Below are 72,089 nucleotides of genomic sequence, written 5' to 3' on the forward strand. Positions count from 1 at the left end.
GAGATCATTGAATTTTCGGTCACCTTCCTTACTGGGCATTCTTTCCTCTACGATTGTATTTTTATGCCCCATCTACGATAGTAGAGGTGCATTATGTTTTCTGGTATGTGCGTCCGTTCGTCCGTCCGTCTGTTCGTTCGTTCGTCTGTCCCGCTTCACGGGTTAAAGTTTTTGGTCGAGGTAGTTTTTGATGAAGTTGAAGTCCAATCAACCTGAAACTTAGTATACATGTCAATTCCTTATAATATGATCTTTCTAATTTTAATGCCAAATTAGACACATTCTTGTTTCTTGTTTTCTTCGTCCATGTTTCAAAGTTTATCATCCAGTTTTTTTTCGTTTTCCTTTATTTGTGTTCATTTTGCTTTTGTTTCTTTTTTTCTCGTATTTTTTTTTAAGCAAACGACCGGGTGTGGTGTTTTTTTCCTCACAAATGTGCGCAACCCTTATCATAATAAAAGAATATATATACGTAAATGTATTATTTTATGTAAATACTATTGACCTTCCTATTGACCTCAACAACATATAAAAGCCCCCCCCCCCCCTCATAAAAGAGAGCCGTGGTGTAGTGGTTAGTGCATCGGACTACTAACACAAAGGTTCCTGGTTCGATTCCCGTTTGGGATGGAAATTTCAGGAACTCAATTTTCGGCTCTCCCTTGACACCATCACAGGTATTTGGGGCATGGACCCCCTTTTTTGTACCTCACTAAAAAAAATATTGTTTATTGTTTTTTTTATTTATTTACAATATTCTACAATGTATAAACATATATCAAGTCTCAACAATCCATTGCTAGTCGATTACAATATTTTTTTTACTATCCATACGAGCCCAAGTATTTTTCACTTGGGCTCGTATGGATAGTAAAAAAAATATTGTAATCGACTAGCAATGGATTATTGAGACTTGATATATGTTTATACATTGTAGAATATTGTAAATAAATAAAAAAAACAATAAACAATATTTTTTTTAGTGAGGTACAAAAAAGGGGGGTCCATGCCCCAAATACCTGTGGACACCATCTGCGAGTATGGTCTTGAGGAAACGATGATAGTCCGTCGGAAAGGGACGATAAATGGCTGACCCGTGTTAAGAGAGAGCCACATCTCTTGCACGTTAAAGACACCATTGTAGATTTCGAAAAAGAGTAGGCTAATGCCGCTACAAGGCAGGACTCGCACCCGCAAAGTGGAAAGGGATTAATATAAGTTGCACAACTTGTTTTCCAATCCACTATAAATAAATATGTTTAAACTAAAAGAAATATTAATATTTTTACCAAAAGTCTCAGTAGGCTGAGTAGCTGACAACACAGTGGGAGTGTCATTTAATAATGCTGTCAATCAGACATATATCTGTATCAATCAAGTAATTTTTTCCTTCGTTATTGTTCTTTTGTATTTGTATAATATGTGTTATGCTATAATTCCCTTGTATTTAAAAAAAGTATATTATGATAAGATAAGATAAGATAAATTTTATTTTCCAAATTAGGTCCCCAGGGGGGCATATACACATAACATATATGATTGATACAACATATACAGTATTTTACATAACATTGTAAAATAAACTATTGAAATAGTCATACAGGTATTATTTGTTAAATAAAAAAGTATTTGAGAGTTGCTACTCCAGAGATGTGGCAAACCCCATTTTTTTTTTTTTTTTTTTTTTTTTTTTCTCACTTGATTTTATAATATTTTGCTGAAAATGTATAAATATAAAGTATAAAATAAATGATTGTTTAGCTGCAACAGACACCAAGGGACGATGCTCTAGGATTGTGATCTTAAAAGCTCTAACAATCCTCCTCGTATCTGATGCAGAAAAACAAACACAAATGAAAAAAGTTTATGTATATTCACAGCAAATAACACGGTACCACGATTTCCCGAAAACTACGAGAACAACATAATATCCCGAAAACAAGATTATATATCCCGAGAACAAGATTTTTTATGGTGTTATATGTGTTTTTTTGCTTAAATAAGTGTAACAGCATACAATGATTAAGGTTTATGGCGTTCATAATTAATAAAAGTACACGCAATCTTCAGAAAAAGAAACAACACCAAGCTTTAGCTTAAAAGTAGATATTTGGAGAAAATTGTACAGTAATTACAGCATTTAATTATATCATAAGAAAACAATATAATTACTAAGATTTTGAAAACATGTTATTTTAGTAAACACTTTGACGAATCATAATTTATTTCATTTTATCAACAATAACAATAACGATATAAATAAAATTTATTAACAATAGAGACATATAATTAATTAACAAAAATCAGTTTTTATATGAATGTTTAACATTTTTTTTTAATAAAATCTATTCTTTCAGTACATTTGATACTTTTCTTTTCTGTCAGTTCTTCTAAGATCTTGTTCTTGTTTTCGGGATATTATGTTGTTCTCGTAGTTCTCGGGAAATCGTGGTACCCCAGACAACATATACTGCAGTAAACAAGTATTGAGAATAGTGTAGGTTTCCCTACTGCAACAGACACCAAGGGGCGGTACTCAAGGAGCTGTGGTATTTACACAGTCCTCCTCGTGTCTGAAGCAGACAAGAAGGCCACATAATTAACAATTTTTCGAAATAAATTTACATGCAGCAGTGAGAATAGACTTATGTATTATCATAGGTTTAAAAATTGCGCGAAAACTCAGTTATCTCCCTTAGCGAGCACTTGCAAATATTACTACGCTTATGTCAATATTTTATGCAACAGACAGTCTGTTATCGTTATTTGCATCAGTATTTGTATCAACTATAATTTTCATATCAACATAGCAGAATTGGAATATTTAATAAAATTGCGTTTATTTTGTTAATTATAATCTAAATAACATTGACATATTTCGTGTCGTAAGTTTATTATCATCTGCCATGCGGTCAAAATGAAAATATAAACAAAAGGAGTAAGAAATCATGAGCTTTAATTTGACTGATTAAATCTCAATTAATGATTAGAAGATCTTTGTATGTGTGCAAGAGATAGTGAAAGGAGTTCATGACGTGTTTGCAATGATGCTCCAAAAGGCACGGCGTATTCTTTGTTCTATTTAATCCGGACAAATTATGGTCGATGAGGTCATTTAGATATTTACTTTCAGACCGTAAATAAAAAGTGAAGACACTACTCGTTGGACAGACCTTTATTGTGGATAAAGACATATAGATGCTATACACTTTTATTGGATATTATATTGGAAGGTAATGGTGACAATTTAAAACTACAAATAGTGACCTGTGTTTGGAATTACCCAAAAAGGGGGAGGGTCAAGAGAAAACTGATGCACAAGATTATTATCATGTATTATCCTTTGCTATCACTAACCCTGGTAAACATTATAAAACTAATTAAAAAAGATTTATAAAGACAAAGTCACATTTATATATTTAACTTAAACAATATGTCAGAAGAGGAAAGTAAAACTACATTTATTCCTTGACCCTAGCTTCATTTTCCACTTTCCCCTTCAGAATCAGGCTTATTGAAATCATTTCAGTTGCAAACTACAAGGGTAGGCTTATAACAGTAAATAATGACATACATGAAAATCATGCAAATTTCGGCATTTAAGCTCAATATCTGATTCAAGTCAGTAAGTACAAATTCAGGATTAAAAGTAATTTCTTAACCAATTCTAGGCACGGAAATTATATACAGGACTGGGTTCGTGTTATGCTTGATGTAGGTGTGATGTAAGCAATAAATACATCCATCACAAACAGTCTGGGGTAACACTAATATTTTTTATTTACAAATACAATGTATACAGGTACAGGTAAACTATTTTTAAGGTAGAGTTATATCCCTTAGACATAATTTTTTTACTCACATGTATATAAAAAACAAAGTCCAATTTTCTCTTGACTACATTGATGTAATACAACTCATTGAAAAACCTCTAGATTGCTATTGAAAGAATGTAATGTGTACTTTAAATCTGCTGTTAGTTTCTGTGTAAAGATCTCAAGACAAAGGTTAAACTCTGATTAAAAAATTAGCAAACCAGGAAAAAATGGTTCAAGCATGTCTCGACTTTATATAAGTTAGAATTTAATTTTATTTAAGTAAGGAGATTATTCTAACTTTAAAAAAAAGAGAAAAATGTTACATTTTGTAAATTTGGTAGATTTTGTAAATATTCATGAATTACATCGGATGATCCTACATGTACATGTATAGCTAAAATTCATGGAACTTCATGATATTGGACAGAAGCTACATTCAAGACCCATAGGTGGCCTGCTCTATGGTTGGGTTGTTTTCGCTTTGACACATTCCGCAATTTCCATTATCAATTTTATTACATGCATACACATGATATATGTTGGTGTAACTGACCGTGCAAGGGCTGTATAGCCAGTCAAGGTCGTTAAAAACTTCCATTTGTTGTATATGTTGGTGACCTTCTGTTGTTGTCTGTTCTATGGTCAGGTTGTTGTCTCTCTGATACATTCACCATTTCCATTCTCAATTTTACATGTAAATGTATGACCAAAAGACAATATTCATATTTAAAATTTTGCATGTTTAGCAATGAAAAAAAAAGGCACATCTGGCCAAGGCTTATCATTTTAATGAAATACATTGAAGTCAGCCCACTCCAACATGTCCAAATTCTAAGATTCACATTACACTGTACATATAGATTTGAATCCTCTAACATCCTGATATTACAGGTCTTTGTCATCTTTTCATTGCAAAACATGCAAAATTTTAGATAATACATGTACATGTATGAGACTCTTGGCAATAAATCATTCATTTCTAATTATTATTTCATTCCCAAAGCTGCATACATTGTACATGTAAAATTGTACGTAAGTAACGTAACGTGTACCATGAAAGCTCCAGTTAGATTTGGTTTTATTGATTTACTTGTTTAACTTGATATCCTTCAGGTACTAAATGTATATACATGTATATATTAGACCGTTGGTTTTCCCGTATGAATGGGTTTTACACTAGTAATTTTGGGGCCCTTCATAGCTTGTTGTTTGTGAACCAAGGCTCTGTGTTGAAGGCCGTACATTGACCTACATGACCTATAATGGTTTACTTTTTTAAAATTGTTATTTGGATGTAGAGTTGTCTTATTGGCACTCACACCACATCTTTCTATATATTCATGTACAGTATGCAAGAGCAATGCACCATAAACATTGCTTATAGAAATAGTTCTTATACTGTGATAAGGCTCTTTTTAAAACATATGAATGATTTTCTGGCTGATAAATCATTAATTTCGACTAACTATTTACATTCCCGTAGCTGCAATATCAGACCTTGGGCCGCTAAATAATTAATTTCTTAGTACTTTTTAATTCTCACTGGTCTTTAGTATCCTTTGATTATTCCAGTGTATGATGGATTGGGATTTGTTGAGAATACATGGGTATAACCAAATGATTATAATTATTACAGCAATTATAATTAGTTGATGAATTAACATTAGGAGAAATATTAAACGATTGTAAATAGTGACAGTAATAGCTGATTTATGACTGGTATGACATGTATATGTGTTTTTTGACATGTAAGAATTACATGTAACTTGTACAAATGTATCCATGTTAACGATACATGTGTGGTACATGTGTGTATTGTCGTCTTACACCAAACTTTGCAGTTCACAATATTAGGTGGTTTTGTTAAAGATTTCCAATTGCTGGTACATTGACGTCAACATTGTAATTTCCAGTTTACAGTGTTTTCGAAATCCAAATTTTTATAACCTCATATACTGCCCAAGTTATAGATTTTTCATGGGGATATCTAATAATATTTAGAATAGCCTGTAAATATAAGAATGAAGATGTGGTATGAATTCCAATGAGACAACTATCCACAAGAGACCAATAAACTCATCATAGATAGCAGGACTAAAATTTTATATTTTATATATCCAAATGACACAGAAATTAACAACTACATGTATATGTAGAATGTATAGGTCACTGCACAGCCTTCGACAATCAGCAAAGCCCATACTGCATATTAGTCCACTATAAAATGCCCTGAAATCACAAATGTAAAACAATACAAACGAGAAAATGTTTCTTTTCAACATACTGCACTTTGATAGAATTAAAACATACAATTTTTACAAGAAATCATTTTTATTCAAAACATGTTGACTACTGTAGCGTAACAACAGATTTTGATGTTTAGCAATTGATTATCTTTCAGAACGATCACTCAATTGTCAGGTTAAAACAATTTAAGTTATAAAGGAAAATTGCACATCACTTCTTTAAAATTCCATTTAATACTTTTTGAAATACAATGTTTTGAAACCTCAAATTCGGATTAGCAGGAGTTATTTTATGAATGGAGGATATGTTATTTAATCTCAGTGAGAAAAAAGATAATATATGTATATATGTAAAAGTTATCTAGAAAAAACTGTTTTTACCCTGAAGAAAATAGTTGTTGCTTGGTTAGTAATGTACGGGTAAATGTCTCATGAAAGGTCAATTATTAATGAACATTCACCTTTTTACTGAGCAATAATCTATGATGTATAGCTACAGGATTTAATATGTACATTTTCTGTCTGTTTAACTTAAAATACCTATAAATATATTTAATATATATATATATGTACATATGTTATAACATTCGACTGTAGCTATAAAGGTAAAACTTTATGAAGTCTTTTAGAAGCAGAACCTTACACATAAGTATCAGCATAATATTTCAGGAAAGTTTTTTTATCATTTATTTTCAGTTTCATTAAATGAACAAACTTGCACTAGTATTTCATTTAGTCCAATTAAAAAATAACTTTAGGCCACGGTTCCTGGATTTAACACTCTTTGACTTATAATGTATTGCCTGTAATTATATAAAGAAAATGTTAAGACCAGTAAAAATTTTAAATATTAAATTAAAGAGATGTCCTGCATTTGTCATAGATGTGGTATGATTGCCAATGAGACAAATTCCAAAAAAATGTATCAAACCAAAGTTCAAATGAAGTGGTTATGGACGAAGGCTGCATTATAAATAACCTTCAACAATGAGAAAAACTTGTACCATTTAGTAAGTTTTGAAAGGCCCTGATGTGAAAAAAACAACAACATTGAATTGAGAAATCTAAGGCCGTATGGTGACCTCTAGTTGTTAATGTCTGTGTCATTTTGGTCGTTTGTCGATAGTTGTCTCATTGGCAATCATACAACTTCTTCTTTTTTATAATAACCTAATTCATAATAAATTAATTTACGAAAACAATATACAATTACTGTCTTTTGGTGAGGTAAATGTGTGGTTTTATTGACTTTTGAAAAACTGATATTGTTGGCCGAAGTGAATATCAGTTTTTCAAAAGTCAATAAAACCACATATTTACCAAAACAAAAGACAGTAAATGTTTTTTTCCATATTCCGAGAGAAATGAATGTAATGGAAAATATTTACCAAAACCAATTGTACATCAAACGTTTTTTACCAAAATTATACACGTAAAAGCATGCGACGTTTTGCGCTGTGAATATCCTTTTTCTGCAGGTGAATATGCTTATTTATTAAAAATCCCATTCATATAGAAAAACCTACTAATATTTTATCAATATGGAATAACAAAGATGACGGACATAAAATGAAAGAAAACTACATGTACATGTTCACGGACGTAACTAAATGTACATGCTTTTCACTTGGAAAAGGCACGTTATACAGTAGTGGTGGGGTTAAATCTGTTTTAAGATGTTATGTTTCCTGGATAATAGATATTGGAAGATATGGTATGAGTGCCAATGAGACAACTCTCCATCCAAGTAACAATTTATAATACTAAACCATTATAGGTCAAGGTACAGCCTTCGACAAGGATCCATGGCTCACACCGACCAGCAAGCATCAAAGGGCCCCAAAAAATCCCAGTGATAATCTTTTCATTGTGCTCCATACTTTTATTTTCTCATCTATTTCATTAATTGAGCACACATTACAGGATATATATGATAAAGTCATTTGTGGGTTAATGTATTTTATCAATTTTCTTAAAATATTAACAGTTTGATCAATTGTTCAGTGTGATGTTTTAGTCATAAAGCAGGTACAATGTACATGTACATTTATATGTTATGTACCAAATTGAAACATTTTTTTAAAGATTTGTTTTCATGTGCCAGATGTATACATAATTAGTGTAATATTATTATTCAACTATTTACAAACAAAAAAATTAGTTTCTATTCCGTCTTCACATTTTTTGTTGAAGTACATTTGAAGTTTATTCACATCATCGCATAAAGAAACCTTTGTTTTAGTTGAGAATGTGACAAAATAAAAAATAAAATGTGACCAATATATAGATCTACACTAAGTATACAATATTTATACTTGGTTATTTATTATTGTAGTACACATTGACAATTTAGGAGTACTAGAAACCAGCCACAACCATGCCACCCCAGGTGATGCCAGAGGAACAAATGGCGGATGCTGCCGCTGCTGTCTCGTAAGTTTCAATTATTTGTACTACAAGTATCAGAAATTTTCATTTATTTGAAGACTACATAACACATTGAGTGATTGCTTGTTAATTAATAACAAGAAGAAAGGCTTGGGATGCAGGATTTTTCCCTGCGTTGAAGACCCATTTGTAGCCTTTGGATTCTTTCAGCTTTTTGGTTGGGTTGCTCAACTTGTTGTCTGTTAGACCCTAGCATCCCTGTTTCCATTCTCAGTTCTATTTATGTATAATTATGAAAATTTTCAGATATTTACAGAAATTGACATTTTTTGTCCCTATAATGCATGTAAAAATATCAGCGATGAAAAACAATGATCTTTGTAATATAAACAGTCATGGTTTGTCAAACTGAAAATAAGAATGGAAATGGGAATGTGCCAAAGAGAAAACAACCCGACCATAGAGCAGACAACAGCAGAAGGTCACCAACAGGTCTTCAATGCAACAAAAACTTTCCACACCCTGAGGCATCCTTCAGCTGGCCCCTAAATAAATATATACTAGTTCAGTGATAATGAACGCCATACTAAACTCAAAATTGTACACTGTTCTAACTGAACAAATGCTGAATGTAAGCTTAACTAACTATAACTTGTTATAAAAAGATTTAAAATCAAGTGGCTTTGTTGATTATACTAAAATAGACAAAGACTTTTATTAATATTATCTGTGGTCACTTAAATTTGTCGGCAGGTCAAGTGATGTTTAAAATGGACAATGGTCTTGATGTACAAATGTTTATATGTTCTATTCAGGTCATATCAGGAAATTTGTTATATGATTTATTGTATAGTGCACATGTTTAACAATGTTTGATATTAACTGTTTCTGAGGTACTGGATGTGTTAGTGGTCAAAGGGCCAGGCCACCTAATCAGCTATTTTCACATACCATAACAGTGTGTCTCCATTGATATTATATGGCTCAAATGACAGATTGGATTTTTTTAAAATTGGTGCAAATGCAATGCGTCCGTCTAATATCAGACCAAACTTTTGTGTAGCCCAAATGTTGATGATGCTATTAGATTTATATAAAAACTATGAGGTTGAGATGTTGAAGTATGTAGAAAGAGAATTTGGGACTAATACATTTATCTATATAGTACCAGAGAGAACTTAAAAGACTTCATGCAAATTTTTACTCATATCTATATATATATATAGTACCTTGCCTTGCATTGTTGATTGTATTTATATAGGAATACAGTAATTACTTTATAAAGTATAAATAAAGGTTGCAAAAAGTGTGAAGAATTATCATACTATAAAAATACTATCAAATCAATAGATAAAGTTGCTAAAGGTACAAAATGTATGAAAAATAGCTAGGGGTTGGTGAGGGGAATACTCTTAATGTTATTAAAGATACATGTGTATTACAAACTCTCTCCCCTGTAAAGAGTTATTACTGTTTATTAAAGTTTATTTAATTTGTCACTTGAGTTTTATGGATGAGGTTTAATTTTGGTATGGTGATTTACTTTGTTAAAACTTACAATCATAGTGTTAGCGCCTTGTTATGTATACAAATATACCTCATAAATACATTGGTATTTATTTAGCATTATTATTGTGTATTTTGGTGATGTAAGCATGCTTAGGACTTCTGTTTTTGTATTGTTTATACATGTATATATTTCTGATGACTTTACAAAATTCAGATGGAGAAAATTGTCCATTTAATAAATTGATGGATTTAGGGGATTAGTGAGGAAAACACTTGACAAAATTTAAAAGGAACAAATAAAGTCTACCAAATGTAAACTTAATTTTGTTTTTTTAAGTGTTACATGTATCGTAGTGTAAACAACATTTGTTTCCTATAGGATTTCATGTAGTTTTCTTGACAACATAAAGTTAAAGGTTGTTTTATCTGTCTGTTTAAAACTAAAGTAAACAAATATGTCATTAAAAAAAATCTAACCCTTTTATTTCATAAGTATCGCCCAAGGGCAAATTTATTTGTTTGCATATATATTCAAAATGATCTACATTCATGTACCTAATACCTACGAAAAAGTATATGTATATTCAGGCCTATACCATTGACAGGGTTGGGTTGGAAAGGGGGGGGGTCTAATTCATAATCATAATAATTTAAATTTAAAATGCTAAATGTTTTACATAATCATAAATAAATGCAAAATATACTCAGTTCACTTCGATTGACACAGGAATAGAGTTTCAAGAATTAACATACTTGTTTTTTCAGCTTTTGCTCTAAATTTTTGCCATCTTTTCTTTTTTTTCTGGGTACTTACAATTTTATACATCTTTACATTTACAGCCATAAAAAAAAATATTGAACTTGAATAAATTATTTGTGTCTTTAATACAAGTAACATATATACATGTATGTGAAACAAAGTCTACATTTTCAGTATGTCATTAAAGTCGAACTTTAGCTCTTTGTCTGTTTAGTATGAATACAGTTTATTTAGTACTTCATTGTACTATTGTATCACCATGTGTGATCTATGAATAATTACAATTACAAAAAAATGAACTCTAGGACAAAGGAAATTGATGTACATACTAAAAACATGTGTGAATGGATTTTTTTTTAAAGAAATATATGCAATTCAGTATTGTTAACTTTTTGAATTGAACATGATGTTTGCCCTGGATACTGTGGATTTTTTTTGTTGATACTGGTTTTCGTAGATCATTTGTTGATACTGGCTTTCATAGATCAATTAAAAAAATATTCTGTGTAATGACTGGTGATGTTTTCAAAAGTCTGCACACCAGCTTAATTACATATCATAAAATCATGAAAATTGAGAAAGGAAATGGGGAATGTGTCAAAGTGACAACAACCCGGCCATAGAGCAGACAACAGCCCAAGGCCGCCAATGGGTCTTCAATGTAGCGAGAATTCCTGCACCCGTAGGTGTCATACATGTATATAGATATTTGTATATCATTTCAAACTTTTAAATTTGTGTTTTATACTTGTGTATGAAATCCATGAAATTTTTTATCCTAAGAAAAATAATAAATCCACAGTTATGTTTGTTAAAAATTTATGAATTGAACGCCAGTTACATGTTTGTAATGTACGTACCGATTATCAGGTTATCTGCATGTTGATATCGTAGAATATCAGCTGCGAGACATAATATGAAGCTTTTTGTCGAGTGAGCGTAGCGAACGAGATCAACAAGCCTTCATATAATGTCAAGCAGCTGAAATTTTACAATATCAATATGCAGATAATCTGATAATCGATTTATCGGGCTATATTTGCGTGTTTCGGAAGTGTTTTCTTTGTTTCACCAGCACACAAAAGATGACTTGATAAGTTCGGGTCAAAGTTATTAACGTCGGTTCAAACATTATGACGTCGCTGATATGTCCGGGTCAAAGTTATTAAGGCCGGGTCAACGTATTTGACGTCACAAAGACATGATACGGAATAATATTAAGAGCTGAATAGAGTGATATAGACAGTGGGACGACCGATAATGGCATTTATGTAAAAATAAGATGTCAATTTCTGACACCTTTTAATCACATGTAATATACATGTAGGTCTTCTTTTAGATTACTGAGTATACAAAGAAGTGTAAATAGGTACTAATTATGATAATGGGGGATGATAATAATTGAGATTAAGGGATAAGACAGGTGCTAATGATTTGACAGGTTAAAAAAACACATTAGTACAGGTGAAGTTAGTACTTCCATGTAGAAGAATTTAATAGGAATGTTTGATTGCGAGTTCAAGGTTGTTGCATGGAATATATACTTCTTTGTTAAAAACACTTTATCACTGAAAATGGAGGAATGGAAAGAATGGATAATAACTTATTCAGAGAGGTACATAATACATACATGTAATAGTTTTGAAATAGTCTAGAAATGGTTTAATTTTGAAGATTTCATATTAATGTTTATAGACATTTACAGTTTATTTTGTGCATTTCTCTAATACTGTAAGCATTTAAAGAGGTTTTGCCCTGTATCTGGTTTACTAAGCAATATGCATTTAAACAAAGAAACAAAAAATTCTTCTAGCATTTTACCCAGTTATAAGTTGAATGCATTTATCATGTGGCTCCTTATATTATAAATAGTCAAACTCAACCTGCCACCTTTGACCTGACATCTTATTTAAATTGACCTAAGTTGAAAATGTAAGTTGGAAGACCTTCCTCAATTTGATTAAAAGTGACCTTGCAACCTAAGGTGTAAGCTCAAAGTGCCCCATAAAATAGAAAAGAAGGGTTTAAGGGTTACCCAACAATGACAAAATCAGAACATGTACAACTTAAAAAACACACAAAGCAAAGGAACTGTACTAGTGAGTAGTGTTATAGCTAGGAGGTAGAATCTTTATAAGATTTCTAAGCCTTCATTACATGGATGCACTAAGCAGTCTTCAGAATGAACTGTTAAATCTACAGGCCCTGAGCTCAATTTTTTGAAATTTTTTAGTTAGATTCTGTTGACATGTAGATACGATTATAACAGGCCCGAGAGAAATTTTATAAGCCTGGGCTGCCATTCAGCGTGAAGAATGCTTAGAAACTCTACTTTTCATCTAGAATTTATCATAATTCATTATATATGTCAAATGAAATTTACAGATTCAGTACATTGATTGATCATGTTATCCACTGATATAAAGTTATATTTGTTAATTCAAAATGCTTAACTGCACAAGTTTGTACAGCCTATGATAGGACCAATGGGTCTTCAATGCAGCAAGAAACTCCCACACCCGGAGGCGTGCTTCAGCTGACCCCTGACATAAATGTTTACTAAGTTCAGTAATAATTGACATCATACTAAACTTGGAAATATACACAATTAACTCAAATTAAATGTACATTATACTGGATGGGTGTTTGCAGGTTTTATGAGCAAATCTGTAAGCAGATACTGAGACACATGCATGTACCCGTATTATGTTTTCTTATCCAAGGAACTTTCCAGGATATAAACAAAAAGTTTGACTCTCAGTGCTTAGTATACTGGTAAAGATAGATACATGTATTTTACAACTTTATAATAAGAAAATTCATAGTATTTTACAACTTTATAATAAGAAAAATCATGTACAATGTAAGTTGGTCAATCGCATAAAATAGTTGTGAAGAAAAAGAAAGAACTTTAGAAGGCCAATAGCCGAAACGTCTTAAAAATTGGTTTATTGATACAATAACATAAAATAGATCAAATTAACAAAAAGTTTGTCTCTGAGAGCTACTGATTTAGATAGATACATGTATTTTACAACTTTATGATAAGATAATTCATGTACAATGTAAGTACGCAAATGTCGTTCAATCAATTAGAAAAAGGATGAAATCTGTGCCAAACTTTCATGGACCATGCTGGGCTTTACGTACTTATGTCACAGAATGCAATAATTTCATCTTGTGACAATAAATATGACTGCTGACGATTCACTATTCTCTTTGTGTTGAAATTATCATGTTTATTTTTAAATCCACATGGGAGACAAACACAGGTTTAAAGTAACATCTATGTTGTTTTGTAAACATGTGCAGATGGTCATCTGTTTCAACTGCATTTACATTATATATCATGTATATATTTATTTGATTTCAGATCATTGTCGATCATGGATTCCTCCAGATTATCAACTTTTGTTATTTCCATTTTACTGATTGTGTATGGAAGCTTTAGGTAAGTGCATGAGAAAAAAATCATAGAGAGTCTTAATTTACCAGAGTTACTGAAATCTTTTCTTGCCCGTGGTGGTCATTAGGACAGAAAGAATACACATACATGTATACAACAGCTGTCCTGGCATTTGACGAAAATTTTAGTAACAAATTATTTCTATATATATACATGCAGGTATATATAAGAATAGACCAATTTGTTTCCAGGTTGTCAGAAGCTATACTAAACTCCAGAAAATAGAATAAACCATGTGGACTAAAAACTTTTGTTTTGATATAACAGGACCACTTAGTGACTTTACTGAACACAGTGGACCTACCTGAATATTTAGTGTGGTCAGGACTCTGGACTGACTGACTGGATGCTAGTTTAATGAGAACACACTAAATTAATTGTAACCTCTTATATCATATAATATATATAGATATTTCAATAAATAATTAAGTTGATCATTATTAGGCTCTCTGTTGTATTCCTGCTTTTTTGTGACCTTTCAAATTTTCTATTGGTATAAGAAAATGTGCTATTTATTTTTTTTCACCAAATTTGTGGTTGTTAACTAATTGAACTACAAAGCCAGAGACCACACTTTGCTTCATGAACATGAAATGACATACCATCTGTCCTGATAATTATTACATCAAGCAATGAAATATCATGAGGCCATTAAACCCTGAGAATCCAGGAAATAAAGTGGATACAAGATCTATATGATAATTAGATTGGTCTTAATCATACCTCAGGCGATAGTTTTTCCAGAATTTTATATTGTATACACGGATATTGGTAGTATATCTGTCATACATGTGTAGGGTTGCTCACAGATACACAGAAAAAATATTGAAATGGTTTAACGTTATTTGCTCATAATTCAGACTGGTGTATTTTGGTAAATCCTTCCAAGATTTCGGTAGCATTTTAAAAACATATTAAAAGTTAGATAATTTGCACCTTTATGCATTTTACTACATACTGGTAAATAATTTATATTTTTAATAAATGATTGGGATTGATTGATAGATTGGCCTATAACATTCAGTCCAACTCTTGAATTAGCTTATAAAAAAGAAGATGTGGTATGATTGCCAATGAGACAACTATCCACAAAAGACCAAAATGACACAAACCTTAACAATTATAGATCACTGTAGGCCTTCAACAATGAGCAAAGCCCATACCGCATATAGTCGGCTATAAAAGGCCCCGACAAGACAAGCGAGAAAACTAACGGCCTTATTTATGTAAAAAAATAAACGAAAAACAAATATGTAACACATACACAAACGACAACCACTGAATGACAGGCTCCTGACTTGGGACAGGCACATACATAAATAATGTAGCGGGTTAAACATGTTAGCGGGATCCAAACCCTCCGCTAACCTGGGACAGTGGTATAACAGTACAACATAAGAACGAACTATAAAAATCAGTTGAAAAAGGCTTAACTCATCAGATAGACAAAAAATATATAAGTGGACGTGGCAGGGTACTTATACATGTACATGCCGACACAAAAAGACACAATAAACAGATCTTAGAGTACTCGTAGCTTGCATAGCAGAGAAATAACTAATACCAAATGTCAAGTCTGTTTTGACCTTTATGCTTGTTGTGGCTACCAGGATACCATCTAAAAGACTAGTAGCTAGGACAATTCAAAATCTGGAAAAATAAATTGGAGTTAAAAAAGACATAAATGTAAAGATGATTTTTCTATATCTGTTTATTTTGGTTCAAGAAATTTAAATTCCACCATGTACTGTGAAGTTGATTTTTTGTTGAGCTATGGTAATAATAAAATCTCTTTAAAACTTTGAATTTAAATTACAAACCGTTTCATTGCTGTGAATGAACTGACAAAAAGCAGTGCATATTCAATTATAATATATATGAAGTGTTACCGTCTTAAATTACAACTCCTCCATAGGGCTGAAGGGTTTTATGGACTCTTAAATACATGTATATGTAGTCCAGAGTGTTTTATTTACAAAACTAGTCGATATTGACAATCTTAAAATTTGTTTCATAAAGAATGTTAAAGAGGAAAATTGATAAATTCTTTTGAAATTCTTCTAGTTTGGCATAGCAATACATCATTGTACATGTATAACATACAGACAATATCTTCCAAGGTCACGAAGATCAAATTGTTTACATTTCTAAGGATATAACAACAAATGCACACATTTATAGCATATATTTATTGTGAACTTATCATTCTAAAATGATATGATCAATACCATCTGGTAACCCATTGATTGTTAATAGTCCTCAAATTAGGATAAAAATAATAATTTCCTAGCTTTATGCTTTCATCAGCTGTTTTCCATGCTTGATTGGTTTTAATTAAATTCTGTTCAGTGTGATACCAGTAAGATGTTTGTCACATGTTAAAAACTGGTGCAAAAAACTAGATAGATATTTTTGTTATGGTGGTAACAGATTTTTACACATTAAAGAATGGTGTGAAAAAAAGTCCAGGTTGTTTCTATTGTGTTTTATAGCATCGTTATTGATTTGTTTTTATGAATTTAACAGGTTTTAGAAATGGGTGTTATTTTTAGGATCAGGTTTAGGATTTTAACACAAGGCATTTTCACAATTTCTCAATGAAAAAAAAAAGATAAATTGAGTATGGAAGGAGGTTACTAAGGAGGGTGTTTCATAAAAAAAAATATCAAAATCAAAAATCCTATTCCAATAACTTGTCTTCTCCTGCATCACAATATAATTATGATTAAATCCAAAATTCCCAAATTCTAGACTATTTACTGACTATTCCTGAATGCCCATGAATTGATCAGCTCAATCTTGAATTTCTAAAAAAAAGTCATCCAACCCCTAAAAGTGCACCAATGAGGGAAAAAAATAATTTGGAGCTTAATTTAACTTTATGCTACCAGAATGATTTTTATGGTTGTTTTATGGTGTTAAAGGGGATATTTCATACTGTTACTTTGTACTATTATTAATGTTTGATAGTTAAAATGGGTAATGATGTGTGATTATTTAACACAAGTTTTTTATTCATTAAAAATGGTGTTAGTACAGTAATTGTGTATAAGCTTTGATTTAAAGATGGTTAAGAGCTTAAATGACTGATTTATGTATAAATTGTATTTATCATGTTTATAGAACTTCAATGTTTCCAAACAGAGAAAAATACAATGTTCTACATATATATGAGGTGGGATAGGACCTTTATCAGAATTCTGGGATCAGGTGTTTTTAAGCTTGGGAATTTCATGATTGATCCTTTTGGGATTCGGAATTTTTTTTTTTTGAATTTTGGAGGACTTCAGGATTTAAATTTATTCAAATTTGAAACCTCAGGATTTTTTGTTTTGAAGCCCAGGATTTCGAGATCAGAACCCCTCCTACCCCCCTCATATATAATACAGCAAAAGTAAACGGTATATAATCATGGGTTATTTGAAGGCTATTTAAAAATATAATTACATAAGCATGATTAGGAAGTAGCAGATGTATGAAGCATTATTATAATACAGAAATTCTACCAATAACATTAAAAATTCAAACATTAAGATTTGAAATTTTATTAAAACTTGATATATCATACAATGGAGAATAAAATTACCGGGGTGGGGCAGCCATTGTTAGAAGGGGGGTCACAACCAAGGATAAGGGGGGGTCCAACTACTTAGTATATGTCCCCATTTAAATACATTGATAATTAAAAAAAGGGGGGGTTTCCAACTTTGAACATTAAAATAGTTAAGAAACTAAAGCCTGTACTAAAGTAAAACTATCAATTGAATATATTTAAAACCTATTAGTAAATTTCTGTAAAATAAATCACAAACACAAACAGTAATTACTGTCCAATCTGTTGCCATAAATAGACTTGATAGCTTTTCCATTTGTGAAACCATTTGTGAAACCTGCTGCTTCATTGTGGCCATTTTTTCCATGGATGAATAATTTCACATACATGTGTTATAACAGTAACAGATTTTGTGTCAGACAATCAATATCTCAGATTTCCTTACTTCATTTTTTAGGGTACAAAGAACGTAGGTGTTAAACCATTTGAATCAATTATTTGCCTTGTAGTAACATTTAATATCCAGTTAATGAGTTATGGACTCAAATATTTCCTATAGACAATAGAAACATATTTCGAATATTGCATCTGATCTGTCTCAAAATTATTTTGAAGTTTTGGCACAAATTCCATCTAAATTTTAGAAATGTTTTATCAGCTCTTACTCAAAATATGGACAATATATATGTATACATTTAATGTACATGTGAAGGGGTTGTTCATTACAATTTGATAGATTCAGACATTTTTTAGCTGGGCGAAATCACTACTTGATGTATGAATTCATGACCCCAATTATTTTTTTAACATGTAAAATTCAGCTCCCTTCTTATTTTTCATGCATAAAAGACTAAAGATAAAAATTACTATTATGTATTATTATTTTCAGTTATACACTGTCCTAAGTAGGGACTACATTCAAAGACCGATAACTGTGTTTGAGGGACCTGCAGATATTTTCTCTCTAGCTAGCTGTGCTATATAATATAATTGTTACATTGGATCAAGTCAAGTGTTATTAAAATATCAAACTAAGATATCAAACTAAGCTTAAAAGAATTCTTACATCATACAGTTATGAAAGTATGTTTAAATATAGATATTGACATATATATTAGACATTGAACTGCAATTTCATTTAAAATCTGTGTCAGCTTTCTTATTAAAGGCTGGGATACATCATGGATTTACATTAAATTTCCCTGATCTTGTTGATGTCTTAAATCCAAGCAGGTAATCAGGAACATTGGATTTTGTTTTCAGTAGCAAGAGTCAAAAGTCAGGAGCCAGTGAGTAGTTGTCCTTTGTTACTGTTTAACACATGTAACATACTAGTATTTGTTTTTCATTCATTATTTTGTACATAAATTAAGCCATCAGTTTTCTCTTTTGAATTGTTTTACATTTGCCATTTCAGGACCTTTATAACTGACTATACTGCATGGGCTTTGCTCATTGTTAAAAGCCTAGAGTGACCTAGACCTGTTTATTCTGTCTTGTGGAGAGTTGTCTCATTGGGAATCATACCACATCTTCTTTTTGATATTAGTAAAACATCTTGCGACTCTTGGGAATTAATTAAGAGCTTGAATTATGTTGTATAGACTGTATATAATGTTGCTCTTTCATGTTTCAAGTGTTGCATTCTTAACTTTTGGTCTTTTGTTTGACCTTAAGCCTCTGTTTGATCCCCTGAGGTTGTTCATTTCCTCATGTTTTAATGTTATAGACATACATCATCTTATCTTTTATTGAGCTTGTATGTTTCTTTAAAGTATGATTGACAAGTTATTACCCGTTTGAAGCTGTAGGTTTCTCTCTTCATCATAAGTTCAACCTGATTACCTTCAAATTGCAAGAGAAAGTAGAAAATGCCAATAAAAAGCAAAAACCAATTTAAAATGTAATTTCTAGTCTTGTTTGTATTTCTTAGTTTTGTAATTAAATCAATACAATGCAGCATATTAATTGATGATTTGGTTGAAATAACATGTCTAATATTATTGGAATGAATATTAACCTCTTGGCAAAACACCGTATTGAAATAATTTTCTATCATAATGAAGCATGTTAAACATGTATATTTATCCAGGGTTGCGTTCTAACTTCAATATCGAAGCAGCTGCAAAGATTATAGGGTTAGGTAGAATTTTGACTACTCAAATCGTGTAGTCTCAGTCTAGCTGCTATCTAGAACTATTTACCAGCTAGGCAACCAACACTTTAGTTTAATTCAGTGGTTGTCATTGACTGCTGTCTGCCTCAGTTTAAGTGCATGTCCCAGATAAAGGGCCTTTAATTCAGTGGTTGTCATTGACTGCTGTCTGCCTCAGTTTAAGTGCATGTCCCAGATGAAGGGCCTTTAATTCAGTGGTTGTCATTGGCTGCTGTCTGCCTCAGTTTAAGTGCATGTCCCAGATGAAGGGCCTTTAATTCAGTGTTTGGCAGATAAAGGGACTTTAAATCAGTGTTTGTCATTGACTGCTGTCTGCCTCAGTTTAAGTGCATGTCCCAGATGAAGGGCCTTTAAATCAGTGTTTGTCATTGACTGCTGTCTGCCTCAGTTTAAGTGCATGTCCCAGATGAAGGGCCTTTAATTCAGTGGTTGTCATTGACTGCTGCCTGCCTTTAAGTTTTAAGTGAATGTCCAAGATAAAAGGCCTTTAATTCATGTCCCAAAAATAAGGGCCTTTATTTCAGTGTTTGGCAGATAAAGGGCCTTTAATTCAGTGGTTGTCATTGACTGCTGTACGTCTGCCTTAGTTTAAGCAATTTTATTAAGGTACTTTAACATTATTACACTATTGTAAGTAATATAAAGATTAAGAAAAATATTATTATAGGAATTTTTTCATTTGAGATAGTACCAATTTAAAGAAACATACAAATTTACAACAACCCTTCAACTCTTAAACAAACAAATAAAGAATACATTTATTATTCGTCCCCTTTACCAATGTTTATGATTGAAGATGTCTTTTGTGTTTGTAAAGTTATGTTATAATCTTATGTAAAATTTCACATACTTAAAAGTTGAATGACAATATTATATTTGATTTTTAAATTGATTTTTTAGAGAGCAGAACATTACATCATAAAGGAAATTAAAGTGTAGACATTTCATTGTGATATATGATTGCCAATGAGACAAAGTTGTAAACTTTTCTTCCAAGACCAATTAAGGCCATGGATTAAAAAGCTGTAAAGAAATATATGTATTAAAAAGAAGATGTGGTATGATTGCCAATGAGACATTTATCCACAAAAGACCAAAATGACACAGACATTAACAACTGTGTTTCTCTCAATTTAGGGTAATATATAGGTTTCAATTCCTGTTTGTGTTTGTTTTCCCCATATAGTATTCATTTCTTAGATGAAAGTTGACCACGGTACCAAAACTTCTTACTCAGGTTTACAAGTAAAAATTCAGAAAAGCTAATTGTCTTTGAAGAAAATCATGTGTTCAATGGTGCTTTTCAAAAAAGTAATTATTTAAAGATATATATATGAAATAATAAATAGCTATTGTTTTCTGTCTTCACTTCATGGTTACTACCATCTGTCATAATACCCCCCCCCCCCCCGCTTAAAAAAAACTGGAGGTATAGTGTGTTACCAGAGGCGGATTTAGGGGGGGGGCCCTTTTGGGGAAAAAATTATATAGGGAATCACTGAAGCGTGTCTGGAGTGGGCCCACTCTTAGGCAGTCAGTGGGCCCCCACTTATGAAAATTTCTAGATATGCCAGTGGTTACCTCTGCATCTGTCCGTCCCATTTAATTTCTTTTGTTAAATTTGATGACATGATGATGTTTCATTTTATTTTTTTATTGATCATTTGGTTTGGGGACATTTAAAGAAACTGTTATACTTTAAAGATATTTATATATTTTATTTCTGAAAATTGGACTCCCATTAAAAAACCTGGCAATCATTGTTCTGTCAGTAACACCTGGTTTGTCAGAATTTTTTGTAAATCATTTTATTGTGTAACACACTGATTTTATCATGAATTAATTTTCTTTGTGTCGTATGAAACTGAAAAAAAACCTAATGTTTAAGCTGTCCGATTAATTTTATGCTACTACAGATTTAAAAAAAAAATCGTAGTCTTTGTCTCCGAATAATCTCATGTTGGTACATATTTTTTCATGAATTTATTGTCTTTGTCGAGTACTAATTTGTGTAGATTATTGACAAGAATTAGTCAATAGTAAAAAAGAATCATGTTTGTTATTTTAATGTAAACTGGACACATGCATTACTACTAACAATAATAGCAATAAGAATAGAATAAAAAAAGTTTCATGTGTGTAATGATCCTTAGAAATTTTTAAAGATGTCTTTCAAGAAAAAAAAAGGACAAAAAAAAATCTATTTCGCTATTTTTCGTCATAGAAAAACATTGAATACTAGTATTCTCATCTTTGATTTAGAAAAAAAAGGCTTTTACTAACTACCCTCCCCCTCCCCTATTCCATCCCACACACAGGAACTTAAATTGTGTTTCTGTAATAGTCATGCAGCTAATAGATAACATTCCATGGAATAAGCATTAATTGAATTAATGGTAATTATATGAAACAAACTAATACTCATGAGACACCATGTAATGAAGATTTGATATTCATTTACAAATAGCAAGATAAAGCAATTGAACTATTAAGCATGTTAAGTGGGGTTTCCTATAAATATTACTTTAATAGGTTTATGTATTAACCCTCATATTCAATTTGAAGTGAGTTAGGTGCAAATAAGTCACAAATACTTCTAAAAATTAGAAGATGTGCAGGGGCAGATCCAGCCATTTTAAAAAGGACAAAGGGGGGTTCCAACTACATGTACCCATTCAAATGCATTGATCGTCCAAAAGAAAAGGGGGGTTCTAACCCCCGGAACCCCCCCCCTCTGGATCCGCGCCTGATGTGGTATGATTGCCAATGAGACAACTCTTTGCAAGACACAGAAATTAACAACTGAAGTTCATGGTTTGTCCTTCAACAATGATGTATCTTTTCCTCTGATCATATCTGAACAAATCAAAGTTAATTTGTTTCAGATGAACTGAAAACTATTATCTCTGAAAAGTCAGCTCTTTATAATAAGTCAAGTAATAAAGATTATATACATTCAAGAAGGATTAAAACTATGGAAAAAGAAATGATAGACAATTATAGTTATAAGCATCATAAGTGCTAGGAAATTGTCATAGATTTTTCCTTAAATAAGAGGATTAAATGTAAACATTATCAATTGTTATCAGAGGAAGTATTATAAGTCCAAACAAAAGATTATAGACGGAAATATCACCCTATCATCGATGTTTAGACAATTATTATAGTGTTCACTTCCTATATTTTGTGTGAATTTTTTTAACCCATTTAATTGACATCAAGAATATATAAATACAAATATAAGGGATAGTTTTAGAATTATTTTTTTTATGAAATTTTAAAACGTCTAAAGGATAAGTATGTGTGTATCAAACAAATAAGAAGTTGTGGTATAAGTGCAAATAAGACAACTCAGTCCATCCAAAGTCAAATGTGTAAAAAGTAAAGAATTATAGGTCAAAGTATGGCCCTTTGTTTACACTGAATAGCAAGCTATGAAAAAAACACCAAAATGACCACTGTAAAACAATTCAAACAGGAAATTGTTACAAGCAGTCTAATTTATATAAAAAAAGCTGAAAAACAAGAAAAGAGAAATATCTATTAACTACACGAACAATCAGCCACTTTTAAAACAACATTTTTTTGACAGGACAGTTGCATAAAATATGATAATAAACCATTATTAGAGAGTTGTCTCATTAGGTCAGTGGCACTCATACTCAATCCCGCTGCAAATGTTTGCACCTGTCCTAAGTCAGGAATCTGATGTACAGTTAACATGGTTAAGTTGTCGTTTGTTTATTTAATTTATACTTGTTTCTCGTTTCTCGTTTTTTTCTATATAGATATGAACGTTGGTTTTCCCATTTAAACGGTTTTACACTAGTAATTTTGGGGCCCTTTATAGCTTGTTGTTCGGTGTCTCAGCCAAGGCTCCATGTTGAAGGCCGTACATTGACCTATAATGGTTTACGTTTATATATTGTTATTTGGATTGAGAGCTGTCTCATTGGCACTCATACCACATCTTCCTATATCCAAATCTTATGTATTGTATATTTGTTGGTGATATTTTCAGTTGTTGTGGTAGTACTATCTACTACTATATTTGACTTATATATGTAATGATATGCTGTAAATTTATTTTTAGAACGAATTATGTACAGATGTACATCTGATCATTGATGTCTTAATTTTACCAATTAGTCTTTTATTTCCTGAATATTACTCAAATATTTTATTTCACCGTTCTGCAACCTTAATTAAAAATTGCTTTGAATTTTTAGTAAAATATTTTGTAATAAAATAGGTTTATATATAAATTGTTTTGAATTTTTAGTAAAATATTTTGTAATAAAAAGGTTTATAGGGGATTTGGTTCTGTGCTGTCTTAATCTTTTTAATGTAAGAATGTATCATTAACTATTAGCCATTAACATTTCAATATAACAGGATCATACTGCACAATACTTTTATAATGTCCATTGAAGTAGCATGCTCTATCATAGTTTATAGAATGTTTGGATCGGCTCTGTGGAATAGCTGTTTTACACACTTAAAAACCAATCTGAACTGGCTTTCATTGACTTTATAATATAATTCAATTGAGTCCTGGTAATGATATAGAATACAGTACACAGTAGTGTTATAAAATGATTTAAACCAAATTATTATTGTCCAGGGAACTATTTGAAATGAGGATATATGTTAATCACGGTGAAGTAATAATTGTTAATAGAAAATTTCCAGCAACCTTTAGCTAATTCCTGATAATTTTCAAAAAACCATAATGTTATAATTTATTTATTGTAACAGGGAGAAATGTCAAACAAATGTTTGTAGTCTAAAAATTAAAGTAGATACAGTATGAAGGACAAGGGTGTATACTAATATAGGGCACTCCTCCAACTTTGAATTATGGTAGAGCAATTCCGTACTGAATATTAACCTATGAAAGGCGCTGGCATGACAAAATGTGAAATAATTCAACATAAAAAACCCAAACAGCCACATTTTATGCAAAAACAATAACTGAAAAAAATAAAATGGCAGACAGCAACCAACACCACCAAATGTCAAGCTCCTGGCTTTGGACAGCCACACAAATTAAAAGAATGTGTTTGTGAGTGTGACTGTCTGTCAACACAGTAATATTTCCTTGAATTTGAGATTGTTCTGTTATAGTGTACAAATGAGGGGAAAAACTCAGAGATTATAATAATGCTTTTTTATTGGCTGTTTCAGCTTATGTATCAATGATGTTGCTCAGCTTTCAAAAAGTTGGATAGTATGGCTTTGTGAATTAAACTTAAGACTGATATTTAACTCCTACATGTACATACATAACTTAGAGAGATTGTTATTATAATTGCCACCTGGAGAAGATTATTTAATTCTTTGGGTATGCTGAATCTAACTGTGTATTTAGATATTTGTATTTAAAGATTTTTTGATACTCATTGGAAAGATAATTTAATATTTTCTTCAAATGAGTATACTTTTTAGCTAACCTGTCCCGAAGGGACAAGTGAGCTTATGCCATCACTTGGTGTCCGTCGTCGTCTGTCGTCGTCTGTCGTCGTAAACTATTTCAAGAATCTTCTCCTCTGAAACTACTGGGCCAAATACTTTCAAACTTTAACTGAATGTTCCTTAGGGTATCTTATTTATAAATTGTATCCGAAGTTTTGATCTATCGACAAACATGGTCGCCATTGCTAAAAATAGAACATAGGGGTCAAATGCAGTTTTTGGCTTATAACTCAAAAACCAAAGCATTTAGAGCAAATCTGACATGGGATAATATTGTTTATCAGGTCAAGATCTATCTGCCCTGAAATTTTCAGATGAATCAGACAACCCGTTGTTGGGTTGCTGCCCCTGAATTGGTAATTTTAAGGAAATTTTGCTGTTTTTGGTTATTATCTTGAATATTATTATAGATAGAGATAAACTGTAAACAGAAATAATGTTCAGCAAAGTAAGATTTACAAATAAGTCAACATGACGAAAATGGTCAGTTGACCCTTTTAGGAGGTATTGCCCTTTATAGTCAATTTTTAACCATTTTTCGTAAATCTTAGAAATCTTTTACAAAAATCTTCACCTCTGAAACTACTGGGCCAAATACTTCCAAACTTTAACTGAATGTTCCTTAGGGTATCTAGTTTGTAAATTGTATCCGAAGTTATGATCTATCAACAAACATTGTCGCCATTGCTAAAAATAGAACATAGGAGTCAAATGCAGTTTTTGGCTTATAACTCAAAAACCGAAGCATTTAGAGCAAATCTGACATGGGTATTATTATTTATCAGGTCAAGATCTATCTGCCCTGAAATTTTCAGATGAATCAGACAACCTGTTGTTGGGTTGCTGCCCCTGAATTGATAATTTTAAGGAAATTTTGCTGTTTTTGTTTATTATCTTGAATATAATTATAGATAGAAATAAACTGTAAACAGCAATAATGTTCAGCAAAGTAAGATCTTCAATTAGGTCAATTTGACCAAAATTGTCAATTGACCCCTTAAGGAGTTATTGCCCTTTAAAGACTTTTTTCACAATTTGTTCATCATGTCATTGCATGTTGACTTACTTTAAAAAATCTTCTCCTTTGATGAAACTGCTGTATCAATTTCAGCCAAACTTGGGCTAAATGAGTTTCAGAGTATCTAGTATAAATTTTATATTTTATTTCCTTGTATGTCAAGAAACATAGCTACTATGGCTAAAATAGAACATAGGAGAAAATGATTATTTTTTTTGGCTTTTGAAGAAAATAGGACGATCCAAAAAACATTTAAATAAATTGAAAAGCCAAAATAATCATTGATGAGAGATTTAACCAAAAGAATTAAGGTGAGCGATTCAGGCTCTTGAGAGCCTCTTGTTACAATTCTCGAACAGAAAATTTTCAATATCTTCAACTTTAGTATGCATTTATTTATAATTTCAGATCTCTAAATATGGAGAAGGAAAATGTAGAGCGAGAAAGAGAGAAAGATAAAGACAGTTTTATAGGAAATACTTCAGCAGAAAATGAGAGTAGTATGTTGATTTTAGATCTCATATGTTTTACTGAATAGAGTATTGTATACCTGTAAAGTGTAACCTGCCTAATTAGACACCTGAGTATTCCAATATTTCGCTTTAACCTACACATTTTCATGGCCCAAAAATATGTCTGTCCTTGCAGAAAACCCCTGAGTATTCTGACACCTTGCTTTAAATCCAACATTTTTATGCCCCATGTAACAAAGTAGAGGGGCATTATGTTTTCTGGTCTGTGCCTCTGTTCATTTGTTCAACTTGAAAAAAAAGTTAATATTTTTTTAATGTTAAATTTTCTCTTATTATAAGTAATTTGGATAACTATATTTAGTATGTGCGTACCTTGCAAGGTCCTCATGCCAGTCAGACAGTTATCACTTCACCTCCACCTCATTGAACAAGGTTAAGTTTTGGTGGTCAAGTCCATATCTCAGATACTATAAGCAATAGGTCTTGTATATTCGGTGTATGGAAGGACTGTAAGGTGTACATGTCCAACTGGCAGGTGTCATCTGACCTTGACCTCATTTTCATGGTTCAGTGATTATGGTTAAGTTTTTGTGTTTTTGACTGTTTTTCTTATACTATGTGCAATAGGTCTACTATATTTGGTGTATGGAACGATTGTAAGGTGTACATGTCTAGCTGACAGGTGTCATCTGACCTTGACCTCATTTTCATGGTTCAGTGGTCAAAGTTAAATTTTTGAGTTTTGGTCTATTTTTGTCTCGCCTTGACGGAGTCAAAAAGCGAGACATAGGTATGCTGTTTCTGGCTTCGGCGATGGCGTCAACAATGTATTAGTTTGTGATTAGCTCAGTTTTATGGGGAACCACTAGTGGTATGTCAATGATAATTGGTATGCAGATGTATTACCATTGCCACATCATATTGCCATGGAGATTATTTGGCTCCGCCCCCTCAGTCATGGTCTATTGACTTTGAATGGTTTGCTTACTTTACATGTATTAGTTTGTGATTAGGTCAGTTTATGGAGATCCACTTGTGGTATGTCAATGATAATTGGTATGCAGATGTATTACCATTGCCACATCTCATTGCCATGGAGATTTTTTTGCTCCGCGCCCGCAGTCATGGTCTATCGACTTTGAATGGTTTGCTTACTTTACATGTATTACTTTGTGATTAGGTCAGTTTATGGAGATCCACCTGTGGTACATCAATTATAATAAGGGTTTCCGCTGGCGGTCGCCATTTTCGCAATTTGTGAAAAAATAATAATTGTGGCGATTAAAATTAGTCATTGGCGAAAGAATTTGGCGAAAGAAATATATATAACGATTTATTTTCAGCCATCTTGTTTATTTACTTTTTTTCGGGTTTCTCTGACTTTACCGATCAGACAATACTCGGAATTCACCTTGAACTCGTTAAGATTTTGAAAGAAAACCAATAATCAGCTGATTGCATTTATTGCTATTGACATCAAAGGACTAATTAATAAAGGTGTTGATTGTATGATATGACAAAATGATATGGTTAAATGGCTTCTGTCACATGTCACAAAGGGATTTATTTACCGCTTTGGGACGCACGTGTTTGAAGCAAAATTTACGCTTCCTCTCCTTCTATTGAAAAGAAAATTGTTGTTATGACGAAAAATGTTCAAAAGCTAGAAAGGTCTCAGATTTAAAACTTTATCATTTAACTTTCATACAGATCATTGATTTGAGTGGGTATTTCAAAGTCGTTTCAGTAACACACGTGTTTTAAGCATATAGTTTTACTTATTTACGATGGTCTAGAAAAGAAAGCTGTCGTTAGGAAGAAATCTATTCAAAGGTTGGCATGAGAGTAACCCTTTAATGTAATGACTACACCTTACACGAGGGATCAATTCCAAGTGATAAAATTCTTCGTTTTGTTGTAAAAAACACTTCTTATTTAGGGGGAAAGGGGGGGGGGGGGGCTGGAAAAAAAGAAAATTTTAAAAGAAAAATATATTTGGCGAAAAAAATAATAAAGTGGCGAAAAATATATTGTTTTAGCGAAGGAGGTGGCGAAAAAAATAATTGACCCAGGGGAAACCCTGTAATTGGCTTGCAGATGTATTAGCATTGTCACATCTCATTGCCATGGAGATTATTTGGCTCCGCTCCCTCAGTCATGGTCTATTAACTTGTGTAAGATGTTAAGGTATTGCTATTTGGATTTCAACATTTTCATAATCAAAATTACAAAAAGGCGAGACATATCTCTGTGATAACAGTTTATTCTAATACTTTATGCATTAGGTCAACTATATTTGGTGTATGGAAATATTTCGTGATCTATGTCTGTTACGCAGGTTTTATTTGACCTTGACTTCATTTTCATGATCCATTGCTAAGTGTTAAGTGTTTATGTTTTGGTCTGTTTTTCTTAATTTATAAGCAATAAGTCAACTATATTTGTTGTATTGAAGAATTGTTAGCTGTACATGTCTGCCTGGCATGGTTCATCTGACCTTGACCTCATTTTCATGGATCAATGATTAATGTTTTGTGTTTTTGGTTAATGTTGAGTTTATGTGACAGTTGTAATAAAGCTTTATATTTAGATCTATCATCATAATATCAATGATTAGTAAAGAAGGCGAGACATTTCAGCGTTTGCACTCTTGTTTGTAAAATATATGATAAATACTTAAATTCATTGGATATTTTGTTTTTCATTGTAGATATGCAGACCATAGATACATGTCAGGCGGCATTTTTACCGATAGGAGCCTCAGTTTCACTTCTGATCATGTTCTTTTTCTTCGATTCATTACAGATGGTCTTTGCAATTTGTACTGCAGGTAGGTATTTAAGTTTAGAAAGGAAATAGTATATTTCTTGTGAGCCAGTCAGGTTAATCAATTTCAAGAAACAAAATGTTTTTTTGCTTTTTTACAAAACATTTCTTTGATCTTACTGACTGATTATTTCCTTTCTCAGCACAGTAGAGTGATATGAAAAATTATCACTAGATACTAGGGGCGCAAGTACCATTGTCAATGAAATTAGCAATTTCGTCATATTTAGAATTGTGATTAACAGATTATCATTGGTCATCTCAGCTCAATTAATTTTCTCACTTTAGCCATACTGATCAGACTCAAGCCAGAAAATTAATCTTTGTTGAGATGATCAACAATAATCTATAATTATCAATCTCATTTTAGAAATATAAATAAAAAAAAAGCTTAATTGTTAGATAGTATTTTAGTTTTTAAGTTTCATACTAACATTGCATATTGAAAGCTTTAATAAATCCATAAATGGATAAATTTAGGTGATCTTTTATTCTGAGTATTAAAGACATTCCAAAATATCAGAAATCTAAATCAACTGTTTCCCAATGAAGTCAGACTTTTCGACAGCTTTATGATGGTTTACTCAATACAAAGTCTCATCAGTTTAGAGTATTTTAGATTTATAGTGAAATTGCATCAGAAAATAAGCCGTTTAGATTAACTTTTGAAATCAGATACGTCTGACTATAAGGCATTGTATGCGTAATGTATTGTATTCCTATTAGGAGTTTTTTCTCATGTGAACAGTGCAAATGTTAGATAATTTGTAGCAGAGAGACAATTTTTAGATAAAATATCATGTAGTGTTAAATAAAAATAAAAGAATTGTTAAAAAAACATTTCCGTTTCATCTTGCTCGCTTAAACTCTTTTAAATCAAGGTCATTGAAACTCTTTCATGTTTATATTTAGTCAATAATTCAGTCACTGATGCAAAACCATGTGATCAAAATAAAGTTGGTAACATCTGATTTCCATAATTATATCACATCTGTGGTCCTGTCATTTCCATAATTGTCTTGTAATTTGATATTTATTATTACATAGTTGTTATTTATGGATCTGTTCTGTTGAGAAGGTTATATTAGATAAAAGGAAGCCTGGAGTTGATGTTGATATATAGATTACTGAAATTATGAGTGCAACATTTTATTATTTCGAACAGATACTGTCTCATTTGAAGCTAATAAAAACTGTGCACTACAAATGTTATTTCTGAAAAGTGTTATATTTGAAGTGTTTGCCACTGTTAATCTAGGATTGACGTAGGCAAATCTTTATTTATAGTTCTGCTATTCATTATCTGTTCATCTGTATTATCCACTTTTGAATATGGATGGGTTTTACAGATTCCTTTCAGCTATTTTGTGATGGGATTATATAGGAGAAAAGAAACCAAAACATTAGACATCTATATTTTATATAATGAATTTGATAAATTATTAAAATAATAATCTAAAAAATTGAAAATGGAGAATATGAAATTGAAAATGGAAATAGGGAATGTGTCAAAGAGACAACAACCAGACAATAGAAAAATTGACAGCAGAAGGTCACCAACAGGTCTTCAATGTATCGAGAAATTCCTGCACACCAGAGGCGTCCTTCAGCTGGCCCCTAAACAAACATATACTAGTTCAGTGATAATGAACCCCTTACTAATTTCCAAATTGTACACAAGAAACAAAAATAAATATATATATAAAAAAAAATACCAAAGAGCACTAATATGCTTTTTATAAACTTGACCAAATTAATAATATACTGAGTTAATCCTACTTCCTGCTTCCTTTTATTGATCAGTTATAAGTTATGAAATAGATTAGTTGAAGTGTATACATCAAAAACTTCAGCACTTAGATTGAATTAGTACAAACTTAAAAATGCAGCCTAAACCGTTTAAACTTATATTTGTAATTTAAGAAAATTGCAAAATGACTTCCAATCCTGAATATTTTATAGTGATCTTCTCTACAGTATATATAATACAGGTATTGTATATGTACCCATGCCAGTTAGATAAAAGAATTGAAAATTGGCTATTGCTGCCTTTTTGCTAGGCACTAGGCATTTAGGAGAAATTCAAAGACAGTTAGCCTGGTCTCTTCATAAAATGGTTGGGTTGTATGTCTGCCTACAGACTAACCTTGTTAACTAGCACATTAAGGTGGTACCTAACACTACAGGGAGATAACTCTGTAAAGTCAACCAAACGTTTTAATTATGTTGTGTTGCAAATGGAATATTAAATTAAAATTGGTGTTTGTCAAACTGCTATATAACCAGTGTAATTTTTCTGGCAAAAGGGTTGTTTCAAAATTTTTAAAATTTTTAAATTTTTTGTTAAAGTGTCAAAGTATTTACTTTGACAAAATTTTATGAAAATTAAACGAGCCAAATTGATTTTAGTGAAAGTGTTGGGTACCACCTTAAAAAGCCACTCAAAGTTTCATTCTAATACAATAAAGGGTTCAAATTGATATTACACCAGCATGTTGTCACCTTGAATACACAGTTAACTTGCCACTGAATGTTTAATACCCATCCATAAATTTAATTTATATTCTTTGTTTTATTTTCAGTGTTGGCGACTGTTGCCTTTGCCTTTTTGTTGTTGCCTATGTGTCAGTATATTATCAAACCCTGCTCTACAGGCCAAAAGTAAGATATTGTATTGTTACAGTCATGTATGTTATTTATATATAAAAAAGAAGATGTGGTATGATTGCCAATGAGACTACTCTCCACAAGAGATCAAAATGACACAGAAATTAACAACTCTAGGTCACGGTATGGCCTTCAACAATGAGTAAAGCCCATACGGCATAGTCAGCTATAAAAGGAAACAAAATGACAAGGTAAAACAATTCAAAAGAGAAAACTAAGCATGCTACTTGAACATGTTTCAATTATGTATCCATATTTGGTGTTCAGCAAGAAATTTTTCACTTATTAAAGGTAAGATTCTGAATACTATTTGACTGTAGTACACACATATGAAATAAGATTTTATATTAAAAAAAAAGCAAATAAATGAACATGGGGGAAAAGATTACATAAAAAATGTTGTACTAAGGAACCTCAATCATAGTATAATATGTATATCAAATGGGAGATGATAATCGGCCCATTAGTAACCATTATTACAGTGTTTAGTCACTGAAATGTACAGTTTCTAAAAATGGATCTTTGATTACACAAATAAAAATGGAACTGAAAAAAAATTGTAAATTTAAACATACCTTGATTTGAATAATTAACATGTATGCAAACATAGGCATATATATTCTAATACCTCGTTCACAGGTACCTTTGATTCAATTGAATTTGAAACGAATGCGAATCAAAATTCGCTAATCGCATTCACACACTCGTCTTATTTAATTTGAATTGTTTCGAATTGGCTAATTCTAATTAGCTATTTAGCATTATAAATACGTTTTTGTTAATCCGAATCAAAAGTTAACGTCGTTAGGACAGTAAAGCGAATTTGACGCGCATTCCAATTTGAATTAGAATTGAGGTTAGGATGTTTAACGTTTCCAATGCGAATCAAACTAGTTTTAATTAGTTAATGGGAATCGAATTTGAATTACATGTGAACTCAGCATTAAAAAACAACTATTTACTCATTTCTAAACCGGACTGATAATAATATAAATTGTATTATTGTAAATTCAGAAATTCTTGTGTGCATATATTTTTGCGTTTTGTCATATTTGACTAAAATGCAAATTTAATTTTTGCCATTTGAGAAAATTGTGTTTAATTCATTTAAAAAATTTCAAAATGCGAGTTTAAATTATTGTGATTGAAAAACCCTATTGCATTTTTGGCAATAATTATAGCATCACAATAGTTTCAGAATTAGGAGATAACTGTATTGTATTTTAAGCTCCAACGGCATCAATTGGGGAATAGATGGTCGCAAATTTAGTTTACTGGCGACGCGTTAGTGGAGACAATAAACAGGGATTTGCGACCATCAAATCCCCAATTGATGCCGTCGGAGCTTAAAATACAATATTGTTATCTCCATGCTAATGAAACTGACAGAAAACAACGTTAAAACATGTATTTAAAATCTGTCATATGCTGTCTGCGCTTGCGCGTATGTCCCATAGCATCAATTGTCAATAGATGCCATTCAAATAAGTGACGTTAACCAATCAAAATGAACGTTACAAATGTTGTTGCATTAGAATTTACAATTTTTAATGTCTGATGAGTATTTTTCTTTTGTCTTTACAGAATATCATTTGGAGTATGTGGCAGATTTACAGCAGCAGAAATAATGTCATTTTGTTTGTCCTTTTTTATTGTGTGTATATGGGTATTGACTGGTCACTGGCTCCTTATGGATGGTAGGTTTTATTACAACAGGGAACAAGCTGTATTTCATTACGCAAATGAATATTCAACAGTAGCATTTACAAAAAAATGAAAGGAAATGAGAAAATGTAACTTTCACATGTCACAATGTGAAAAGTAATTTTTATAAAAGATGAAAAAAGTACTGTAAACCAACTCATTTTTTTCGTGGATACTTTATTTTGCGTTTTACCCTTCTTAGACCATATCACGGCTATTTAATTTAATGATTTTCTGACTTACTTGATAAAAGTTAAATAAGGAATGAACCAAGTTTTAAATATTGGCGATGATCTATATTCGTGTTATTTTTTTCCTCGTGAAAGTCGCGAAAATAAATCGCTCTCGAAAATAATTTGGTTTTAAGTAATCTGAACTTGTTTCTTTTTGCTATACATCAGTGTTTTATCGGTTCATATTTTGGTAAAAGAAAGGTGATAGATACCAATGGGAAATTCAGACTCATAAGTCAAAAATAAATTGACAACTCCATGGCTTAAACAAATTAAAGACCAACAGAAAAACAATAATACACTAAACACAACATAGAATACTGAAGACTGGAGCTACATGAACCCCTCCAAATAAAGGGGGATAGCTGTAAGGTGCTTTTGAAGGGTAAGCTGTAGCTAAGCACTTATTAATATGAGATGGGTTTATTTCCATTTTTTTCCTGAAACATTCAAGGAACATATTGGTAAAGTATACATTGAATATATAAGTAATTTTGATCTATTTCAGCTCTAGGCATGGGACTATGTGTAGCCTTTATAGCACTAGTACGTCTACCAAGTTTAAAAGTATCAACTTTGTTGTTAGTAGGATTATTAATTTATGATGTATTCTGGGTAAGTTTTTGTTCTTAAAGATAGACCATCTTGTTGATCTAAATTAAAAAAAAAGTTCTTTATCCTGAGCATTCAAGAAAAAAAAATACACATTTGGAATTGTGTTTTTTTCGAAAACATTTAATAGTCTTTTATGCCCCATTTAAGGGCATTATGATTTCTGTTCTGCCACTGTCTGTTCATTCGTCTGTCAATTCGTCCGTCTGTCCCGTTTCAGGTTAAAGTTTTGGTTAAAGTTTTTGGTTGAGGTACAAGGTAGTTTTTGATGAAGTTGAAGTCCTATCAACTTGAAACTTAGTAAACACGTTTCATATGATATGATCTTTCTAATTTTCATGCCAAATTAGAGATTTAATCTCATTTTCACGTTCCACTGAACATAGAAAATGATACTGGGGATAGGGCATCTGTGTACTTGGGACACATTCTTGTTCATGATTGGTTTGAGTAAAAAATATGCAACTTTTGTGTTTGCCATGATTTGAAATTTTTTTTTATAATCAGTCTTTGTTGGACATTGAAACTCATCAGTGCTACTGGTGTGTATGGTCATATTAAATGTGTAAATTAAAGTTTTTATCCAGATTCACTTTTATTGTCAACTTATATACATATGGATTCTGAAATTTTTAAAGTCAATATATCAACAAAACTTTGAATAGATACATTTATATATTAAGCAGTAAATAAGGTATTTGAATTTCTGATCAGTTGACTGTAAAAGTTTCTTTGGCCACAGCTGATATGTTAGTAAAGCATGAAATAAACATCCTTGAATTAGATGATACAAATATGTTATTTAATACCACTATAGAATTTTTAGTTCAACAAAGTAAGAAATTGATTTGACATTTTGTGCAGAATTGTAAATATCAGACCAAATCATGTGTTATTATTAATAGTTATTACTTGATTCATATTTCTATTTATCTATTTCATTTTACTCATCTCTTTACAAAATGTTATATTAATGTATTATGACCTTCAAAAGATTTGACATACAATGTTGACAAAAAGTGATAATATTAATCAGCTGATATTACTACTGTCTGAAGAAGATCATGCAACAATATAAAAATGATATAAGAGATGTGGTACAACTATCTGCCAGATTTCAAATAACATAAAAATAAGGTAACTGTGTACAGCCTTCAACAATAAGAAAAAAACTGACATTGGAAAAAAAATGGATGACATGAGAATTTGAAACAGTTCAAACTAAAAAAAAATAATGGCATATATAATAATATTGCAATTTACGAAAAAACAGACATGAGCCAACAATAATATTCCTACAATAATGTTATGTACCCCATTTCATTCTTTTTCATGACATAGACAACCATAGATAAGAATCTAAGTTATTGAACTAGTTTTGATTAAAGGGAAGTAATAATTTTTATCATTTACCATTATCATTGTTATTTATTCTCTATTTCAGGTATTCTTCTCTTCCTATATATTTAGTGCCAATGTTATGGTTAAAGTAGCAACCAGACCTGCAGAAAATCCTGTAAGAATTTACTATTTCATGTCTGTATTTATTGGAATTGTTGAAAAAATTATAATCCACTCTTCTCTGCCATATCAGATCAAATGAATTGGTATTTGTTGTTTGTGTCAAGCATGCAGCATTCAGGGTTAAGAGTATACCCGTAGTCAGGGGTAACAAATAAGCACTGTTAAAGTCAATGTTCTTTTCAAATTGGGACTGTTAAAGTCAAGTTTGTGAGTCCAACGAACCCCCATTGGAAATTCCTGGCTACAGGCCTGAAGAGTCTATTAAACTGAAACACTTTCTAAAACTGAAAAGCAAATAAACTTATACTGTAACCAACTTATTTTTCACATTGATTTAATTTCACAACTTTCAAATTTGTTTCATGAAGTTAAATATGGAAAGATCCAAGTTTATTATATTCACAATGGTTTATATAAGGGTTATTTTTCTACCAGAGAAAAAATTGTAAAATAAATCGCTCATGAAAATAGTTCGCGTACAGTAGATATCACAACAGTTGAAAGCATGATTTGTAATCCAAAATAAAAAGTACACCCATTTGTTCCTAGTTATGACAAGAAAGAATATTAACATCTGTTATAACATTTATTATATTTAAGGAATGACTAATATTTTTTCTGTTTATGAAAAAATAACATAAAAAATGTGGTGCACACTGATAAACACGTGTAGCGTGTTATTTAACAGTGTGCACCACATTTTTATATTATTTCAAATAGACAGAAAAAAATATTACAGTCATGTCTTATAATTTAATTCTAAATTCCATTTTAAACCGAAGAAAACCATGAGAAAACATTGGTGATGTCACGGTCACATGATTAAATTATGTCTATAGGCTGATAACAAAATAACATCAGCCAATCAGAAGATGCGTTACATTCAAAATTAAAATATTACATTTTAAAGGATTTAGAGGTCAAATGAATTAATAACAGTGTTCATGTTATACTTTGAGGTAAAAATATTCTATTTAATTTTTAGGTTGGAATGTTTGCCAAAAAGTTACATTTAACTGGTCTCGTCAGAGATGCTCCTAAACTATCACTGCCAGGAAAATTAGTGTTTCCAAGGTATGTTTAGTTTTATAAGTATATATATTAAAATATTATGAGGTAAAATATACATCTTACAAAAGATATTGAAAATTGTAAAAAGAACACAGGAAACTTAACCTGTACAGGGTACACCATCCAATCAAATAAACACAAAAGAAACTAATTTAACATTATGCTGCAATTAACTGAATTATGCAATTTACTGAATTATGCAATTAACTGAAGTATGTGAATAACATGATTAAGTGGAATCGACTGAATAAGAGTAACAGTACTATCTTCAAATCCTATAGTGCTATATAAAAATCACTAGACTGTCAACAGTGAGGTTGTGAGTTCAGATCCTTCGCATGGCAGGTGCGTTGGACTATATTCTTGATTGACTGGGTTTGTTAGTCTGTCAAGATTGAGGTGAGTTCAGATCCTGCACATGGCAGGTGCGTTTGACTATATTCTTGATTGACTGGGTTTGTTAGTCTGTCAAAAGTGAGGTGAGTTCAGATCCTGCACATGGCAGGTGCGTTTGACTATATTCTTGATTGACTGGGTTTATTAGTCTGTCAAAAGTGAGGTGAGTTCAGATCCTGCACATGGCAGGTGCGTTTGACTATATTCTTGATTGACTAGGTTTGTTAGTCTGTCAACAGTGAGGTGAGTTCAGATTCTGCACATGTCAGGTGCGTTTGATTATATTCTTGATTGACTAGGTTTGTTAGTCTGTCAACACAAAGGTTGTGAGTTCAGATTCTGCACATGTCAGATGCGTTTGATTATATTCTTGATTGACTGGGTTTGTTAGTCTGTCAACAGTGAGGTGAGTTCAGATCCTGCATATGGCAGGTGCGTTTGACTATATTCTTGATTGACTGGGTTTGTTAGTCTGTCAACAGTGAGGTGAGTTCAGATCCTGCAGATGACAGGTGCGTTTGACTATATTCTTGATTGACTGGGTTTGTTAGTCTGTCAACAGTGAGGTGAGTTCAGATTCTGCACATGGCAGGTGCGTTTGACTATATTCTTGATTGACTGGGTTTGTTAGTCTGTCAACAGTGAGGTGAGTTCAGATCCTGCACATGGCAGGTGCGTTTGACTATATTCTTGATTGACTGGGTTTGTTAGTCTGTCAACAGTGAGGTGAGTTCAGATCCTGCACATGGCAGGACTATATTCTTGATTTACTAGATTTGTAAGTTGTTAGTTCTCTCTTGGCATTAGAAGAGAAATAAAAAGCTTGTGCTAGCAAATAGCCGATAGATTCACTAGATAGATAGATAGATACTTTATTCTCTAAAAAACTAACTAAATACAAGTTTACAGAGAAACATACAATATAAATACAGACACACTAATTAAGGTAAACAAATACAGTTAATATGATGACATACATGTTTAGTAACGTGTACAATTAATGATTGAACTCAATAGGAAGGAAAAATGATCTGTAAGATGCTTATGCGATTACAAAGTGGCATTTAACACCAAGCAGCAATTTTATTGTTTATCCAAATGTTGATTATATAAAATTGTTGATGATATTGTTTTATTATTTAATTTCAGTATGCAGAACTCGAGCCATTTTTCCATGTTAGGACTAGGTGATATAGTATGTATTATAAGTTTTGTAGTACATGTTATAGAAATGTTAAAGAATTGCCTTTTTTTTCATAAATCATTAAAGTTTAGGGTAAAATTCTGACAATTTCAATTGGTAGAGTAATTCAAAACAAATGCAAAGGATAACAAATGTTCAGGAAAAAGGCTAATTATGTATGTTTTTAAATCGCATGTATTTACGAATATGTCAAGTAATGTTGAGATTATTAGTAAATAACATCAAGTTAAAGACAGTTATCTTCCTTGTTTTTACTTTTATCAATTCATTCTGATCAAATAAAGCCTTTCTCAAATAGTAAGTGAAATGGTAAAACAAATTATTTTCAGGTAGACTTTTTCTATCATTTTCCCAGTTTTTGCTGATTTTGTGGGAATTAAATTTCAATACTTACTCACTTTGCTTGATTATTCTTAAATACGAGAATTTCCACTTGGCAGAAATTCGCAACAATTAACAATCATACAATTTTCTACGTGGGAAAGACCATATGTAAATCACTGCATCTACTGAAGTCATCGAATTTGTGTTGATTTTAAATGTAAAAAAAACATATAAAAATGAAGATGTGGTATGATTGCCTATGAGACAACTATCAACAAAAGACCAAAATGACACAAACATTATCAATTATAGGTCACTGTACAGCCTTCAACAATGAGCAAAGCCCATACCGCATATAGTCAGCTATAAAAGGCCCCGATAAGACAATGTAAAACAATTCAAACGAAAAGGTGTTTTATATGCATGTAGAAATACTATAATAAAGATTTTTTTTTACAGGTAATGCCAGGCCTGTTGTTATGTTTTGTTTTACGTTATGATGCTTACAAAAAAGCACAGATGATTTCCGTAGAAACAGGAGTTCCCCCACCCCCTACTATGGTACAGCGGCTTACATACTTCCATTGTTCACTGGTGGGATATTTTCTAGGTAAGTAAGAAACATAGACAAGATAAAATTTAACACAGAAATGGGGAATGTTTCAAAGAGACAATAACCTGATCAAAGAAAGGAAAACAGCTAAAGGCCACCAATGGGTCTTCAATACAGTGAGAAAATACTGCTCTTGGAGGTGTGCTTCAGCTGGCCCCATAACAAAAGAATGTACTAGTTCAGCGATCACAGACATCAAACTCTAAAATATACAAAAGAATGTGTCAAAGCTGAAGGACACCAATGTGTCAAAGGTGAAGGACACCAATGTGTCAAAGCTGAAGGACACCAATGTGTCAAAGGTGAAGGACACCAATGTGTCAAAGCTGAAGGACACCAATGTGTCAAAGCTGAAGGACACCAATGTGTCAAAGCTGAAGGACACCAATGGGTGTTCAATACAGCAGGAAAATCCAGCACCCTAAGCAAAAAATGTACTAGTTCAGCGATAATCGACTTCATACTAAACATCCAAATATACAAAAGAAACTATTAGAAATAAAAAAATCATACAAAACTAACAAAGTCCAGAGGCTCCTGACTTGGAACAGGCTCAAAAGTGGGGCGGGGACAAATGTGTTTGTGAGATCTCAACCCTCCCCTTATACCTCTAGCCAATGTAGAAAAAAACAAGCACACAGCAATATGCAAGGAATGCTTTACCACTTTATATGAACATATAACAGAACCTGTTGTAATATCTGCTTGCAATTGTTCATCAATGAAAAGATTTGTTGCTGTAGTATCAAAATTAATAATACTTTAATTATAAAACTAAGATGTGGTATGATTGCCAATGAGACAACTTTCCACATGAGACCAAATAACGTAAAAGTGGACAACTATGGCATGCATAGATCAATGGTACAATTATTCATTGTTATGTTGAAATATAAAATTAATTTTAATGGCTTAGAAACATGTAGAATTAGAAGCCTTGCCAGGTGTTTTGACCTGAGTACTACTCACTGAAAATGTTGTATAAATCAAGGTGATATGTGGTCTGTGCTTGTATATTACAAATAATTGTATGGTCAATGCAAATTGACTGCTCAAATAGCAGTTGAAGTATGAAAAATAACATGTCATTAGAATGATTTCTTTTTATCCTTTCGACTATAGATATATACAAATGTTAAAGTGTTCTCTAGTTGTAATATAAAGGGGGTGTTATTAACAGGAAGCTTAGGTCTGTTAACAATAACTGTAATACATGTAGTATGATAGACAAATCTTATTTTTCAGGTTTATTAACAGCGACCATGTCCTCAGAAGTATTTAACTCAGTTAATCTTTTTGTTTTTACAGGTTTATTAACAGCGACCGTGTCCTCAGAAGTATTTAAAGCAGAACTCAGTTAATCTTTTTGTTTTTACAGGTTTATTAACGGCGACCGTGTCCTCAGAAGCATTTAAAGCAGCACTCAGATAATCTTGTTATATTTTCAGGTTTATTAACAGCAACTGTGTCCTCAGAAGTATTTAAAGCAGCACTCAGATAATCTTGTTATATTTTCAGGTTTATTAACAGCAACTGTGTCCTCAGAAGTATTTAAAGCAGCACTCAGTTAATCTTGTTGTTTTTACAGGTTTATTAACAGCGACTGTGTCCTCTGAAGTATTTAAAGCAGCACTCAGTTAATCTTGTTGTTTTTACAGGTTTATTAACAGCGACCGTGTCCTCAGAAGTATTTAAAGCAGCATTCAGATAATCTTGTTGTTTTTACAGGTTTATTAACAGCAACTGTGTCCTCAGAAGTATTTAAAGCAGCACTCAGTTAATCTTGTTGTTTTTACAGGTTTATTAACAGCGACTGTGTCCTCTGAAGTATTTAAAGCAGCACTCAGTTAATCTTTTTGTTTTTACAGGTTTATTAACAGCGACTGTGTCCTCTGAAGTATTTAAAGCAGCACTCAGTTAATCTTGTTGTTTTTACAGGTTTATTAACAGCGACCGTGTCCTCAGAAGTATTTAAAGCAGCACTCAGTTAATCTTGTTGTTTTTACAGGTTTATTAACAGCGACCGTGTCCTCAGAAGTATTTAAAGCAGCACTCAGTTAATCTTGTTGTTTTTACAGGTTTATTAACAGCAACTGTGTCCTCAGAAGTATTTAAAGCAGCACTCAGTTAATCTTGTTGTTTTTACAGGTTTATTAACAGCGACTGTGTCCTCTGAAGTATTTAAAGCAGCACTCAGTTAATCTTTTTGTTTTTACAGGTTTATTAACAGCGACTGTGTCCTCTGAAGTATTTAAAGCAGCACTCAGTTAATCTTGTTGTTTTTACAGGTTTATTAACAGCGACTGTGTCCTCAGAAGTATTTAAAGCAGCACTCAGTTAATCTTGTTGTTTTTACAGGTTTATTAACAGCGACTGTGTCCTCTGAAGTATTTAAAGCAGCACTCAGTTAATCTTTTTGTTTTTACAGGTTTATTAACAGCGACTGTGTCCTCTGAAGTATTTAAAGCAGCACTCAGTTAATCTTTTTGTTTTTACAGGTTTATTAACAGCGACTGTGTCCTCTGAAGTATTTAAAGCTGCACTCAGTTAATCTGGTTGTTTTTACAGGTTTATTAACAGCGACCGTGTCCTCAGAAGTATTTAAAGCAGCACTCAGTTTATCTTGTTGTTTTTACAGGTTTATTAACAGCGACTGTGTCCTCGGAAGTTTTTAAAGCAGCACTCAGTTAATCTTGTTGTTTTTACAGGTTTATTAACAGCGACCGTGTCCTCAGAAGTATTTAACTCAGATAATCTTGTTGTTTTTACAGGTTTATTAACAGCGACTGTGTCCTCTGAAGTATTTAAAGCAGCACTCAGTTAATCTTGTTGTTTTTACAGGTTTATTAACAGCGACTGTGTCCTCTGAAGTATTTAAAGCAGCACTCAGTTAATCTTGTTGTTTTTACAGGTTTATTAACAGCGACTGTGTCCTCTGAAGTATTTAAAGCAGCACTCAGTTAATCTTGTTGTTTTTACAGGTTTATTAACAGCGACTGTGTCCTCTGAAGTATTTAAAGCAGCACTCAGTTAATCTTGTTGTTTTTACAGGTTTATTAACAGCGACTGTGTCCTCTGAAGTATTTAAAGCAGCACTCAGTTAATCTTGTTGTTTTTACAGGTTTATTAACAGCGACCGTGTCCTCAGAAGTATTTAACTCAGATAATCTTGTTGTTTTTACAGGTTTATTAACAGCGACTGTGTCCTCTGAAGTATTTAAAGCAGCACTCAGTTAATCTTGTTGTTTTTACAGGTTTATTAACAGCGACTGTGTCCTCTGAAGTATTTAAAGCAGCACTCAGTTAATCTTGTTGTTTTTACAGGTTTATTAACAGCGACTGTGTCCTCTGAAGTATTTAAAGCAGCACTCAGTTAATCTTGTTGTTTTTACAGGTTTATTAACAGCGACTGTGTCCTCTGAAGTATTTAAAGCAGCACTCAGTTAATCTTGTTGTTTTTACAGGTTTATTAACAGCGACTGTGTCCTCTGAAGTATTTAAAGCAGCACTCAGTTAATCTTGTTGTTTTTACAGGTTTATTAACAGCGACCATGTCCTCGGAAGTATTTAAAGCTGCACTCAGTTAATCTTGTTGTTTTTACAGGTTTATTAACAGCGACTGTGTCCTCTGAAGTATTTAAAGCAGCACTCAGTTTATCTTGTTGTTTTTTCAGGTTTATTAACAGCGACTGTGTCCTCAGAAGTTTTTAAAGCAGCACTCAGTTAATCTTGTTGTTTTTACAGGTTTATTAACAGCGACCGTGTCCTCAGAAGTATTTAACTCAGATAATCTTGTTGTTTTTACAGGTTTATTAACAGCGACTGTGTCCTCTGAAGTTTTTAAAGCAGCACTCAGTTTATCTTGTTGTTTTTACAGGTTTATTAACAGCGACCGTGTCCTCGGAAGTATTTAAAGCTGCACTCGGTTAATCTTGTTGTTTTTACAGGTTTATTAACAGCGACTGTGTCCTCTGAAGTTTTTAAAGCAGCACTCAGTTAATCTTGTTGTTTTTACAGGTTTATTAACAGCGACCGTGTCCTCAGAAGTATTTAACTCAGATAATCTTGTTGTTTTTACAGGTTTATTAACAGCGACTGTGTCCTCTGAAGTATTTAAAGCAGCACTCAGTTAATCTTGTTGTTTTTACAGGTTTATTAACAGCGACTGTGTCCTCAGAAGTATTTAAAGCAGCACTCAGTTAATCTTGTTGTTTTTACAGGTTTATTAACAGCGACTGTGTCCTCTGAAGTATTTAAAGCAGCACTCAGTTAATCTTGTTGTTTTTACAGGTTTATTAACAGCGACTGTGTCCTCTGAAGTATTTAAAGCAGCACTCAGTTTATCTTGTTGTTTTTTCAGGTTTATTAACAGCGACCGTGTCCTCGGAAGTATTTAAAGCAGCACTCAGTTAATCTGGTTGTTTTTACAGGTTTATTAACAGCGACTGTGTCCTCTGAAGTATTTAAAGCAGCACTCAGTTTATCTTGTTGTTTTTACAGGTTTATTAACAGCGACTGTGTCCTCGGAAGTATTTAAAGCAGCACTCAGTTAATCTTGTTGTTTTTACAGGTTTATTAACAGCGACTGTGTCCTCTGAAGTATTTAAAGCAGCACTCAGTTAATCTTGTTGTTTTTACAGGTTTATTAACAGCGACTGTGTCCTCTGAAGTATTTAAAGCAGCACTCAGTTAATCTTGTTGTTTTTACAGGTTTATTAACAGCGACCGTGTCCTCGGAAGTATTTAAAGCAGCACTCAGTTAATCTTGTTGTTTTTACAGGTTTATTAACAGCGACTGTGTCCTCGGCAGTATTTAAAGCAGCACTCAGTTTATCTTGTTGTTTTTACAGGTTTATTAACAGCGACTGTGTCCTCGGAAGTTTTTAAAGCAGCACTCAGTTAATCTTGTTGTTTTTACAGGTTTATTAACAGCGACTGTGTCCTCTGAAGTATTTAAAGCAGCACTCAGTTAATCTGGTTGTTTTTACAGGTTTATTAACAGCGACTGTGTCCTCGGAAGTATTTAAAGCAGCACTCAGTTAATCTTGTTGTTTTTACAGGTTTATTAACAGCGACTGTGTCCTCGGAGGTATTTAAAGCAGCACTCAGTTAATCTGGTTGTTTTTACAGGTTTATTAACAGCGACTGTGTCCTCTGAAGTATTTAAAGCAGCACTCAGTTTATCTTGTTGTTTTTACAGGTTTATTAACAGCGACCGTGTCCTCAGAAGTTTTTAAAGCAGCACTCAGTTAATCTTGTTGTTTTTACAGGTTTATTAACAGCGACTGTGTCCTCTGAAGTATTTAAAGCAGCACTCAGATAATCTTGTTATATTTACAGGTTTATTAACAGCGACTGTGTCCTCAGAAGTATTTAAAGCAGAACTCAGTTAATCTTTTTGTTTTTCACAGGTTTATTAACAGCGACCGTGTCCTCAGAAGTATTTAAAGCAGCACTCAGTTAATCTTGTTGTTTTTACAGGTTTATTAACAGCGACTGTGTCCTCTGAAGTTTTTAAAGCAGCACTCAGTTTATCTTGTTGTTTTTACAGGTTTATTAACAGCGACCGTGTCCTCAGAAGTATTTAAAGCAGCACTCAGTTAATCTTGTTGTTTTTACAGGTTTATTAACAGCGACTGTGTCCTCTGAAGTTTTTAAAGCAGCACTCAGTTTATCTTGTTGTTTTTACAGGTTTATTAACAGCGACCATGTCCTCTGAAGTATTTAAAGCAGCACTCAGTTAATCTTGTTGTTTTTCACAGGTTTATTAACAGCGACCGTGTCCTCAGAAGTATTTAAAGCAGCACTCAGTTAATCTTGTTGTTTTTACAGGTTTATTAACAGCGACTGTGTCCTCGGAAGTTTTTAAAGCAGCACTCAGTTTATCTTGTTGTTTTTACAGGTTTATTAACAGCGACTGTGTCCTCTGAAGTATTTAAAGCAGCACTCAGTTAATCTTGTTGTTTTTACAGGTTTATTAACAGCGACCATGTCCTCGGAAGTATTTAAAGCTGCACTCAGTTAATCTTGTTGTTTTTACAGGTTTATTAACAGCGACTGTGTCCTCTGAAGTATTTAAAGCAGCACTCAGTTAATCTTGTTGTTTTTACAGGTTTATTAACAGCGACCATGTCCTCGGAAGTATTTAAAGCTGCACTCAGTTAATCTTGTTGTTTTTACAGGTTTATTAACAGCGACTGTGTCCTCTGAAGTATTTAAAGCAGCACTCAGTTAATCTTGTTGTTTTTACAGGTTTATTAACAGCGACTGTGTCCTCTGAAGTATTTAAAGCAGCACTCAGTTAATCTTGTTGTTTTTACAGGTTTATTAACAGCGACTGTGTCCTCAGAAGTATTTAACTCAGATAATCTTGTTGTTTTTACAGGTTTATTAACAGCGACTGTGTCCTCTGAAGTATTTAAAGCAGCACTCAGTTAATCTTGTTGTTTTTACAGGTTTATTAACAGCGACTGTGTCCTCTAAAGTATTTAAAGCAGCACTCAGTTAATCTTGTTGTTTTTACAGGTTTATTAACAGCGACTGTGTCCTCTGAAGTATTTAAAGCAGCACTCAGTTTATCTTGTTGTTTTTACAGGTTTATTAACAGCGACCGTGTCCTCAGAAGTATTTAAAGCAGCACACAGTTAATCTTGTTGTTTTTACAGGTTTATTAACAGCGACTGTGTCCTCTGAAGTATTTAAAGCAGCACTCAGTTAATCTTGTTGTTTTTACAGGTTTATTAACAGCGACCGTGTCCTCAGAAGTATTTAACTCAGATAATCTTGTTGTTTTTACAGGTTTATTAACAGCGACTGTGTCCTCTGAAGTATTTAAAGCAGCACTCAGTTAATCTTGTTGTTTTTACAGGTTTATTAACAGCGACTGTGTCCTCAGAAGTATTTAAAGCAGCACTCAGTTAATCTTGTTGTTTTTACAGGTTTATTAACAGCGACTGTGTCCTCTGAAGTATTTAAAGCAGCACTCAGTTAATCTTGTTGTTTTTACAGGTTTATTAACAGCGACTGTGTCCTCAGAAGTATTTAAAGCAGCACTCAGTTTATCTTGTTGTTTTTACAGGTTTATTAACAGCGACTGTGTCCTCAGAAGTATTTAAAGCAGCACTCAGTTAATCTTGTTGTTTTTACAGGTTTATTAACAGCGACTGTGTCCTCGGAGGTATTTAAAGCAGCACTCAGTTAATCTTGTTGTTTTTACAGGTTTATTAACAGCGACTGTGTCCTCAGAGGTATTTAAAGCAGCACTCAGTTAATCTTGTTGTTTTTACAGGTTTATTAACAGCGACTGTGTCATCAGAAGTATTTGAAGCAGCACTCAGTTAATCTTGTTGTTTTTACAGGTTTATTAACAGCGACTGTGTCCTCAGAGGTATTTAAAGCAGCACAACCAGCATTATTATATTTAGTTCCATTTACATTGTTACCCTTGCTAACCATGGCGTATCTAAAGGTTGGTAGAATAAAGAGATTTATTTATGGTGTACCAATTTTGATAGCTTTTGTTTAGAAGGAAAAGCTGTAGTAAAATGTAAATGTTTAAAAATACAACATGAAGGGTATTCATTAATGAAACAGCAACTCAACTATACAATAAGATGTGTAAATGTGAAGCTCAAGATGGCTTTTGTTTTAATAAATTTATTTGAAATACTCCAAATAATTTGGAGGTTTTGTTATTGCGAAAAAATGTGACAGGGTTATAATCACAATAGTTTAAACTCACATTTTGAAATTTGTATATAATAATTAAACAGGATGTCTCACAATATGGCAAAAATTAAAATCGCATTTTAGTCTAAAATGAAAAAAATCACAATTATACTGCACACAATAATTTCTGAATTCACAGGACTTGAAATGCTTGGATAAGTACATGTAGTTGGACTGCATTACATGTAATACATAAATTATAACCTTTCCTAAAGCAAACATCAAAATTGTTATTCAAAAGAAAATATTATGCACAGTATAAACAGGGAGATCTTTTAAGACTGTAGAGGCTTTGGATGTGACCTCTAACGTATTAACAATTCTTTTGATTTACAAGAGATCTAAGAAGAATATGGAAGCATTGGTGGTACATATATATGCTCTTACTCGGTCTGTGCCAAACTGTTTTTGGGTTTGTATGACCAAAACAGTTATTTGATTTTTTTGTACTATATTTTCAACTAAAAAATCTGATAATGGCTGTCATGCCGAATAAATTTTTGTCGGAGATTATGTTGGACGGACACAGTTTGGGTTACACTGTCTTACTAACAATTATTTCTTCCATTTTACAGGGAGATCTAAGAAGAATGTGGCATGAACCTTTCTTAGCGCATACAACACCAAAAGACGTTGATGTTTAAAACATAGACTGCCAAAAAAACACATGGCAGAAAACACTTTATTTATGTAGGCATTTGAACAGTGGTAATACATTGGCCAGAAATTAATAAAACTGTGGAATAGACCATTTTATTTATGTGGGCATTTTGACAGCGGAACTTCAAGGGCCAAAGATAAATAAATCTGTGGAATAGACCATTTTATTTATGTAGGCATTTTTACAGTGGAACTGCAAATGCCAAACTTGAATAAATTTATGGAAAGACCGAATTATTTATGTACATGATGTAGGTGTTTGGACTATGGTACTGCATGGTCTAAAAATAAATTAAAATGACATTCTATACCAGATTGGAAATTTCACACATTATTCAGTAACAACTAATTTTCAAACTGTTGGTATCAACAACACAGTGGGAATTATTCACTTGTTTTAATAATAACTTTGTGTTTGTTCTTATGAAGAATAAAGCATTTCTTGAATAACAGAAAAAACTGTTCATATATCATGTATATTCTGTCAAATGATAAAAAGTCATAATTAGTGTGCATTGAATCAGATTTGTTCGTCAGATACTGTCTGTTAGTCTTCCCAGATATTTAAATGACACAATATCAACAGAAACATTTTTATAGAGGAGTTAGCTGAACATGCTGAAGACAAATACATTCACTGTTGTCATTGTAATTGTGACAAAGGATTTCATGTGCTTTATTGAAGATACCTTCCAGAAGGGGAATTCAAGTGACGAGGTAGAAATAATGACTTCTTTTTAATGTGAATGGAGCTGACTTCCTGAGAGATGTTCTTAAAGTATTTCCATCAGCCAAAATGTATTTGTTACAAGATGGGAACTTTTTTGGATATCATTGTGCTGAAAAACATGAAAAATGTTGTAGCTGCAGTGTGAAAGACTAATTTGTAGTTTCACTTTGTGAAACATTCAAAGATCTGCACCAGTTTTGTTGGTGAAATCATAATATACTTGTATTTTTTTATAAATCAAGATGGAATTCCTTTGTTGTCAGTGGTGTTAGAAAGGGATCTTGTATAGTATCATAATTGTTTTCATTGTTTTTTAAATGACATTTGTCACTTTGTTTTAGCTAGTCAGGTTTTCAGGGAAAGGTCAGAAAGAGGGACAAATGGTCTTACATTGTGAGACTTTGAATGTTAATTTGACTAAATTATGACTTCTTCATTTACAACTATATTTTAGTATACTTTGTGATAAGGCATTCTTTGGTACATGAATATGTCAGATTTCAAACATTTTTGGAAATAAATGACAAAATAAATGCATAACAATTTCTGTCTGATATTAACTCCAATGCAAACCAAATTGTAAAAAAACAAAACTGCATAAAAGTAGTCGTCGAGGATGTTCACTTCTTTCTTTAAAAATAACAAACTTTGTAAAAAAATAATACAATTAAAAAAGAAAGACAAAAAATGAAAGGTCTGAAAGTATATGATCATGTGACAATGTAGGGTCACATGACAGTTTATCATCATGTGATATTGTCTGATCATGTGACAGCGTCTGATCATGAGACTGTATGATCATGTGACAGTGTAGGAACATGTGACTTTATGATTGTGTGTTAATGAAAGATGGTGCAATAGATTTGAATGCTTATTTCATTAATGTGTTTGTGTTTAGTTTTAATAGATATTTAATTGCTTACTTACTTTCGGGACATCTAATTGGACTTAAAATTTGGGTAATTTGTTACTGAAATATGGTGCTTTATGGTACAATTTTTTTGTCATTTGTATACAATTTAATCTGTTTTCAATATTTTTGTATAACAGAAATTTTGTTTTTATGTAGAAAATTTGATGATTTTGTGTGTGTAACCTATGTGTCAACAAAGAATCAAATAAAATGAATTATCATGTCTGCAACATGGATAATAAAATGCTAAAAATGGTATTTATAAATGTCAAGCTGAAATTGGCTTTGGTTTTAATAATTTTCTTTAAAATATTCCAAATAATTTAGAGGTGTAAACCATTTCCTTGAAGTTATACTTTACTTAAAGTATTGGATAAGCAGTGTAAACGTGTTGAATTGATATCAAAATTATGGAATTGTCATGATTGTATGGAACTTCTATGTAATTAACTTATGAACAAGGAGACCAAAAGATGAAGTGTATCCAAATGTTTTTTTTTTACAAATATAAATTAGATACATAGAGAATTAATTGGAAGATATGTAACAGTAGATAGTATTCCATTCAATGTATATCATCCTAACAAATTTTATTTTCATGAAACATTTCAATTTCGTTTACTATTCATCATTTGTAATTACATTTTAGATAATTCATATCATCAGACATATATTTTAATTCTCATTTCAAATTATTTTTGTATGAGGTCAAAAAAGTAAAATTTCTCAATTTTTTGAAAGAGATGTTTAAAGAACGTTAATATATATATATCTAAAAAAAAAGGTGCAAGAATCATTCAAATGACAAAGATCAAAAAGAGAAAAAATGTCCAGCAATTATAATACGTAAATTTAATATTTTTATGCAGAAAAAAAACCAAGCAACTTTTAATTTAATAATAAAACAAAATAATAGGCTTTATTGTCATTCATACAACATCAAAGCTGTAAAAATATTTTACATTCACACATGCATTTGCAAAATTCCATAGACATACTAGCAGTCAGGGTTATACTTCTTCAAATGTTTTTAATTTACTAGTACATTTGTACAGGTAAACTAGTTTGGAGGTAGGGTAAAATACTTTTCATATATTTATTTTTAAAAGTAAAAAAGTCTTATTGTCGTCTTTTCATAAATTTCTATTTCCTGTTATATCGCTTTATTAAATTATTTTATTGTCTGTCATTAAAATATAGTTGTCTTTACTATTCAGACAGTATAATTTCATGGACATGAAAATCTCCAGGATCAATTTTCTCATTTAGAAACCTCCTTAGACATTTACTTAACATCTGTGTACAATACGCATGAGATAAAAAGTTAAACTCTAATTTAAAAGTAATGAGCCAACCATACATGCTTCGTTGTAAGCAAGTTTGACCTCCTATAACTTGATAATTTAAATGGTTGTAAAACTTGTTGGAGTAACATATTGAAAGGGGAGATTATTCAAACATTGAAGATAAAGTAAAAATCATACAATTTTACTTTAATATAAAAGTTAATACGACTTACATCTTCATGGAAATAAGCATTACTTGTATAAGTATAATCCTTATCTGACTAAAATAGACAGCTTAAATATATATAAGCTGGAAATTTTGAAATTTTAGAAGTAACTCCCATTATTTTACATGCCTTAATTTACTTCAGATGGTTTCTGCTGATGTGGACTTTGTTTTCCTTCTCTACCATCCATCAGCTGATAGATAATTATCTCATTGGCAAATCACCCCAATTATATCACTTCTATTGACTTTAGAATATATACTTTTGTAAATGATAGATGCATCACCACCATTGTAAGAACTTGTATGTAAGCATATTTTATATTTTCATGAAGATCATGTTATACATTTTGTCACCATCATATCCATGTTTATATAGATACAAATTAAAAGAGCAGTTATGAATTAGAATAATTACAATTGTTCAATTACTGTGTAATTTTTATGATCATACATGTAATAATTAATGTATTAAAAGTATGGCAGATTTTTGAAGAATTTCTTTTTATTTCCAAGACATCATTCTAAAATTATTAATCCATATGCAGACATCTTATACAATAAGGTATTTCACATCCCATCTTTTATGTTTTATATTCTATACAAATCACAAAAGTCTTCATTTAAATATAAAATACAGAAAAAAATAGAATTTTCTTTTTACAAAATTTACTTCTGGATACTATCTTATGATCCAAACAAGCTTCTGTTCAAGTTTCTTAGAAATCCAATATAGTTCAAGAAAGTTATTAAATTTTCAAAAACTTTAACCACAGAGTGAATATTTGTGGACGCCGCCGCCGACTCAATGTAGGATCGCTTAGTCTGGTCATTTACCTCAAAAGCTAACCAAACCTTCTTACACTTATTCATAAGTGATATAGTTATGACTCTGTTGTCAAGGCATGAAGGATGGCATTTTTTTTTAATTATTATATTCTCATTCAAAGGGTCTTTGCATTGGAAATGAACACATTTATTCTAAAACCAGTTATTGGGATGATATATGTGTTATTTTTTTCTTGTATATTTTATGCTGGCATGATTCTATACCCCTTTTTTGGACGGATTGTGCTTAAATTTCATGTGATGAAGACATACTCTTTTAATCAGTTTAATTTAGGTCTGAATCAGCTTGTCAGTAACTGCTAGTTATTTTTTTGTCTCGCCTTGAGGGAGTTGAAAAGCGAGACACAGATGTCAACAATGTATAAGTTTGTGATTAGGTCTAGTTCATGGTGAACCACTAGTGGTAGGTCGATGATATTTGGTATGCAGTTGTATTACTATTTGCACATCTCATTATAATGGAGATTATTTGTCCCTACCCCATTAGTCAAGGTCTATTGACTTTGAAACTATGAAACTTTTCATAGTTTACATGTATTTGTTTGTGATAAGGTCAATTTATGGGGAACCACTAGTGTTATGTCAATGATATTTGGTATGCAGTTGTATAAGCATTGGCATATCTCATCTTCAAGGAGATTTTTTTACTCTGCCATCTCAGTCATGGTCTATAGACTTTGAAAATTTTGCTAAGTGAACATGTATTAGTTTGTGATTAGGTCAGTTCAAGGGGAACCATTAGTGGTAGGCCAATGGTAATTGGTGTTCAGTTGTATAAGCATTAGCACATCTCATTTCCATGGAGAATATTTGGCCCGCCCCCTCATCATGGTCTATTGACTTTGAAACTTTTGCTTAGTTGACATGTATTAGTTTGTGATTAGATCAGTTTAAGATGAACTGCTAATGTTAAGTCAATGATATTTGGTATGCAAATGTATTGGCATTTGAAAGTATCGTTTCCATGGAGATTACATAGCCCCACCCCTGATCATGGTTCATTGACTTTGAAAATTTTACATAGTTTACGAGTTAATGTTTGTGTTTAGGTTTGTTTAAAGGGAACGACTTATTATGAGTCAATGGTAATTGGTATGCAGTTGTATTAGCATTGGCACATCTCATTCCATGGAGATTATTTAGCCATGTACTTTCAGTCATTGTTCATCGACTTTGAATATTTGCACAACTTACATGTTAAAATATTGCTATTTTAATTTCAACATTTGCATTATCAAAATTATAAAAAGGCGAGACATATCTCTGTGATAACAGTTTATGTTAATTTATGTTCATCATTGTCATTTGTGTAGTTCCTTCTGTTACTTTATTTAACATGGACTCGGACTACTTGTTAATTGACTTTAAATGTGTAAATTCCTTTGAGTTTTTACATTCCACAATGGCTAGAGGTATAAGGGATGGGTTGAGATCTCCCAAACATTTTTTTAACCCTGCCACATTTTTGCATCTCACATCTGATCACCATTACAACAGTTCTTACACTGGTATTTTGCTTCTCTGCTAAGCACAACATTAAAGAGTCAGACTAAGGATTGTTCATCTCAGAGTACGAATTATGTGTACAAGTAGGGTGACATGTCTTCCTGTAGAATTTTACATGACGAGATATGGGTAAGAATCCGGCTCATCGTACAAGTTTAGTTCAAAGCAAGGTTATTGTTTAATGGCAGTGTCTGCGCGTACCCGCATACGGGTACGAATAGTCAAATTGCCGTTCTAGACTGCGCGTACCCACATCCAGTTTTCTATTAAAATGCAATCGGATCGAAAATAAAACATGAAATATATACGGAAATTATCGATAATATGGGGATTTCGTGTAGAACGAGTGAAGAGTATGAAAAAATATATTTTTAAATTGTATTTATTAAATAATGATACATAATAAACATTGCAAATTAAATGCACAATGATGGAAAATGAAACTGAACAGTCCCTGTATAAGAAAAACATAATAGAAATTAATACTATTATAAAATTTAAATGAAAATTTAAAGAATAAAATTTTAGTAATTTAAAAATATACCCATATGATATTTTAAAATAAACTTTTAGTCATAAAAAATGTAAAACAGAAACTGAAATTTTAAAATATATAAAACTACCAAAATTAAAGCTTGAGTTTATAAAAATTAAAGAAGCAAGTAATAATATCAATTTAAATTTCTTGATTGACAACATATTTGTTACTTTCGGAGGAAGTGTTTTTCAACAGACTGTCGGCATCCCAATGGGAACAAACTGTGCACCTCTACTTGCTGACTTGTTTCTTTATTATTATGAGGCTGACTTCATGCAGGAGTTTCTTAGGAAAAAAGATAAGAAGTTAGCAATATCCTTTAACTCTACTTTCCGCTATATAGATGACGTTCTTTCACTAAACAATTCCAAATTTGGTGACTATATGGATCGCATCTATCCCATCGAATTGGAGATAAAGGATACTACAGATACAGTTAAGTCAGCTTCATATCTTGACTTACATCTAGAAATTGACAATGAGGATCGGTTGAAGACAAAACTTTACGACAAAAGAGATGATTTCAGCTTTCCAATTGTGAACTTTCCATTTCTAAGTAACAACGTTCCAGCAGCACCTGCATACGGGGTATATATCTCCCAATTGATACGATATTCCCGTGCTTGCATTTCCTATCATGATTTTCTGGATAGAGGGTTACTGCTCACAAGGCAGCTATTAAACCAAGAGTTCCAAATGGTGAAGTTGAAATCATCCCTTCGTAAATTTTATGGACGCCATCACGAGTTGGTTGACCGTTATGGAATAACCGTTTCACAAATGATATCGGATATGTTCCTTACGTCGTAACTACAATCCCCTTCCCTTTCATAAATTTGACCTACCGAATTAGACTATTTACCGGATTTGTAATCACATAAGCAACACGACGGGTGCCGCATGTGGAGCAGGATCTGCTTATCCTTCCGGAGCACCTGAGATCACCCCTAGTTTTTGGTGGGGTTCGTGTTGTTTATTCTTTAGTTTTCTATGTTGTGTCATGTGTACTATTGTTTTTCTGTTTGTCTTTTTCATTTTTAGCCATGGCGTTGTCAGTTTGTTTTAGATTTACGAGTTTGACTGTCCCTTTGGTATCTTTCGTCCCTCTTTTAAACCAATTATAAAAGATTCAAGTAACTAATTAAGATTTGGAACAAACCTTTACATATCCAAAATGATTGTTTTGGCACAGATTTCAACCCTGCACATTTCAAATGTTGCCAGTCTAAACAGCAATCACATGCCAACGAGTCCTGAGAGTAGCAGTTTTTTTTTTACACTTTATACATATCCAGTCGCATTTTTCGCTTCTTTTCGTGATCTTAATTTTTAGTTGTTTCCTAGCTTCAGTGGTAAATTTTTTTTAATGCGCTGGAGGTTTGCGTTTTCATAAAAATAATTATTGTTTATAAGACTGAGAAACACCAAGAAGGTTATTGACATCAGCCTTTGTTTTTTCGTATATAATGTCATCCAGTGTAATGTTTTCGTCCTTCAGAATCCATGATAGAATCGCTGAAAAATCTGCTATAGACTCCGAATTTCTTTTATAAAATTGTATGAAATTTAACGCCTGATAGTTCAGTACAAATGTTTTAATTCATGATAAGACTGAAATGTCTTCCCCACAGCTATAATATCACTCTCTTCCATTTAAAAAATAGTTACTAACTGTTCACTTACCTAAATATATATATATGTGTATATTAATTATTTATACAAATTTTGTTTGAGGTCTTCAAATAGAAATAGCATAGAAATGACATTGTTAAGAAAGCTATGTGCTGTGTTAGAAAATAGTGTTCGAACAAGTGCTCATTCAAGTATACATAATAATTAATGAATGGCAGATTGTTTATAGACTCACATGCACAATGAACAAGACACTGTTTCAATGAAGTTACAATAGGTATACCCCAATGAACAAGACGCTGTTTCAATGAAGTTACAATAGGTATACCCCAATGAGCAAGACACTTTCAATGAAGTTACAATAGGTATACCCCAATGAACAAGACGCTGTTTCAATGAAGTTACAATAGGAATACCCCAATGAACAAGACACTGTTTCAATGAAGTTACAATAGGTATACCCCAATGAGCAAGACGCTGTTTCAATGAAGTTACAATAGGTATCCCCCAATGAACAAGACACTGTTTCAATGAAGTAACAATAGGTATACCCCAATGAACAAGACGCTGTTTCAATGAAGTTACAATAGGTATACCCCAATGAACAAGACACTGTTTCAATGAAGTTACAATAGGTATATCTCATTTTTTTTTGCAAATATTCTGACATAATTATAATTGTGGGACGAGATCCTAGTAAGAACTATTCAAATAATGGATAATACAACGGACATTGACAGTCCACCTAACGGTGATCTGTAATATTGAAGATTGAACTAGACATTTAAATGTGAGATGGTTAAGATAATTTGCTATGTGTGTAAACATTCTTATATTTTTTGGTATATTAGTTCTTTGCATTTCCCCCCAAAACCAAGGCTCCCAATAACCGATATATATATATACGATACACTGCAATCTTTCTATAGTGTTGCAATCGTTCCACAGTCTAAGTGTTGCAAACGTTATTTGAAAATAGTGAATGTAGATCAAGCCCGTGAGTAGAATTATACATTGTCAAAAGAAGAAGTTGGGAGCAATCAGATTGACCATCAATATGGCACAGCTATCGAAAGAAGTATGGATATGTCTAGAAATGGCCAAAGTAAAAATACTTCGAGACCCTGTTAATCAACACTATGTGCAAACTAGGTATACGTATTCGGGAGTGTGTTAATATTTTTGTCAACTAGTATCACACATGATGTTACATATTGTCAGTAGCAATTCTGCTATTAGTCGTTTTTATTTAGTCATCTTAACGTTACAACGATCAAAGAAAAAGAAAGGATTGTAACAACGAGAAGTGAAATATATATCTAAAACATTTATGAATCAGATATGGTATCAAAATGTCAGAAAAGTCAAACAAATTCTGATGGCGTTCTTATAATTGCTTGGATTTGTCAATTTATGGGATTTTTACGATTTTACTAAAATATTGTATGAACATGCGATTCGATGGAAGAAAAAATATAAGCAAAGCCTTGACTTTGTTTCGAACTTTTATTTTAATTTTGAAATTTGCCGACATCTAAAAAAAAATTTGAAGTTTTATATATTGCCATGATTTACTTAAACGATAAACTACATTCTAACATGACGTCCTTCAAACGCTTTGAGGACACACCCGTGGTTAAATATGAATATATTGTATTGGCTGTTCCGATCGTACTCCCACGTCATATGATTGTTTATGGATGAAGTACACGACGTCATAGAAAGATGACGTTATAATTTAAGCATTTTACGGGAAGATACACGCTTCTCATACCTAAAATCATCACATCAAGGAAACGTAAACAAACGATGCTAAAATGTGGTATAAGCCCTTTTTTATATACATAGAAGATATATAAGTAAATTATCATTAATATTAATCCAAATATATCTAAACATGTTATTGTAAATAGTTTGAGCATGTCACTTATTCTGTTTGCTCCGTTTTTTACTGCCAGTCTAAAAGTGCGTTAATTTATGGGAACGGCAAATGTTTGCCTCCACCTAGAGCGCTTCGGTCCTCAAGAATTGCCGTATTTGTCTTATTAGAATCGAAATAATTCATGGGGGCTTGAATATATCTAGATTTTACCACGGGTTGTCCCTTTATGCCGATATTTTACCCCTCGCTATCGCTCAGGGTAAAATATTTGTCATAAAGGGCCAACCCGTGGTAAAATCACGATATATTCAAGCCCCCATGAATTATTTCTTAATTTTAATATGTTTTTAAAAGATTTGGCTTGACTATTATTTGCTTTAATATATTCATACGATAATAAAATCTAGACTTATTGTCAGACATCTTAAAGATGACCGCCATATTAGATTTTCATAGCTTCAATTAACTACCACATATACATATACCATTTGGCAAAGACTATTTTTGTCGAGCCTTCGACTTTAGTCGAAAAAGCGAGAATAAGCGATCCTACATTCCGTCGTCGAAGTCGTCGTCGTCGGCGGCGTCCACAAATATTCACTCTGTGGTTAAAGTTTTTAAAATTTCAATAACTTCCTTAAACTAAACTGGATTTCTACCAAACTTGGACAGAAGCTTGTTTATGATCATAAGATAGTATCCAGAAGTAAATTTTGTAAAAATAAAATTCCATTTTTTCCATATTTTACTTTTAAATGGACTTAGTTTTTCTGCGGGGAAACCTTACATTCACTCTGTGGTTAAAGTTTTTAGAATTTTAATAACTTTCTTAAACTATCCTTGGTTTGTACCAAACTTAAACAGAAGATTGTTTATGATCATAAGATAGTATCCAGAAGTAAATTGTGTATAAAGATAACTCCATTTTTTCTCTATTTTACTTTTAAATGGACTTAGATTTTCTTCCAGTTAACATTACATACAGTCTGCAGATACAGTTTTCAAAACATTTATTAGATTCATTAACTATCCTAGATTTTTACCAAACATGGACAGAAGCTTCTTACAATCATAAGATAGCATCAAGAGGAATATTTTTATTGATTTTTTTCCTCATTTTTTTTTAGCCTGAAATTTACAACAAAAGTAGGACAGACACTGGGTTCCGCGGAACCCTTACAATTTTTTGAATATATATATTTAATATATTTGAATAATATCTGTCATGAATATGCAATATCACTTTATATCTGCCGTTTTCATTCTACCTTTGAAAATATAGTTTAACATGTGATTTATTCTGATTAAATTAAATAGTAAGATTAAATGTTAAACCTTGTACGTGACATATACCCAAGCTGCAAAAGAATGTAATGAAGTAATGTTAAGCTTATCAAAAGTAAATAATTTACAAAGTTCGTTTATAGATAAAAAGATAAAACTGCCTTTGAAAAGGTGTAATCATTTTGTATAAAATGTTGATCGTTTATTTTCTGTTATTCCTAACCGTTCATGGTTTTCTCCTAAATAACCAACAAAGCAATGGAGGACAAACTTTACCAGCCAACCAGTATATGCCGTTATCAACGTTTTTTGAGGAGGAAAAACGACTTCAACAGACAATGGAAAATCTTCATCATGACACAACGACACTCCGTCACGATATGGACAGTTCATTTGCCCTTCTTACTGCACAACTTCAGCAGAAATTAGACCTACTTGATACAAAATTAGCAAATATTGATAAGAAAAATGAGACTAACCAGGATTTAGAAGAAAAATATAAAACATTGGAGCAGAATTACAATAATGTTAGAAATGAACTTCAGCTAGTTACGAACAAAACGAATCATCTCGATGAACTGTTACTAGTGCAAACAGGATTATATAATGACGCCCTAACAAACATATCAATTCAAGGAAGTGAATTGGCAGTCCTGAAAAAAACGGTTGCTTTGTTGGACCAAGAAATTTCAAACTTAAAACAGCTAAGTAGCATTCAACCACTTCAAGAAATCAAAACTTTACAAAATAAAGTACAAATAATTTCTGCACAGACTAATTCGTTGAGCGTACAAGAACGTGCCCGTAGTCAGGACTTTCTAGCATTATACAATTTGACCACGAGTTCCCTGAATGAACTTACAATGCATGCCAAACAACTGGAAATTAAACACAACACTTCCGTACGTATGATGGATCACCGTATTGACTATCTTATGAATGAAACCAGAGTAACCCAAAAAAGTATGGACATCCAGTTGATCAATATTCATAAGAATCAAAGCGACTCTTTAAATGAAATTGCGATGAGACTACAGGAATCTGAAAATAGAGAAAATTTGAAGTTCTCTCGTTTACAAAAACAGATAAATGATAGCACAGAACAGGGTAAGTATTACATCTCAGTCTGTCAATTGTTATAATAACATTCATTGCATGTATGTTCCATTGTGATCATTTGGATAAGCTTATAGCAATCTCGCGTTCTAATTAAAACTGTAACAAACATGACGACACGAGGTCCCAAGTTAAAGTGCACAGGTAAACTAAAGAAAACTTGATAGAAATCTCGTTTTCATTATCCTAGCTAAACATAGTAATTTTAACATGTATAAGTATTGAATGCTTCTTTTTGTAACTTCATTGGGTTGTAAAAAGCATTGACCGTGCGCACATGTTTAGAATGAAGCGCTTTCGTGCTCCATACAAAATGTACTATGGTCAACGCTTATACACCCTTATGAATTTGCAAAAGGAATTTTTAAATAAAGGATATCATAAAATAAAAGAGAGGCGATGGAAACCAAGGAGACATTCAAACTGATGAGTCCAAAATAAAATGATAATTCCAAGACAAAAAAGTCCTTAAAACTTACAATTTTAGATGAGTTTCAGATATTTTACCAAAAAATGACCACATCACACAAATTGCACATTTGATTGTTTTTCAACTTTTGTTTTATCAAGATACAAGATGAATTAAAAATGTATACTAGTCAAATTTCTTCTTGCAGTGTTCATGACAGCTCAACTTACATCCATTACGTCTTCATCTGGCATACTCAAGTTTGACAACGTCAAATTCAGTGTTGGGATGAGTAACCTGTCATCATATAAAACTACTGGGAAATACATTTGTGAGAAAGCTGGATTGTATTTAATTTCGGCTTCAATTCGTATAAATGAAAATGGTGGTAGCTTCAACATGTACCTGAATGGTAACGAGATATCAAATACATTAGTTGGTTATAATAGTAATAATCCACCAATGTATTTTACCGGTACTGTTCTTCTAGCACTACAGTTACGTGCTAACGATAGCATGTGGGTGTACAGTCCTAATAGTGCCACTGTACAAAGCGGGTTATGGTCGACCTTAACAATCTTAAAAGTGAAATAGAATTGTAGGAATATACATACACTTTATAATTTTCTTGTGTCACACTTTAAACATGTCTTAATTTTGGAAACCCTTGCCAAAATGAAATGAAACATTCAGAAACCCTTCTTATCATTGGTTGGAATGGCTTATACAAAAAATACAAAATCAAAAGCCACAGTTCAAAATGTAACGTCCTCTTAGTTATGTCCATGCTCTTGTATGGCCATAATCGAAGGGTGGCCATTTACATTGCAACACTCAGGTTATTCATGTATATTCCCAAATTGACATTTCACCTTTTCTTGAAAATTTAAAATAGAATGTTATTTAAGTCTTTATTAATTCATATCATTTGTTGATTTTCTATCTTTAATTTTACAAACTTTTTGTTTTGCTTCTTTTTTTTTTAATTACTTCCTGTTAAGAATCTTGAGTAGAAGTGAAAAATAAATCAAACATAATTTACCAACTAGCATTTGAAAACAAAACCGAGAATCCTTTAATTCTTTAATCTCAATGCTCTTCAATGTCATACTTTACTTGGCATTTTGAACTTTTTTGGATTCGAGCGTCACTGATGAGTCTTTGGTAGACAAAACGCGCGTCGGCGTAAATATATAAAATTCAGTCCTGGCATCTTTGAAGAGTTTATTTAAATAATATTTTTTTTCAGTAAAAAAAAGTTATTGTACATTAATATGTATTCGGTATTCAATTGATCGTTAGCATTATTAAATGAATTATTATCAATTATAATTTGTAATTATGCAAATGATATGTTTATAGGCATCATGAAGCAAGTATTTTAACCAGCCTGTTATTTAACAAAAAAAATTAATATCATGAATTCTTTTACAATACATTTGATTTATAGACTTGTACAATCTGTTGTCATAATTATTATTCAGGAAATTTACAAATATCATTAAATGGTATAGGAATAAACACTTTTTGTTTGCCTTTTATATTGTTCAAATCTCAAAACTGAAGTTGTGTGCATGAATAATCAATAACTAAAGGAGACTTAAATTCCCAAATGGTTACCTAGCTATAGTCATCATCAACGTTTTGATAAATGGTAATCAAAATGCTAATCATAATGAAAAATGTTCTTATCTCTGAAAAAAGTAAATGTGATGGAGAAAAAAATAATTTAAGAAGAAAATGTCTGCTTTTATAAACAATTGTAAATAAAGGCAAAAGTAGTATACCGCTGTTTGAAACTCATTAATGATAGAAAAAAAATCCGGGTTACAAACTAAAACTGAGGGAAACGCATTAAATATCAAAGGAGAACAGCGACATAACATTAAAATGTAACACACACAGAAACGAACTGTGCATGAGACAAAATCCGATGAGAATAACAAATAAGTATATCATCAAAACTAAATATATTTTGGATAGAAATGTACCGTGAAAGGTCTTATATTAATGTGAATTCACACTCAAAGATAAAGGGAAACAAACGACACAACAGAAACACGACGTTAAAATGTGATACACACAGAAACGAACTACAATATAATAATGGCCATATTCCTGACCTGGTACAGGACATTTTTTAAAGGAAAAAATGGTGGGTTGAACCTTGTTTTGTGGCATACTTAACCTTTCGCCTTATTTGGCCTTTTAACCATATTTTTATTCGAGCATCACTGATGAGTCTTTTGAAGACGAAACGCGCGTCTGGCGTATATACCAAATTTAGTATTGGTATCTATTTGTATGATGAGTTTAGTTAATGGCAATGTCAAATACAACACTTAAATGACAACATACCATTACAGGACTACAATACAAACAAATACGAGAACATATTGGGCAAAGAAACACACGAATAATAGCTAACAAAAAGGACCAGGTTTAAAATCTAATACGCCAGAAGTGCGTTTCGTCCACTATAAAAGAGGGACGAAAGATACCAAAGGGACAGTCAAACTCATAAATCTAAAACAAACTGACAACGCCATGGCTTAAAATGAAAAAGAGAAACAGAAAAACAATAGAACACATGACACAACATAGAAAAAGAATAAACAACACGAACCCCATCAACAACTAGGGGTGATCTCAGGTGCTCCGGAAGGGTAAGCAGATCATGCTCCCCATTGGCACCCGTCGTGTTGCTTATATGATTACTAATCCGGTAAATAGTCTAATTCGGTAGGTCACATTCATGAAAGGGAAGGGGATTGTAGTTATGACGTAAGGAACATATCCGATATCATTTGTGAAACGGTTATTCCATAACGGTCAACCAATTCGTGGTGGCGTCCGTAAAATTTACGAAGGGATAATTTCAACTTCACCATTTGGAACTCTTGGTTTAATAGCTTCCTTGTAAGCAGTAACCCTCTATCAAGAAAATCATGATAGGAAATGCAAGCACGGGAATATCGTATCAATTGGGAGATATATACCCCATATGCAGGTGCTGCCGGAATGTTGCTACTTAGAAATGGAAAGTTCACAATTGGAAAGCTGAAATCATCTCTTTTGTCGTAAAGTTTTGTCTTCAACCGACCCTCATTGTCAATTTCTAGATGTAAGTCAAGATATGAAGCCGACTTAACTGTATCTGTAGTATCCTTTATCTCCAATTCGATGGGATAGATGCGATCCACATAGTCACCAAATTTTGAATTGTTTAGTGAAAGAACGTCATCTATATAGCGGAAAGTAGAGTTAAAGGATATTGATAACTTCTTATCTTTCTTCCTAAGAAGTTCCTGCATGAAGTCAGCCTCATAATAATAAAGAAACAAGTCAGCAAGTAGAGGGGTACGGTTTGTTCCCATTGGGATGCCGACAGTCTGTTGAAAAACAAGTCCTCCGAACGTAACAAATATGTTGTCAATCAAGAAATCAAGCATCTTGATAATATCGGTTTCAGAGAATTTTTTGTTTGAATCAGAATGATTCTTTACAAAGTAGGATGTATCCCTCCCTAAGACAAGATACTTGTATCTACGTTGGGCATTCTTTTTAATAGCAAAGTAATACCAACTCTTTTAATTTGTCTTTTAGTTTGGAATGAGGAACACTTGTGAGTAGAAAAGTCAAATGTTTTAATACTGTTACAAGATGAAAGAGAGTTAGATTGTATGTACTATAAAAGCTCTTTCGAATTTTTAAGTATCCACATCTGATTCACGCCACCTCTAGAATAGGCAGTTTCACCATAACTTTGAAGCCCGTTTTTGATTGCTGATAAAATGGATGTTAATAATTTAGAAAGGGGTTTCGTGGAGCACTTGGAAGACCTAGCAATATACCGTTGTTTGTAAGGACACTTATGTAGTTTAGGTATCCAATACAGTGATGGAATATCCGGTTCTTCATCTTTGGTTGAAATACCAAAGGAACAAAGAACAGACCTATGATTATCCAGGATTTCCTCTTTGGTAAGTGTCGTGAGGGTATATGTTGGGTTTCCAAGTGAATTGTCTATACCTAATTCGTTTATCAAGCAATTAATGTAATGACTTTTACAAACAAAAACGATGTTATTTGGGGCTTTGTCTGCGGGGACAACAACATATTTATCATGGAGGTCAGATAGGTGTTTAGCAACATTTGGATCTTTGAAGATTGACGTAGCATGGGCATTGATGGACCCATTCAGTTTCTTAATTCTGATTTGTATTAACGACCTCACTGCCTTAATCCATTCGGATAGAGTGTCTACGTCTTCCTTCTCGCGCTTAGCCCATTGCTTGGCATAATCCTCGACTGAATCCATCAAAATTTTAAAGTTGTATTTCCAATTGATGGATTTAGGCTCACGATATTTTGGACCTTTCGCTAACACGTTTCGTAAAGAAGTGTTATTAACAATGTTAAGGTCACCGGTAATAACGTGGCCAGCAGGATTATATGTGAATTGGAAACTAGCACAAGTGCAATCAGGAGGTTTAGACTTGAAGTCGTCAATATCGAGATCCTGCAAAACGCGTTTGTAATTGAAAATTTTAGTTGCAATAGGTTTGATATAGGTATAAGAAATTATTGGTACAGACTGGTCTTTGAAATAAGGAGGTATTTTCGATTGAACTAATTTATGATTTATGAGTTTGCAAAAATGCATAACTGCTTCAAACTTTAGAGTATACATGTTGGTACAGAATGTTTCATCTATGCATTCTTTCCTTTCTTCGGAAAAATATGTACATTCTAAAATATAGTGAAATTCATCTCCAATTTCATTACTATTACACAAGTTACAGGTTCGATTTTCTCTGGGTATGTTTTCCCCCATATATAAGATTCTATTGGGAGCTTGTGATTTACGGTTCTAAATCTACAAAGAGTGAACATGTCTTTATCGTCTAGCTTTTTGATATAGTTCTCGAAAGCAAAACTTTCTAAATAAATGCAATAGTTAATCGTTTTAAGACTGTTATTAATATTTGAACTCCAAGTTTGAGTAAATTGGTCTTGGAGACTAGTGCTAATCGTATGCTTTAGCCAGTCATAATTGTAAAAAATTTATTAACTCTATATGTAGAAGAGACCACATTCATTAAAAATGTTTGAAATATAGTTTAACCATGAAGATCTTAAAGTGGAATCATTTTCTAATTTCAGCAGTAATTTAAACACAATGAAGCATAGTTTTTCTTGTTTGCCTTTTAATATTCTTATCCAATATGATATCATTCTGATTTTTATATCAATATTAAGAGAGTATCAAACGACTTCCTTATATATAACTAGTTAGGTGTAGTTGGTTTTTAATGGGGAACGAGTTTACAAAATTTTAAATGAACTTTTCTCAGGATGTCAATATTTTCATATCCCCATATTTCACAACCATATAAAAGAATTGGTTTAACAAGTTTGTCAAACAGATCAATTTGATAGCTAATAGAAAGATCATGTTTTCTTCCTTTTCCTAAGACATCATGCATTGCGTTAGTAGCCTTTTCTGCCAAATGAAGTTTGTCCGTTTTAAAACCTAGTTCTTGAAATGCATTTAAACATTAAATTCTTTTGTAATTTTCCCTTTGTAAAAACTACTATCTTTGTTTTTTTTACGTTCACATTGCGTCCCAATACGTATTAAAGGAGGCCTAGAGATCAGTCGCCGTTTCGGCAAGTTTGATCGTGTCATCAGCATAAAGTATAGCAAATAAATTTAAATAAATATCTAACTTTCCATCTATGTGTTTGCTTACCTTTTGTAGACCAATCACATTTAATTGGCATAGAAAATCTTCTAAGTCATTTAAAAAAAAGTGAAAATAAAAAGGGTGACAGAATTTCACCCCGTCGAACACCATTTTCGGATGGAAAAAATCTGATTTTTTACCATTATATAATGAAAATGATTTGATATTTTGAATCATATTAAATATAATGTTGTACATTTTGCCACTTATATTACTTATACCACAGATCATCTCATAAGTATTATAAGTATTTCATCTTATACTCAAATACAGATTTAATTAAGTCCGGAACATTTTGATATTTGTTTGTTTATTTTAATCAATACCGATTTTAAACAAAACATATATAAATTTTCGACTAAATACCTATATCCCGATAACGTCAGGTACATATGCTATATATTCTGTATCGATTCAGTGTATAAAATTAGTATCGACTGCTTATATGAAATGACAATTGACGGCCTGGTATCGTCTGAGTCTATATCAGAAGAGTATCAACTGTCTGAAAACGAATAAGAATGAGAAAGACTGGAGTTTTATTTAGTACCTACATCCAATTCATGCCTTGCTTAGGTTGTTGGTGTTATAATAGCTGTAAAGACCGGCTTAGGTTCGTGGTTAAATTGATGTTATAATTTAGACATGTTTCGTTGAGCACTTGGAGGACCTGGCAATTTAACATTGTTTGTAATAAGGACGCTTGTGTACTTTATCTATCCAAATATAGTAAAAGGAGATCTAGTTCTGTGTCTTAAATTGAAATGCCTTACATTAAACTTATCAAGAATTTCATTGTTGGGGGTATCTTATGAGTGTCTAAGTGATATGTCAATGTCTAATTTGCCTGTGTTTTATATATTCAAACAATGTTGTTTTTGGTCTTTATCTTCAGGGATAAAAACATTTATCTTTGCGGTTGGACATACATTGAGCAATGTATGAGTCTTTAAAGATCGATTTAGTATCTATTCTTATATATCACTACATATGTGCCTGCATAGACCTATTCTGTTTTTGAATACTGAAATGTATCTAGGAACAGTAAATCAATATATATGTTCCTGGTTGTATCAACGACCTCACAGCCTTGACCGAATCGGAAAACGTATCTACGACCTTTTTTCTCGTTTAGCCCATTACTTATAGATTATTACATGGCATTTTCCATATTGGCCATGGTATCAGCCCTAGACTCCAATATCAAGCCAGAGGGCTGATACCAGGGCCAATATGGAAAATGACATGTCATAATATATTTATCACATATTTTCATGCTGGAGAAAAATGAAGGAATATATCAAATTATTTTTTCTATTATCAACAATAATAACATTTGAATAAAGAAATATTAAAAAAAAATGTATCACAGTGCATTAACAATTTGTATCACAGTGAAAAAGTAGTCATGAGAATAATTCAACAAATATATAACAATAATCTTATTTTTCAGAGTTTTAAATGTTTATGGTAACATTGCCAAAAGAAGCTTGTGGAAAATTGGAAAATGTAGAACATTTTCCACTGTTTATTTTTACATTTTTTTATACAGATTCAAAATTTTCAATTGTTTTGCAAACTTCATTTAATTCAACACTGTGAAAAATATCATCCTCCGGAAAATCTGCAGATTTGGCTTCAATGCTAGTGTTTGGAGTTGGTTCTTGTGGTATTAATCCCCGGCTTCCTGAACCAATATCGGATAAGATATTTGACATAGTTTGCTGTTGCTGTAATGATGCTGAACTATACTCATTGACGGAAGCAACATTCTTATGGCCTGTCAACTGCATGACGGTAGTAGCCTCCACATTGGAGTGAAGAAGTGAGGACACTGTAGTTTTGCGAACACTATGGTTAACCTTTCTTCCTGTAAGACCACCTTTCATAGACATTTTTTTAGCTAAATCTCCTAGAGTATTTTTACCCAATGGCTGCATGGTAAACCATGTTTGTTTAGCATTTTCACTGGCATCAGGTTGTATTATCCTTTTAATACTTAGATAAAAGCGACTGTCTGGAGTCAGAGCATATTCAGGGCGACGACGAATATATTGCTTGAATGCATTCACTGGACAGCGTGGATTATCTATTTTAAGAAAATGAAAATAATCAAGGACATGCATCATATTAAATTGAAACAATATCTACATTTAAAAAAAAATATTTTAAGGTGAATAAGCTTTAGTGATATATATATCTATTCTTTTCATTTGTTCATGTTTCCATTTTTAGTTCTTTGATGTGCATAGCTAGATATTTCTGGATATATTGTGTTTTTTTGGGGTGTTTGTTTTATATTCTTTTTAAAAGTACATGTAAGTTATATACATGATATATGTATGAATTAATTTTGTAGGCATACTTGTGTGGTGGTTTCTGTATTTATCATTTACTGTCAATTTTATATTAATTTTTAATAAATCGAAAGAAAGTTACCTGGTGTTGCAAACATTTTAGGTGCAAATGCTCTACTGTCACTTTGTCCTGTCCTGGTTTTAGTCAGACTTTCATTGTATTCCAAATATTGCTCTCCACTTGCTGTTGTCATCATTTTTATGTCTCCAAATAACATGTCAGTATGCTCTTTCCTTCCCCTCATACCAAAGTGCAAAGTATTATTTAACCATATGGTATTAAGTAGTGCCTCAGGGTTGCCTAAAAGTAAGAATTGACAGTTCAGATTATAGGATAATATTAAAACGTTACGTACACTATGTATAGCTAGAAGTTGTTTACATTCATTATCAATAATGTCATTTTACATGTATATAGAAGACTGAAGCATATTTTCCAAAAAAAATATACGCGTTCAAAACTTAAAGATATATTTTTGAAGCTGATATCATTATCATTTAATGTAAATGCAAAGTCACATGATAATATTGCATAAACCTACCTGTTCCTAGGAGATTCTGTTCAAATAGCATATCTATTTCAGAGGATGAGAATGGATCAGCTTTCATCTTTTTGTTTCCCAGTCCCTGTGACTTCAAGTGCTTTCTTTTCGCGGATAACACCTCTCTACTGTGGTGAAATTCCTTATCTTTAAGAATATTTATTCCACTCTTTTCCATCAAGTGCCTATTAATCGATGACTGTATTGACTTCAGGCTGTCTGGCTCATACTCCTCATTTTTCCGAGACCGGACAGACAAATAAAATCTGGCTATAAGTACTGATTAAGTTCAGGTACAGATATATCCTCTATTGTCCGTAATTCGTTGTTCTCCTTTAACCATCCAGTTAATAATTTTATGTCACTTTTAGTTTTTCTCTTTGTGTTATCATTTTTAAATTCTTCAATGAAATTACTGGTATCATCATTCGTTACAGTGATACACCTTTCGTCGTCTGCTTCTGTTGCCATCTTGTTTACAAATAGTATTTGATTGACAGGTTACTGGAAGTCAAACTCGGGGGCACGATATGGGTTTTTGAGGGCTGATATCGATATCAGCCCCGGGGGCTGATAACCAACCTTGATTTCCGGCTATTATTGGCAATGCAAAAACGTACATATCAGTACTAAATATGTGATAACTGGTATTATCATCCACTGAATCGATCATTATTTTAAATTTGTGTATCCATTTGTACTGTAATCCCATCATGTAATGTTGTCATTTCAGCCTTATTTTTAACATTGTCATGAATCGCGGAGGGTTGTTTAGTCATAAAACCAGGTTCAACCAACTATTTCTTCTTAAAATGTCATGAACCAAGTCAGAATAATGGCATTTGTTATCTAATAGTTCGTTTTAATGAATGTATGTTGCATTGTCGTTTATCTTTTGTTGCACTTCAGTGTTATGTTGTTTTGTTGTTGTCCTCGTATAGTTGATGTGTTTCCCTCCGTTTTAGTTTCTAAACCTGGATTTGTTTTCTCTCTATCGATTTCTGACTTTTGAACAACGATATACTACTGTTGCCTTTATTGGGCCTTTGGATATCACATTTCGCAGAAAAATGTTATTGACTGATTGTGTCACCGGTAAAAACGTGGTCAACCTGACGTGATCTCATAGAAGACAATGGAACATCAGTCAAAAGTATCAATATATAAATGCAAAAAGTGTTAACAACCAAGGATTACATTAGTTGTGTATTTGCCTCCATGGTCTTCACAATAGCTTGGTATGCTTCTTATGTGTTTGTTTTTAGAGTATAACAATTAGTAACGAGGTATGCATTCTTACGTTTTTTAAACCACCTGTCAAGCAAAAACAAAAAACTACAAAAATCTCAAATGGTGTCTACTGTAATAACTTTTGCTATGTCCTTCATGCATAGCTTTGATTCATTCTTAAAGTTCCTTTTATTTTTGTTTTGATTTTCATATATTTTCACTAGTCTCGATCATCACTGAACATATACTTTTAATTAATTAATTGTCGAAATGAGCATTTGGCACTGTACCGTATAAGGTAACACATTTTAATTGACTGTACAGGGCATTTACTTCTGTAAGAAGTCTTTGCACGAAATTTTTGAACGTGTAGCTAACCTATAGCTTCTACAAAGACATTGATACCAGCTAGGCAAAAATCTACGTAGCGCTACGTAGCCGCTACGATATTGAACGCAACCATGTTATGTTTTCAAGATGTATTGTAACAGTTATTGGGGAACATTTGTCATTTTGTTGATACTATTCGTCGTATTGCTTTTATCTTTAATAGTTGGAAGAAAAACTGGATAGAACACGTTCCTCAACTTGCCTGATCTATATTTGAACCCGAACCCAGTTCGTCATCAGACGATTTATCTACGGTGTTTGTCAAAAAGAATGTACTTCACGATTAAGTCAGTGGAATTGCAATCAAATGTTGGGTATGGCAAAATATTTCTTACTCTGACTTTGAGACGATGCGCATCATTAAAACCACTGTCTTTTTAATATCAAATGTCCGTGTAGTTGCTTTTTTGTCATAAAACAAAAATAGATACACACTATTCTAGCTTTTTCTCTCCGTTCAATTAAGAAATTGATGGCATGAAATGCAATCAGAACAAAACTATACCAGATCTCATCTTATATTTGTGTTCTTCAGTTTGAGTTTGTAACTCGGATTTGTTTTTTTTTCTCAATCGATTGATGAATGTCGAACAGCGGTATACTACTGATACTTTATCGATATCTATATCTTCCAATGTTTATCACTACCTTTGATTTTAAGACAAAAAATGCGCAGTGATCATTAATTTGATCATTTCCTATCAATGTGGGAATCGTAGATACACATTTCTTGTTTTGGGTTACAATAATTCATATTTTGTGAAGAATCACATTGAATTTTCCAGAAAATATGCTGAACATGATATTATCAAAATGCTGGACTTTTTGATCGACAACATATTTGTTGAGTTTGGAGGATTTATATTTCAACAGACAGTCGGTATTCCAATAGGTACTGATTGTGCACCCTGCTGGCTGATTTGTTTTTGTACTCGTATGGAGCAGAATTCATTCAGAACCTTCTAAAAGACAAAAAGAAAAAGCACCTTGCGAAATTCTTTAATT

General features: G+C 32.2%; 2 protein-coding genes across 13 annotated transcripts; one reads left to right on the forward strand and one right to left on the reverse strand.

The window, feature by feature from the left end:
• The first annotated feature begins 2,801 nt into the window (after positions 1–2,801).
• LOC134701948 (signal peptide peptidase-like 3) lies at positions 2,802–48,784 on the forward strand. Of its 12 annotated transcripts, none has more exons than XM_063563064.1 (14): positions 2,802–3,233; positions 8,400–8,497; positions 14,095–14,172; positions 26,818–26,909; positions 29,593–29,712; positions 32,291–32,369; positions 33,960–34,072; positions 34,821–34,927; positions 36,369–36,440; positions 37,434–37,522; positions 39,065–39,110; positions 39,903–40,053; positions 47,415–47,524; positions 48,360–48,784. In XM_063563064.1, the coding sequence occupies exons 2-14, from the start codon at positions 8,442–8,444 to the stop codon at positions 48,426–48,428; spliced, it is 1,182 nt and encodes a 393-aa protein (XP_063419134.1). In that variant the 5' UTR covers positions 2,802–3,233; positions 8,400–8,441; the 3' UTR covers positions 48,429–48,784. The 12 variants fall into 12 exon arrangements, with proteins under 12 accessions (XP_063419134.1, XP_063419128.1, XP_063419127.1 ...); XM_063563058.1 differs by lacking the exons at positions 2,802–3,233; positions 8,400–8,497 and adding exons at positions 12,157–12,336; positions 41,365–41,393 and having other exon boundaries at positions 47,444–47,524; XM_063563057.1 differs by lacking the exons at positions 2,802–3,233; positions 8,400–8,497 and adding exons at positions 12,157–12,336; positions 41,505–41,533 and having other exon boundaries at positions 47,444–47,524.
• Positions 48,785–68,092: 19,308 nt separating this feature from the next.
• On the reverse strand, positions 68,093–69,709 carry LOC134701957 (uncharacterized protein KIAA1958-like). The gene is made up of 3 exons (XM_063563071.1): positions 69,465–69,709; positions 69,005–69,223; positions 68,093–68,654 (listed from the first exon to the last, which is right to left on the reverse strand). Exons 1-3 carry the CDS (start codon positions 69,640–69,642, stop codon positions 68,110–68,112), a joined length of 942 nt encoding a protein of 313 aa, XP_063419141.1. The 5' UTR covers positions 69,643–69,709; the 3' UTR covers positions 68,093–68,109.
• Positions 69,710–72,089: the final 2,380 nt, after the last annotated feature.

This window comes from Mytilus trossulus, unplaced genomic scaffold (genome assembly GCF_036588685.1).
Source record: "Mytilus trossulus isolate FHL-02 unplaced genomic scaffold, PNRI_Mtr1.1.1.hap1 h1tg000373l__unscaffolded, whole genome shotgun sequence".
NCBI classification, from domain to species: Eukaryota; Metazoa; Mollusca; class Bivalvia; order Mytilida; family Mytilidae; genus Mytilus; species Mytilus trossulus.

Bases quoted from the DNA above. Each gene is read 5' to 3' on its own strand.
- LOC134701948 (XM_063563058.1), top strand. From the start codon at position 12,224: ATGTTTGATTGCGAGTTCAAGGTTGTTGCATGGAATATATACTTCTTT. The intron at 26,910-29,592 runs GTATGTTGATTT...TTTTCATTGTAG, and splicing joins TTCAGCAGAAAATGAGAGTA to ATATGCAGACCATAGATACA. The intron at 29,713-32,290 runs GTAGGTATTTAA...TTTTATTTTCAG, and splicing joins CTTTGCAATTTGTACTGCAG to TGTTGGCGACTGTTGCCTTT.
- LOC134701957 (XM_063563071.1), bottom strand. From the start codon at position 69,642: ATGGAAAAGAGTGGAATAAATATTCTTAAAGATAAGGAATTTCACCAC. The intron at 69,224-69,464 runs GTAGGTTTATGC...TCTTACTTTTAG, and splicing joins ACAGAATCTCCTAGGAACAG to GCAACCCTGAGGCACTACTT. The intron at 68,655-69,004 runs GTAACTTTCTTT...TTCTTAAAATAG, and splicing joins TAAAATGTTTGCAACACCAG to ATAATCCACGCTGTCCAGTG.